At 34.2% G+C, this 72089-nt stretch overlaps 3 protein-coding genes across 3 annotated transcripts in view; 1 reads left to right on the forward strand and 2 right to left on the reverse strand.

The window, feature by feature from the left end:
* Window positions 1–27830: 27830 nt before the first annotated feature.
* Window positions 27831–28592, reverse strand: LOC140173661 (uncharacterized). Its single transcript, XM_072198165.1, has one exon. The coding sequence runs from the start codon at window positions 28590–28592 to the stop codon at window positions 27831–27833; it is 762 nt and encodes a 253-aa protein (XP_072054266.1).
* Window positions 28593–31251: 2659 nt separating this feature from the next.
* Window positions 31252–43575, reverse strand: LOC112698169 (uncharacterized). Its single transcript, XM_025751541.3, has 13 exons — window positions 43330–43575; window positions 43059–43196; window positions 42740–42821; window positions 42419–42495; window positions 42195–42310; window positions 41686–41800; window positions 41482–41598; window positions 40711–40802; window positions 38955–39021; window positions 38782–38863; window positions 38199–38290; window positions 37965–38108; window positions 31252–31492 (listed from the first exon to the last, which is right to left on the reverse strand). Exons 1-13 carry the CDS (start codon window positions 43537–43539, stop codon window positions 31346–31348), a joined length of 1479 nt encoding a protein of 492 aa, XP_025607326.3. The 5' UTR covers window positions 43540–43575; the 3' UTR covers window positions 31252–31345.
* A 20757-nt stretch (window positions 43576–64332) lies between these two features.
* The window catches only part of LOC112696573 (uncharacterized), an 8811-nt gene continuing 1054 nt past the window's right edge, over window positions 64333–72089 (forward strand). The window contains exons 1-18 of the mRNA XM_072198166.1: window positions 64333–64815; window positions 64921–65460; window positions 66707–66778; window positions 66877–67081; window positions 67236–67344; window positions 68201–68293; window positions 68508–68655; window positions 68716–68822; window positions 68938–69019; window positions 69096–69155; window positions 69250–69302; window positions 69425–69591; window positions 69973–70183; window positions 70283–70340; window positions 70502–70558; window positions 70673–70918; window positions 71814–71878; window positions 71970–72026. Of these exons, the coding sequence (XP_072054267.1) occupies window positions 64936–65460; window positions 66707–66778; window positions 66877–67081; window positions 67236–67344; window positions 68201–68293; window positions 68508–68655; window positions 68716–68822; window positions 68938–69019; window positions 69096–69155; window positions 69250–69302; window positions 69425–69591; window positions 69973–70183; window positions 70283–70340; window positions 70502–70558; window positions 70673–70918; window positions 71814–71878; window positions 71970–72026 (2315 nt within the window). The 5' untranslated portion in view covers window positions 64333–64815; window positions 64921–64935. The remainder of the gene's footprint in view (window positions 64816–64920; window positions 65461–66706; window positions 66779–66876; window positions 67082–67235; window positions 67345–68200; window positions 68294–68507; window positions 68656–68715; window positions 68823–68937; window positions 69020–69095; window positions 69156–69249; window positions 69303–69424; window positions 69592–69972; window positions 70184–70282; window positions 70341–70501; window positions 70559–70672; window positions 70919–71813; window positions 71879–71969; window positions 72027–72089) is intronic.

The raw sequence follows: 72089 nt of genomic DNA on the forward strand, positions 1-72089 counted from the left end.
TTCTCGGTAGCTCTGGCGGCAGTGGGCTCCGGCAGCTTGCAGGACCCCGAGGCAGAGGCAGACAGCAACTCTGGTGGCCTTCTCCGACGACGACACCAGCCACCATGGGGACGGCGGTGGTGAGACCCCAACGGCGCCGACGCGGCTCATCCACTCCGTCCCGTCGATCTCCCTTTCTCTCAAGCTTCTCTCTGATCGGACCTTGCCGACGGCGGCCAAAGACGCGATGAACACCGCGATAGCCACGGCAGTAGCAGCGTCGCAGCAACGGATTCCTCTTTCCGGCGATGAGGACGCAGCTGGCTTCGCGACTCCCACTCCCTCTTTGCGCCTCCCTCTACTCGATCTCTCTCCTCCTCGAGTGTGGGTGGCGTCGGCAAGACGCGTTGGTGGTGGTTCCAGGCCGGCATGGACTGCAGAGGTGGCGCGACGCGGTGAGCTGCCCTCTGTCACTCGCGCAGTTCTGGCGGCGATGCGGCGGCAATGGTGGCGCCCAGCGCGCGGCGCGACGAGCTTCCCTCCTCCTCTCCTCATCCGCCACTCAGCCCCTCTCTCTCTGTTCCGTTTCCATTGGAGGGGTTTGTGTGTTTGCTGCTGTTTTGGGGGGAAAGAAAGGGATTTCGGCTGCAGCTGGGTATAGGGGAAAAGGGAACCGGGTCGGGTAACGGGTCGCTGGGTTAGGGTTTCATTTTTTTTAAACCTAGGGTTAGGGCACTTTGGTAATTTCAAATATAGTTGGGAATAATATGGTAATTGAAACCCCAAATTAAATCCAACACTAGAGGTATATAGAAAATACTACTTGCTCATCAATTTCACAAATTATTTTCAATAAAATGCCCAAATCTAAAAATTAGAAATAATATACTTAATTTCTTCATTTTCCAAAATAGCAGTAATAATATTTAAAATATTACTTATCTAATCCAAATCATATAAAATCCTTATTATTTCATAACTATCAACCTTATACTTTAAATATAGAAAATAATCCAATAATTGTAGAATTGGATAATAATCATAACTTATCTCAAATTCAATAAATCAAAACTTGCCTTAATTATCTTTAATAAAATAATTTCTGAAATTAAGGCTATAAATAACTATATGATTTGAGACTTGATCATAAAAAGACTTTTCAAAGATTCTGGGTCTTACACATAAAGATGTGGTGCAATGTACAACAGTAACACTTTCAAAAAAATCTAATAATCAAATACTAAATATAATAATTATATGTAATTGTAGAGTTCTTATATAGAGCTATTGTATTTTGGGTTGGAATAAAATTTTAATGTGTATTTGTTATAATTTGTTGAAAAAAATCAAAGAAATTATTTTATTTCAAATCAAAAGTTTTCTTTTTTGAACGAAATAAAAAAATTTTATTTATGGGGTCATAAATATAATGTAACTTATTTTAGTGAGCCACACGAGCATACAATGCTAACACCCTAACAATTACTCTTATTCAGTAACTACTCTCATTTAATAATATTTTTTATTTGATAATTTAACTGACTAATTAATAAGAAATTAAAAGCACTTTTTATTATTGTTATTATTTTATTTTGGAAAAATTCATATACTAATTTTTATTTGCGAATTTTGAGTTTTAGGTGGAAGAATTTAGACTATGAATAATATATATCGGTCCCATATCATGATTACTTAAAACTTGTACCATCTTCTTCGTGAACCACTCCTATTTCAATAAATCTGTGGTCATTTTATTCTTTTATTATTGTTTTCGAAACCAGGCATCAACGCAGTAAATTTAAGATAGTTTTATCCCATTCATATGCCTTTTTTATGAGCTTAAATTATTAGAAAAAATAATTTTATAATATAGTATCATATTTTCTATAATTTAAAATTTGAGACTTTGATTTTTATTGACTCCAAAAAAAATATTGCAACACAAGACAAATAAAAAAAACATACAAAATTTAGACAAAATAAAAAAAATTACGTGAAAAGATGTATTAAAAATAGAATCAATTATATGATAAAATTAATTATATATGGGTCACATGAAATTTGGAATTAGGGTTTTAAATTACATATATTAATGAATTAGCTCAAATACAAAAAAAAATATTGTATAGAATTTAAATTATGTTTGTATTAATTTTTATATAAAATACCTATATCATTATAATTATTCAGAAGTTGCATATAATTCGAACCTTATGAATTCAATTTACTATGTATTTGCCTAAATCGAATTGAATTATATAGAAATGCAAATTCGATTTATTTAATTTAATTTATTTTTGTATGTGGTATGATTTGATTGAAAGAGCAACCATTTATATTGCTTCGTAGATTCTTCTATAATTTTATCTAGCATCAATAAAATTCCACTATCATTGATTTTAAAAAAAATAAAATCTAAAATGATAGTTAAAAATAAATAAAGAGAATAGATTTAATTCTTCTATAAGTGTTTGTATTTTTTTCTGACTTGCATTTTTATCACAATCCACAAGTTCTATGTTTTATAAATTAACATTAATTCATATATAGTATATAAATAAATTTAATTAGAATAAATAATAATTTATTTATTTTATTTTAGACTTTATAAATGAAAAGACTAATTCACAAATATAATGAATTATATAATATAATTAATTAAGTAATATAAATTATAATAAATTATATTAATTATATTAATATTTAAATATCTAATCAAATCAATTAGTTGATATAATTAAGTCAGTACAATAAATTGTATTGAATGAGTTAAAACAATTAAATCGAGAAACTCTCTCTGAAGCATGTCACGTCAGCTTCATCATTAAGTGCAGACATCCGATTTTTATATCATAGAATAGAAGTTAATTTGGATTTTTATTTAGAGCATTTTTCGATTTTTTAATCTAATCCGTCAAAACTATTCAATTATGAATAGTCACTTCTATCTTATTTTAAATTATTGACTAATTAAAATTACTAAAATTTAATAATAATAATATTTTGTTTTATATTTTTATATTTAGTTCAATTCATCTAAGCTATATAATAATCACTTCAACTTTTATATTTTATAATGTAATACTACATCTAGTAATAATAAAATAACATAGTAAATTGTCATGTTTTAATTTTAAATATAAAATTAATACATAAAAAATCTACTACTTAATATACTGAAACTGGATTTTTTTTCAACTAATAAAAGTGAGGTGTCAATTTCTCATGAATTTATTTTTCTTCCAAAATGAAAGTATTATTCTTTTTTTTTAATTTATTTTATAAAAATATCTTTATTATAATTATATTACAATTATCATTTAATGAATAATATATAATTATACTAATTTAAAAAATATCTTTATTATAATTATATAAAATCAATATTTAATACATTATCAACTAATGAAAGTGAGGTATCAATACATTATTAAACAAATTATCAATCATCAATATTTTTAATTATTCTAATTGTATTAATTGATATAGTTCTAATTCTCATTCTTGTACAATAATTTTATTAGTAGATAATTGGTACACACATTAATGATGACTCATTTAATAATAATAATAATAATAATAATAATAATAATAATAATAATAATAATAATAATAATAGAAAAGGTATATATGGTATATGCATTGTATTTTAAAAAAGTAAACCATATTTTAAAAAGGATTGAAATATTAATAATAAATTGTGATTGATATCAATATTAATAATTAATTTTTATAATTATTTTTATCTACTAAAAATTACATATAGTATTTCTTTGTGGTATAAAAACGTTGTGATTTATAACATTTTTGTGAAATTATATTGCATGAACACAAGATCAATTATTTTACAAATTGAATTTTAATTAATATGTTTTATTTTTTACTCCTATTTTTATTCATTAATTATTTTACTTTTTATATTTACAGTAAATATTGAATGTAAAAAAATAATACTGATTGTTATATATTTTATTTATTTAGAGTCATAATTAAGTTTGATATAATTGTAATAAGTATCTACAATTAATAATAACATGATACTATAATTTTAAGTTGTATAATATAATAAAAAAGAATGTAGCAATTTATATATGCTTTCCTATATAGCAATAATATTATATATATTTATATATATTCTCTTTTAGCTCTTTCATAAAAATATTGACATATAATTAATGTAGATAACATATATATTGAGTAAGTATTTCTATTGAATTAATCATAAAGGTTAATAAAATATAATGGCATAATTTTCATCTAATTGTAACCAGTAGCTCTATTAAAAATATTGGCTAATTATTACCGTGTATAATTAATGTGTGTGTGTATATATAGTCATAGTGAATTTTTACAATTATTTATCATTTAGAGAATTCATAATTCAGACATTGTTCTTTTTCTATTTTTTATTTTTCGTACCTAATGGCTGCTAGCTACGATTCTATCAATAGCATTACCTATGGTAGATTATGTGATGAAAAACTTTGGAAAATAAAGACAAGACTTATAAGGTTATAGAAAGTCTCATCCAAATTTGACAAAAGTAAGACAACTTACATAGAAATGGTTCTAATGGATGTTAAAGTTAGTCGATTATTTTTCATGATTCTTTCGAGTGATGTTAGGTACACTTTATAAATATTTTTTGTTCGTATTTTAAATTTATTTGATAAGTAAACCATTTCAATCAAAGACAGTGCCATTTAAAAGCTTTTATAAGTGCTAATAGTTTTTATATTTAATTTGTTCTACAGTGTGATAAAACTCATTCTTCAATCAAGAATTATTTGACAAAGATGTTTGAGAATGAACTGATTGAGGGGAAGGTCTATGTCTTCTTAAATTTTGTGATTGAGAAATCAAGTGAAATTTATATTCCAACTGCACACGTATGTAGAATAATTTTTAAGGAGTCATATATAATAAATACGGTCGATGATCATAAAATTCCTGACAATCATTTCAATTTTCTTGCTCATGCTAATATATTGAAACAAACAAATGAACAATCCAACTTATTTGGTACGTAGTTAATTTGTATTAATTTACACAAAACTGTTTTTTTATTTATTTTAATTTTTGCAAAGAAATTATATAATAACATCATTTTATCGATAACATAAATTTTAATAGTTATTTATGCAAATGTTTAAAATTGTATTGCGACTTTTTTAAAGGTATATCCTTTTATTAATATATTGTTAGTTTTATCGTTTAATATAAATAAATTGGTAAAATTTCTTTAATTTATAAGTAATTTATTATGTTATTCATTTATTTGTTCTTAATTTGATGCTTTTAATTTTTTTTTTAATTAGATGTTATTAGACTCTTGACTGAAAAAAAAATGAGCTTATATCATGATAAAAATAGGAAGAAGTGACCATTTCATTGTGGTTGATCTTCATTATTTAGAGCATGTGAAATTTTAATATTTTACAATAAGATTTTGTTTTGTTACAATGATCTATACCTATGCAAAATATTTTATCTTTTTTATTATATATTACTACTTATTTCTCTTAATTCTTGTTTTTATTTAGAAATAAGGAAAAATAAGGTGCATACTGGGAGATCAATTTACAATCCAATTATTCAATTATTTATGTGATTACCAAACAATCGAATACATACTTATTCTCCAATTTACAAAATTTAACAAAGGCATTGATAAGCATTTTGGTTTACCTTTTATTTAACATATTTGTTTATGTTATATTTGTAATCATATTATATCTATTTTTATGAATATATCTTTTTAAAAAATACTCTTAGTATTAGCATATGGTATATTAAATAAATATTAGTAATTTTAAATTATGAAAATGTTTAAAATTGTATTGCGGCTTTTTTAAAGGTATATCATTTTATTAATATATCGTTAGTTTTATCGTTTAATATAAAATAAATTGGTAAAAAAAATTAATTTATAAGTAATTTATTATGTTATTTATTTATTTGTTCTTAATTTAGTACTTTTAATTTTTTTTTTTCAATTAGATGTTATTGGACTCTTGACTAAAAAAGAAGTGCTTATATCATGATCAAAAATAGGAAAAAGTGACCATTACATTGTGGCTGATCTTCATAATTTGGGGTATGTGAAATTTTAATATTTCATAATAAGATTTTGTTTTGTAATAATTATCTATACATATGCAAAATATTTTATCTTTCTCATTATATATTATTACTTATTTCACTTAATTCTTGCTTTTATTTAGAAATAAAAAATAAAGGTGCACACTATGAGATTAATTTACAACTCAGTTATTCAATTATTTATGTGATCACCAAACAATCGAATACATACTTATTCTCCAATTTGTAAAATTTAATAAAGGCATTGGTAAGCATATTGGTTTAACTTTTTATTTAACATATTTGTTTATGTTACATTTATAATCGTATTATATCTATTTTTACGAATATATCTTTTTAGAAAATATTCTTAGTATTAGCATATGATGTATTAAATAAATATTAGTAGTTTTAAATTATTTATTATTTATTAGAGAACTTTGTGCATTAGAATTTTTTAATAATTTGTTGTTTATTTTAAGCTGATTTTGATATGTTCTTACTTCACGGTAAAACAACATATAAAAATTTGTTAGTGAAAAGTATAACTAGATTATTTATGGTCACATTAAGTATACATGTAACATGTCTCGTATATTGAAAAAAGTAAATTACTAAAACTAATTAATAACTATTTTTTAGACTTGATATACTTAACACTAGATTAAGAAAAAACGAACAATGCATAACATGTTACATTTTTATTAGTCAAATTATTATAATTCAAATTAATTTTAAAAAAACAACTTAAAATTATAATTTTAATCTTATTACGTGCATAACATGGGTTATTACACTTGTAGATAGATAAAATAGATAGAATAAATAGAATAAATAGATAAATTTACTAATTACTTATTGTATCTTTAATTAAAAAATAAAATATTTTATTACCTCAAATATTTTTATCGCAATAAAGACCTAATTAAAAATATTAAAATGATTGAAGAAGATAATTAAAAAGAAAAAAATGGTATAAAGTCTCCGTTGTAAATTTGATAAACATAAAAACCCTAAACTAGTCAACAAAAAAAATAAAAATAAAAACCCTAAACCTCACTAACAATGAAAAAATTAAATAAAAAATAAAAAATAAAATCCATAAACTCCAACACACACCCTATGCTATGCTATATATATGTGCTCCGCTGCTATGCTACTAGCTCCTCTTTCCCACTCTCTCCCCTCCACAATCTCCACCGTAACCGTTTCTTTTACTCTACCGTAACCGTCATGGTGCCCCACCCCAAAGACGATGAGTATCTGAACGCCGCCATTCCGAAACGTATTAAGATGTTTGAGTCCATCTAGGCCAAGCATATAATAATAAAAACTTAAAAGTATTAAAAAAACAAAAATTTTAATATTTTAGAATTTTTATTATTATAAATTTTTGGTATTTTGTGTACTCTTTATTTTAGAGATTTTTGATATTCTTATACTATTAGTATTCATATTTTTAGTAAAAGTATTATATGTACATCAATAGTTAAATATTAAATTAATCGTTATGCAATTATGTATAAATATTGTTTAACTTATTTTAAAGTCTAAATTATATTTTTAACTTAATTTTTTATTTTAAATACTTATATAAATGATACTATTTCTACTCATTATCACTATTTTTTATAAAGTAAAAAATTTATAAATTTAAGATTGATATAAAATAAAAATATTATATATAAAATATAAAGATGTACATGATTGGAGACTCAATGCAATTTGATGAAATGATAAATAAAAAAGAAAGTGTACTTATGAATATTGTATGTGAAACAGTGATAAAATAAAAAAAACGTCAATAATGTATAAATCAAATTATGAGACACGGAAACAACTAGTAAATCGAAACAATGGGTGTTGATTTATAAAACCATCAAATCGAATCCATTGGTTTCGAATTACCTTGGGCATTTTTCAGTTGGCTAAATCGAATCTATTGAATTTGATTTACTCTTATTTATAAATCGAAACAAATTCATTCGATTTGCTACCATTTTAACCATGCACCTAAATCGAATCCACTTGATTCAATTTTTGTTCAGCAACGTTTTTCACCTAATTCAAATCTACAGGATTCGATTTACTTCGTGTTTCAATAAATTGAATTTAATCAATTCGATTTATATGGAAATGTGCTTTGGAACTTTGACGTTGCATTTTTTGATTTGAGCTATTCAGGTAATATTGGTATGCATTTGGTTTAATGAGGTGAATTGCCCATATTTTTTGTTAGTCTTTTGCCTTTAAAATATTTCTTTTTATTATACAATTAATCCTAACATTTGGTAATTCTGGATGTACTTTTTGGCCATACAATTATGTAATGAGAGTGATGAGAATAATTATTGACATAAATTTTGGGTGTGTTAACACTACAATAAAATTTGATAATTATAGCGGTTGTTTTTGGTATTTATGGAGATTTAAACCTCTTTTATTATCAAGAATGGTAGTTTCAAAAAACAAGTAATCTACCACGCCATTTTAGTTATTATGGCGGTTTTTAAAAAACTGCCACAAATTTTTGAGTTTAAACAACAAATTTTTAATATGTTAAAATAAAGATTCAAATCGCTATTATTTCTAAATAAAATAATATTTTTTTATTGGTTAAAAACAGCGTTTAAGTAACACATTATTTATTAGACTAAATAGTTAGTAACAGGTAGTTAGTTAATTCATGATATATTAAACATTAAGCTTCCCCTTATCACCATTTTTTTCTTCAAATGGTGGAAAAAAATTAATTAAACTCAATACAACTTTTCATGATAAATAGTTTGTAAAATTGTCAATGAAAATTCATCAAGTAGTACTTTATTACAGGCTTTTTCGAAATTGACAAAAAAAAATTGAAGTGGCAGAAGCTTGTTGAAATTCTTTTCTTATGAGTCTTTTTTTAGTTCATATTGTTATGAAAAAAAGTAAAAAATTAGTGACAAATTTTACCTATTTGATTTGTTTTAAAACTTTTGTGATTCGTGAAAAATTAATACATTAGAAGTGGTTATAAGTTTTACCGTGCAAGTATAATAACTATAAAATTTAAAATAAATAAAAATAGTAGTGGATTCTTAAAAATAAAAAATATAATTAATTAAAAATTAAAATAATAGAATGTTAGATTTAAAGGTTGAGTGAAAGATGACATTTTCAAAACCTAAGAAGGAAGGGACTGGGCCTTAAAGACTTGAGGACATATAACTTAGCCTTATTAGGAAAATAGTGTTAGCAGATCGTTACTCAGCCTAATTCTATCTTAACTAAAATACTGAAAGGTAAATACTTTAAGTATGGAGATGTGATGAATGCAAAAATAGGTAACTTATTTTTGGAAAGGATCCTCTCCAGTTTTTTTAACACTTGAAGAAATGCAGTGTGATTTCTCATCGTTAATTTTATAAGTTGAGCCAAAATTAAATATGAGAGAGAGCAATGAAGGGTAAAAGATCACAATTGACACCATCTAATTTTTTTTTTTACTGGAGAGGATCTACTACCTTCTTGGGAATGGCATAGCATCTTAGAGGATCGCACGTTTATTGAAAAAGGCTTCGATTGAAGAGTTCGCTCCAGTAGCTCCATCCGAGTTTTTCAAGATCTTTGGTTGCCTCCACATTCCTTTCGTATCCCTTGTCACAATCCATAGAATCACAGATTCAGGTTTTATGGGTTAAAGATCTGATGAGGCCAGATAAATCGTGGAACCACAACTTGATAGCAAATATTTTTTCTCCTGAAATTAGAAGAAGAATATGCTCAATTCAACCTAGAGATGGAGAAGATTTGATTCAATGGGGCCTCAATAAATCTAAAGTGTATTTCACAGCTTCAAGCTACAACATTGCTTACCTCTTTTTTCACCTCCTTTAGAGCACTGCCCAAATCATATGCAACATAAGCAGGTGTGGCAGCAGTTGTGGAAGATAAAGATCTCGCCTAGAGCACAGATTTTCCTTTGGAAGTGCCACCATGATCTATCCCAGTCCTAGAGCTTATACATAGCAAATTTTCAAACACCAATCTAAGTTGTTCTCTCTATGTCACATGCAATCCGAATCCATCACTCACTGTTTAATTAAATGCCACAAAGCGCAAGAGATTTGGAGAAGTCCACTTTATCAGCATCTTCCTAATCTAATTAGTGACCATTTTTTCAATGGTGGCAGGAATTGACGAAAAAGCTTGAGAGACAGGCTGAAGGGGATCGATTGCTGAACCTTGCAGCAATTATTTGCTGGAATTCATGGAAAGCAAGAAACCTATGAGTTGTTTAGAACAGGAACCAGTTACCAAAGGAGGTTATTTGCACGTCCATAAATCTGTTGCAGTAGCTCTATCACATTTGTTTGAATTTTCTGTCCTAGATTACGCCTTTTACCCCTTCTTTTATTTGAGTTGCTATTTATTATTACTTTACTATTTTGTAATAAGTTAATTAGGAAACTCCCACCTTTTTTAATTTTTTGTCTTTAATTTTGGACAACTGTATTTCTCCAATGAAATAAAAAAGTTTTTATTTTTGAAGAGAAAAAAAAGCAAAAGATGACATTTAAAGGATGAGTAGTATTTTTTTTAAAAAAAATCAAGTGTAGTTTCAAAAAATTAAAATAAATTAAATAAAATGATAAAACCGAGTTCTTGATCGAGATTTTGGGAGAAGAATTGAAAAAGAGAGAGATAATAATTTCTGTATATTGATTCAGAAAAAAAATTGAGTAGAATAAGTTACAGATTGCCTACTATTTATATTACTAACTTATCCCTAATTCCTAATTTAATTTAAAGCAATTAACTAATTAAGATAATGATACCCTGACTCAGCAACACTAATTTCTAACAGAATTTGTTATACAAATTTTGTTATACAATCAATTTCAACTTGCCATTATAACCGAATGCATTTTCATCTCTATCATCCTCCCTCAAGTTGGAAGTACTTGAAACCTGTCCAGAGCTGAAAACATTATCATCTTCATCATCCTCCCTTAAACTTATGGCTACATTTAAAATCTGTTCAGATCCTCCCTCAAGTGGGGTATGCGAATCCAGCATGCCCAACTTGGAAGTGAGCGCTTGAAAAGGACCGGGTGCCAAAGCTTTGGTGAGAAGATCAGCTGTTTGATTAGCTGAGTCAATGGGCAGCAACTTCAATATGCCAGCTTGCGCCTTTTCTCTTACAATGTGACAATCCACTTCAATATGTTTGGTGCGCTCATGAAACACTGGATTGACAGCAATGTACATGGCTGATTGATTATCACAATAGAGATTAATAGGTTACAGATGAGAAAGTTGATAATCATGCAGAAAATACAATAACCATTGACCCTCTTTTGTTGTCTGAGCCATGGCTCGATACTCTGCTTCCGAAGAAGAACGAGCCACAGTCGTTTGCTTCTTACTCTTCCAAGAGATGAGAGAAGATCCCAAGAAAAAATAATAACCTGTACTGATTTTCTAGAATCAGCACAGGTTGCCCAATCCGAATCAACAAAACTAGAGAGGCGAAGAGCATTTTGGCATGAGAAGAACAACCCTTTCGCAGGAGCTTGCTTGATGTAACGAAGTATATCTAGAGCAGCCTTGTAGTGTTCATCAGTAGCACAATCAAGAAATTGGCTAAGCTTTCCCACAGCAAATGCAATATCTGGCCGTGTATTAGTCAAATATAATAACCTTACAAGTAACCTCCGAAAACATGTGAGGTCCTCAAGTTTTGTGCCATTCTCTTTAGAAATTTTACCATTATAAAGCATAGGAACACTGACTGGTTTCGCCTCTAACATCCCATACTCCTCAAGTAAGTCAAGTGTGTACTTACGTTGATATAAGGCAATGCCCCGGGAACTACGTGCCACTTTCATACCAAGAAAAAATTTTAGCTTTCCTAAATCTTTGATGCTAAACTCAGCATCCAATGCTGTCTTGATAGCCTCAATTTCAACCAGATTGTCTCCAGATAAAACTAAATCATCCACATATACAAGAATTACAGCCAAGCTATTATTAGTGTGTTTGGTGAAGAAAGAATGATCATGGCTTGATTTGATGAAGCCATGCTGTTGAAGAAAACCACTGAGACGCAAATTCCACTGCCGGCTAGCCTGTTTGAGACCATACAAAAACTTGTCAAGCCGACAAACTGCACTATTGGGAACAACAAGACCTTGCGGAGGAAGCATGTATACTTCTTCTTGTAACTCACCATGCAAAATGGCGGTATTTACATCCAGCTGGTATAATTCCCATCCTTTGGCTGCTGCCAAAGTGAGTAGAAGTCTCAATGTAGTGAGTTTTACAATCGGACTAAATGTATCAAAGTAATCATAGCCAACTTGTTGACTAAAACCTCGAGCCACAAGTCGAGCTTTATGCCTTTCAACACTTCTATCGGGATTTAATTTAACCTTGAAGACCCACTTGCAACCAATGGCACGCTTTCCCGGAGGCAAAGAAGTAATTGTCTAAGTTTTGTTCTTCTCAAGAGCGAGTAACTCCGTACTAATTGCATTTCTCCAACACTCGTGTACAACAGCTTGTTCATAAGTCTTCGGCTCAATTGTGGTAGTTATAGCAAGGGAAAAAGCTCTATGGATGGGAGAGAGCCGCCCATAATCCACCATTTGAGATAGTCCAAATTTCCGTGAACATGATTGGACATTAGAGCAACCTGTGTCAACCAACATGCAATGATAGTCTTGTAGGTAATTAGGTGACTTTCTAATGCGGGTGGATCTTCTAAGTTGAATATGATGTGATGAACTAGGTTGAGATGCATGAGGATGTGAAATTGGTGTACTATGGGATGCATTTGTGGGCTCATGATGTATATGCTGAGACCTCAAGTCATGCAATTGTGGCGAACAAGATGTGTAGGAATGTAATGGGGATGAAGGATATTGCAAATTCAATGAATTATCAACAAAAGGATCAATGTCATCAAAATGATAAGTAACGTTATGCTTGGGAGCAAAATCAGCTTGACTTTCTTGAGGAATTGTCTGAGTGGATTTATATGGAAAACAATGCTCATAAAATTCTACATTTCTAGACAAATATGTTTCCCTAGTGTGAAGATCAAATAGAACATACCCTTTAGTGCCGGTTTGATAACCAAGAAATACACTTTTTCGTGCCCTTGAGTCAAATTTTTTTCTTCCTTGTGAAATAGTGGATGCATAAGCCAAATAACCAAAAATTTTAATATGATTTATGTCAGCATTTTTGTTAAATAAAACTGCAAAGGGGGTTTGATTTTTCAAAACTGGACTTGGTAATCTATTTATTAAATGTACAGCTTGACCAATAGCATAATTCTAAAAACACTGTGGTAAACCAGATTGAAAAAATAATGCCCTTGCAACATGTAGTATGTGTTGATATTTTCTCTCAACAATACCATTTTGTTGGGGCGTTTCAACACAAGAAGTTTGATGAATGATGCCATGTAAATTGTAAAAAGATGTGATTTTAAACTCAGGACCATTATCCCAGCGAATGGTCTTAACTTGGGTTTGAAACTGAGTTTTAACATAGGTTATAAAATTTTGTATCAAAGTGCTTGCCTCTGACTTTAACTTCATGAAATAAACCCAAACAAATCTTGTTTTATCATCCACAATTGTTAAAAAATATTTAAAACCTTGTAAAGAAACTGATGCTATAGGACCCCAAATATCCATATGCAAAATATCAAAACTATTTTGGCTTCTTGATTCACTAAGAGGAAATGGCAAACGCTTTTGCTTTGCAAAATGACAAGAGTCACAAGGTATATCATATTCAGTTTTATTGCACTGTATAGAAGGATAAATTTATTTTATTATTTCTAATTTGCTTTGTGGTACATGGCCTAGCCTATAATGCCATAAATCATTATTTGAAAAATTTGAAAAACATTGATTTTGTGCAATTGTATCTGTAATTCTAGTATTCAAGCTAAGTGCTATACTTTTGCTGCAATGTTCTAAATTTGCTGTATGCAATGGATGTCCTAAATGCTTCATATCTGCTGTCTCTAATGTTGGAATGCCTAATTGAGATGATGAATGCATCATGTACAGCCCTCTTTTTGCTCTAGCTGTGCCAATCATCTTCAAGGAATTCTGGCTCTGTATCTCATAATATTAGTCAGTAAAAACACATTGACAATGCAAGCTTTTTGTAATTTTGGATATGGAAATTAAATTAAAGTTGAAACTTGGTATATACAGCACATCATTGAGATAAAATGTGTTTGAAAATACCACAGTTTCACTTATTCGTGCTGTTGTTTCTGTCCCGTTTGGTAACTTGACCAGAATTGGCCTAATATGCCTAAAAGTAGTAAAATAATGCATTGACTGTGACACATGATCTGTGGCACCTGTGTCTAGCACCCAAGAGTTTGAAAAAAAAGTTTTTACTGACAAGAAATATGCAATATGGGAGCTCATGCAAAGTGTATAAGTCTCTAAGATTATACCTCTCTTTTCTACATTGGTGTGGCAAGTGTCTCTCATATTTGCTCCTTGACAAGGCTGTGTACATGATGAGCGGATAATTTATACGCTTTTTGGCATTGTTTTTAGGTAGTTTTTAGTAAGTTTGAGCTACTTTTAGGGATGTTTTCATTAGTTTTTATGTTAAAATCACATTTCTAGACTTTACTATGAGTTTGTGTATTTTTCTGTGATTTCAGGTAAATTCTGGCTGAAATTGAGGGACTTGAGCAAAACTCTGAAAAAGGCTGACAAAAGGACTGCTGATGCTGTTAGAATCTGACCTCCCTGCACTCAAAATGGATTTTCTGGAGCTACAGAACTGCAAATGGCGCGCTCTCAACGGAGTTGGAAAGTAGACATCCAGAGCTATCCAGCAATATATAATAGTCCATACTTTATTCGGAAATTGATGACGTAACTTGGCGTTGAACGCCAAGTACATGCTGCTGTCTAGAGTTAAACGCCAGAAAAACGTCATGATCCGGAGTTGAACGCCCAAAACACGTCATAACTTGGAGTTCAACTCCAAGAAAAGCCTCAGCTCGTGGATAGATCAAGCTCAGCCCAAACATACACCAAGTGGGGCCCGGAAGTGGATTTAAGCATCAATTACTTACTCATGTAAACCCTAGGAGCGAGTTTATTATAAATAGAACATTTAACTATTGTATTAGAGGTCTTTTGGACCACGTTTCATCTTTGGTCTCAGTTTTGTTTTATTCTTCATCTTAGGAGACTATTGATCACGTTTTGGAGGGCTGGCCATTCGGCCATGCCTGAACCTTTCACTTATGTATTTTCAACGGTGGAGTTTCTGCACACCATAGATTAAGGGTGTGGAGCTCTGCTGTACCTCAAGTTTCAATACAATTACTATTAGTTTTTACTCAATTCTCTTTTATTCTTATTCCAAGATATATGTTGCACAACACTTTGATGAATATGATGATCCGTGACACTCATCATCATTCTCACCCATGAACGCGCGTGATTGACAACCACTTCCGTTCTACCTTAGGCCGAGCGCATATCTCTTAGATTCCCCAACAGAATCTTCGTGGTATAAGCTAGATGGATGGCGGCATTCATGAGGATCCGGAAAGTCTAACATTGTCTGTGGTATTCCGAGTAGGATTCTGGGAATCCGGAAAGTCTAACCTTGTCTGTGGTATTCCGAGTAGGATTCCGGTATTAAATGACTGTGACGAGCTTCAAACTCCTGAAGGCTGGGCGTTAGTGACAGATGCAAAAGAATCAATGGATTCTATTCCAACCTGATTGAGAACCGACAGATGATTAGCCGTGCTGTGACAGAGCATTTGGACCATTTTCACTGAGAGGATGGGATGTAGCTATCAACCAAGGGTGATGCCTCCAGACGATTAGCCGTGCAGTGACAGCGCATAGGACCATTTTTCCGAGAGGATTAAAAGTAGCCATTGATGATGGTGATGCCCTACAGACAGCTTGCCATGGAAAGGAGTAAGAAGGATTGGATGAAAGCAATGAGAAAGTAGAGATTCAAGAGGAGCACAGCATCTCCATGCACTTATCTGAAACTCCCACTATTGATTTACATGAGTATTTCTATCCCTTTTTATTTCCTATTTTATTATTAATTATTCGAAAATCCATAAATCAATTTAATCTGCCTAACTGAGATTTACAAGGTGACCATAGCTTACTTCATACCAACAATCTCTGTGGGATCAACCCTTACTCGCGTAAGGTTTATTACTTGGACGACCCAGTACACTTGCTGGCTAGTTGAACGGAGTTGTGAATTCAAATAGAGCCAATTATTAAATTTTATACAAGTACAAAGAGCATGGATCACAATTTCGTCCACCAAGTTTTTGGCGCCGTTGCCGAGGATTGTTCGAGTATGGACAACTGACGGTTCATCTTGTTGCTCAGATTAGGTAATTTTCTTTTCAAAAACTTTTTCAAAAATTTTCTTTTCTTTTTCGTTTTTTTTTTCAAAAATATTTTTGAAAAAAATTTTAATAAAAATCCAAAAAAAATTCATAAAATCATAAAAATCAAAAATATTTTGTGTTTCTTGTCTGAGTCTTGAGTCAAATTTTAAGTTTGGTGTCAATTGCATGCTTTAAAAATTTTTCTTGCATTTTTCGAAAATTCCATGCATTCATAGTGTTCTTCATGATCTTCAAGTTGTTCTTGATAAGTCTTCTTGTTTGATTTTGATGTTTTCTTGTTTTGTGTCTTTTCTTGTTTTTCATGTGCATCTTTGCATTCATATTTTCCAAGCATTAAAAATTTCTAAGTTTGGTGTCTTGCATGTTTTCTTTGCATCAAAATATTTTTCAAAACTATGTTCTAGATGTTCATCATGATCTTCAAAGTGTTCTTGGTGTTCATCTTGACATTCATAGCATTTTTGCATGCACTCATTGTTTTGATCTAAAAATTTCATGCATTGAGTATTTTTGTTGTTTTTCTCTCTCATAATTAAAAATTCAAAAATAAAAAAAAATATCTTTTCCTTATTTTCCTCCAAATTTTCGAAATTTTGGGTTGACTTGGTCAAAATTTTTTAAAATTAGTTGTTTCTTACAAGTCAAGTCAAAAATTTCAATTTTAAAATCTTATCTTTTCAAAATCTTTTTCAAAAATCATATCTTTTCCATTTTTTTTCTTATTTTCGAAAAATTTTAAAAATTATTTTTCAAAAATCTTTTTCTTATCTTTTCAACTAATTTTCGAAAATTAGCTAACAATTAATGTGATTGGTTCAAAAATTTGAAGTTTGTTACTTTCTTGTTAAGAAAGGTTCAATCTTTAAGTTCTAGAATCTTATCTTGTAGTTTCTTGTTAGCTAAGTTAAAATTAAAAATTAAATCTTTTTATCTTTTATCTTATCTTTTTCAAAAATTTTATCTTTTTCAAAATTTTGATTTCAAATATCTTATCTAACCTCTTATCTTCTTATCTTTTTAAAATTTGATTTTAATATCTTTTTCAACTAACTATTTGACTTTGGGTTTGTTTTTTATCTTTTTCGAAACGACCTAACTACTTTTCCCTCTCTAATTTTCGAAAATACCTCTCTCTTTTTCAAAAATTCTTTTTTGTTTTAAATTTTAATTTTAATTATATCTTATATTTAATTTTCGAAAATTACTAACCCTTTTTCAAAAATTATTTTCGAAATTTCCCCTCTCTTTCCTTCTTCTATTTAATTAATTAATTACTAACACTTCTCTTCACCTCTCTTCATCTAAAAATCCGAACTTATTATATCCCTTGTGTTTGGATTCTTCTACCCCTTTCTTCTTCTACTAACATAAAGGAATCTCTATACTGTGACATAGAGGATTCCTCTTTCTTTTCTTGTTTTTTTCTCTTTCATATGAGCAGGAATAGGGAAAAAGGCACTCTTGTTGAAATTGATCCAGAACCTGAAAGGACTCTGAAGAGGAAATTAAGAGAAGCTAAATTAAATTATTCTAAAGGTAACCTTTCAAAAATTTTCAAACAAGAGAAGGAGATGGCAGCCGAAAATAATAATAATGCAAGGAGAATGCTTGGTGACTTCACAAAGCCAACGTCCAAGTTTGATGGAAGAAGCATCTCCATTCCTGCCATTGGAGCCAATAACTTTGAGCTGAAACCTCAGCTAGTTGCATTAATGCAACAAAACTGCAAGTTTTATGGACTTCCATCTAAAGATCCTTATCAGTTTTTAACTGAGTTCTTGCAGATCTGTGAGACTGTAAAGACGAATGGAGTTGATCCTGAAGTCTACAGACTCATGCTTTTCCCTTTTGCTGTAAGAGACAGAGCTAGAATATGGTTGGATTCACAACCTAAGGATAGCCTGGACTCCTGGGATAAGCTGGTCACTGCCTTCTTGGATAAATTCTTTCCTCCTCAAAAGCTGAGCAAACTGAGAGTGGATGTTCAAACCTTCAAACAAAAAGATGGTGAATCCCTCTATGAAGCTTGGGAAAGATACAAGCAGCTGACCAAAAGATGTCAATCTGACATGTTTTCAGAATGGACCATATTAGATATATTCTATTATGGTCTCTCTGAATTTTCAAAAATGTCACTGGACCATTCTGCAGGTGGATCTATTCACCTGAAGAAAACGCCTGAAGAGGCTCAAGAACTCATTGACATGGTTGCAAACAACCAATTTATGTACACCTCTGAGAGGAATTCCGTGAATAATGGGATACCTCAGAAGAAAGGAGTTCTTGAAATTGATGCTCTGAATGCCATATTGGCTCAGAACAAAGTGTTGACTCAACAGGTCAACATGATCTCTCAAAATCTGAATGGATGGCAACATGCATCCAACAGTACTAGAGAAGCAGCTTCTGAAGAAGCTTATGATCCTGAGAACCCTGCCATGGCAGAGGTTAATTACATGGGTGAACCTTATAGAAACACCTATAACTCATCATGGATAAATCATCCAAATTTCTCATGGAAGGATCAACAAAAGCCTCAACAAAGCTTTAACAATGGTGGACGCAATAGGCTGAGCAATAGCAAGCCATATCCATCATCTTCTCAGCAACAGACAGAGAATTCTGAACAAAACACCTCTAATTTAGCCAATATAGTCTCTGATCTGTCAAAAGCCACTTTCAGTTTCATGAGTGAAATAAGATCCTCCATTAGAAATCTGGAGGCACAAGTGGGCCAGCTGAGTAAGAAAGTCATTGAAACCCCTCCCAGTATTCTCCCAAGCAATACAGAGGAGAATCCAAAAGGAGAGTGCAAGGCCATTGATGTAGTCAATGTGGCCGAATGCACAAGGGAGGAGGAGGACGAAAATCCTAGTGAGGAAGACCTCCTGGGACGTCTCTCAAGCAAGAAGGAATTTCCTATTAAGGATCCAAAGGAATCTGAGGCTCATATAGAGACCATAGAGATTCCATTAAATCTCCTTCTGCCATTCATGAGCTCTGAAGACTATTCTTCCTCTGAAGAGGATGAAGATGTAACTGGAGAGCAAGTTGCTCAATATTTAGGAGCTATCATGAAGCTGAATGCCAAGTTGTTTGGTAATGAGACTTGGGAAAGTGAACCTCCCTTACTCATTAGTGAACTGGATACCTGGGTTCAGCAAATTCTACCTCAAAAGAAACAAGATCCTGGCAAGTTCTTAATACCTTGTACCATAGGCACCATGATCTTTGAAAAAGCTCTGTGTGATCTGGGGTCAGGGATAAATCTTATGCCACTCTATGTAATGGAGAAGCTGGGGATCATTGAGGTACAACCTGCCTTGTTCTCATTACAATTGGCAGACAAGTCATTGAAACAAGCTTATGGAATAGTAGAGGACGTAATAGTAAAAGTTGAAGGCCTTTACATCCCTGCTGATTTCATAATCTTAGACACTAGGAAGGAAGAGGATGATTGCATCATCCTTGGAAGACCTTTCCTAGCCACAGCAGGAGCTGTGATAGATGTCAACAGAGGTGAATTAGTCCTTCAATTGAATGGGGACTACCTTGTGTTTAAGGCACATGGCCATCCCTCTGTAACAAAAGAGAGTAAGCATGAAGAGCTTCTCTCAGTTCAGAGTCAAGAAGAGCCCACACAGTCAAACTCTAAGTTTGGTGTTGTGAGGCCACAACCAAACTCTAAGTTTGGTGTTAAGACCCCATATCCAAACTCTAAGTTTGGTGTTGGGACTATACAACATTGACCTGATCACCTTGTGGCTCCATGAGAGCCACTGTCAAGCTGTTGACATTAAAGAAGCGCTTGTTGGGAGGCAACCCAATTTTAATTATCTAATTTTTATTTTATTTTATTTTATTGTTATTTTGTGTTTTATTAGGTACATGATCATGTGGAGTCTGATGACAAGTCATCATATACCCATTTTTCAAGCTAATTTCACTTGTTTTGCTAGCATTTATGCACTTTCTTGCATCCTAAGTAAGTGATTTGGAGTGAAAATGCATAACTTCTCTAAATCAAGCAACCACCATGAAATTAATGTTAAATCATGAGGTTTAAGCTAATTTTGATTGAATTTTAATTGATTTATAAGCCTCTTGAATTTAGTGATACTTTGAGTGGTTGTTTGGTTTATTGTAGGTGAAGAAAAGAAAAGAAAATGAAAAGCGTGGCCTAAGAAGCGTAACACAAGAAAAGGAAAGCGTGGCCAAAGAGGAGAGAAGCGTGCCGCAACTAATGGGGGAAGCAACATTGCCCTCCACAAGGGCACACTGCCCTCTAGGAGAGCAACATAGAGAACCAAACAAGAATAGGCAACTCTGCCCTGCCCACTACAAGGGCAGAGCACAAAATGGTGCCTTGGGACCAAGAGAAAGCAAACTCTGCCCTGCCCTTGTGGAGGGCAGAATCGGGCACTTCAAGGAAAGAAATCAAGGAAAAAAGGTCACCCATGCATGCCACAAGGTTCGAACAAAGAACCATGAGGAAGCCAAGCTCTAAGACCCACTACCGTGCCAAGAAGCCAAGAAAAATGTAGCGTGTTTGCCTCTTCCCAGTTTCGAACACGGGCCATGAAGGAAAGGACCCTGCCCTGCCCTTGGCGCGGGCAGGGCAGCAATTGGACTGGCGCACCACACACAAAATTCTGGCGCACCAACTTTGAAATCTGGCGCACCAAACTCTCGTCCTGGCAGCATCTGGCGCGCACTCCTCAACCCTGGCGCATCAAACTCTTCCTGCCCTGCCCTTGGCGCGGGCAGGGCAGCGTCCCACGCACCAACGCGCATCCTGGCGCACCAATTTCCTCCCCTGGCAGCACCAAGCGTGCGCACTCCTCAATCTGGCAGCACCAACTTTCCCGCCCTGCCCTTGGCGCGGGCAGGGCAGCCTCTGGCGCACCAAGGGCGCACCAACTCGTGCCAACACGCATCTTGCTCGCACCAACTCGCACATGGCCGCACCAAATCCACGCACCAAGCTTCATTTTTCTGCCCTGCCCTCCACAAGGGCAGGGCAGCCTCCTGGGAGTGACTTTTTGGGCCAAATTTAAATTAAAAATTCATTTGAATCCATTTCTTCACCAATTCAAAAGCCCATCCAAATCCCATTATCCAGGATTAGAAAGTGTATAAATAGGAGTTAGTTTGATTTAATTAGGACCTTTACTTTGAGCTTTGAATTTCTACTTTTATTTTGGGAGCTTTTGAATTTCATTTTCTTTGAGCTTTCTTGAGAGACTTGTCCGAGAACTAAGAGGATCAAGGGAGACTTGACTGATCTCCTTCCTCATTTCCCTTGGGCAATTCTACTCTTCTTTTTCTGAGTTTTGGGTGTGTGAAATTGGGGAAATTCTGTCCTAATTCCCATTCAAACTCTTTGCACTTTGTTTTCTGCATAATTCAATTCCAATTCTGTTCTTCTATTAATTCTTCTTTAATTTTCTGTCAATTGCTTAGATAATTCAGATCTGGGAAGGAAATTGGGTTTTAGGCTCTGCTACCTAAACCCTTGGGTCCTGAGATCATAATTCACTTTTGGTTCTTCTGTGAACCTCTGCTACATTTTATTTCATTTCTGTTTGAATGCTTATTGCCTCTAATTCAATTTCTGCTTAATCAATTGCTGCAATTTACTTCTTCTTTGTTTAGATCTTGCAATCCCATTCCTCAATTCCCTTTTACTTTCTAGCAATTTATCATTCTTGCCATTTAAGTTACCGCAATTTAAGTTTCTTGCACTTTAAGTTTCAGTCATTTACTTTCTTGCTCTTTAAGATTCTGCAAATTTACAATTCTGTTCTTCAATTTACTGCATTTTTCCCTTCCCCCTTTACATTTACTGTCATTTACTTTCTGTTAAACACAAATCACTCAACCAAAACTTGATTCGCTTGACTAAATCACCCACTAAACTAAAATTGCTCAATCCTTCAATCCCTGTGGGATCGACCTCACTCATGTGAGTTATTATTACTTGATGCGACCCGGTACACTTGCCGGTGAGTTTTGTGTTGGATCGCTTTCCACACATCAGAGTCATGAAAAAATCATAAAAATTAAAAATAGAATCAAAAACAGCAGAAGAAAAAAAATTACACCCTGGAGGACGCACAAGCTGGCGTTCAACGCCAGTAAGATGCATCTGGCTGGCGTTCAACGCCAGAACAGAGCATCATTCTGGCGCTGAACGCCAGAAACAAGCAACATTCTAGCGCTGAACGCCAGGAATGTGCCCAGAGAAGAAAAGCTGGCGCTGAACGCCAGTAACAAGCATGAAACTGGCATTCAACACCAGAAACATGCTTTACATGGGCGTTGAACGCCCAGAATATGCACCACACGGCGTTTAAATGCCAGAATGGTGTGCAAAGGCAATTTACATGCCTATTTGGTGCAGGGATGGAATTCCTTGACACCTCAGGATCTGTGGACCCCACAGGATCACCTCAGGATCTGTGGACCCCACAGGATCCCCACCTACCATATTCCCACCTTACCTCCTAATCCTAGTTTTTGTGATTACTCTTCCCCATGTCACACTTCCCAACACCCTTCACCAATCACCCCCCTCACCACTCACATCCATCCACTCTTCCCCATAAACCCCACCTACCTTCAAAAATTCAAAACCATTTTCCCACCCATTCCCACCCTAAATGGCCGAATACACACTCCCCCCTCTCCCTATAAATACCCTTCCATTTTACTTCATTTTCACACAACACAAACCCATCTTCTCCCATTTAGCCGAACCTACATCTCTCCCTCTCTACCCTATTCTCTTCTTCTTCTTCTTCTCTTCTTTCTTCTCTTGCTCGAGGGCGAGTAATATTTTAAGTTTGGTGTGGTAAAAGCATAAGCTTTTTGTTTTTCCATTACCATCAATGGCACCTAAGGCCGGAGTATCCTCTAGAAAAGGAAAAGGGAAGACAAAAGCTTCCACCTCCGAGTCATGGGAGATGGAAAGATTCATCTCCAAGAGCCATCAAGACCACTTCTATGATGTTGTGGCAAAGAAGAAGGTGATCCCTGAGGTCCCTTTCAAGCTCAAGAGAAATGAGTATCCGGAGATCCGACATGAGATCCGAAGAAGAGGTTGGGAAGTCTTAACCAACCCCATGCAACAAGTCGGAATCTTAATGGTTCAAGAGTTCTATGCCAATGCATGGATCACTAGGAACCATGATCAAAGTATGAACCTGAGTCCAAAGAATTATCTCACAATGGTTCGGGGGAAATACTTAGATTTTAGTCCGGAAAATGTGAGGTTGGCGTTTCACTTGCCCATGATGCAAGGAGATGAACGCCCCTACACTAGAAGGGTCAACTTTATTCAAAGTTTGGACCAAGTCCTTATGGACATATGTGTGGAAGAAGCTCAATGGAAGAGAGACTCCAAAGGCAAGCCAGTCCAACTAAGAAGACTGGACCTCAAGCTTGTGGCTAGAGGATGGTTGGAGTTCATTCAACGCTCCATCATTCCTACAAGCAACCAATCTGAAGTTACTGTGGATCGGGCCATCATGATTCATGGCATCATGATTGGAGAGGAAGTAGAAGTTCATGAGGTCATCTCCAATGAAATCTACAAAATAGCCGACAAGCCCTCACCCATGGCACGGCTAGCTTTTCCTCACCTTATTTGCCATCTATGTTACTCAGTGGGAGTTATCATAGAAGGAGACATCTCCATTGAAGAGGATAAGGCCATCACTAAGAAGAGGATGGAGCAAGCAAGAGAGACCCTTCACGGTTCTCAAGAGGTGCATGAGGAAGCTCATCATCAAGAAATCCCTGAGATGCATCAAGGGATGCACTTTCCTCCCAACAACTATTGGGAACAACTCAACACTTCCTTAGAAGATTTGAGCCACAATGTGGAACAATTAAGGGTGGAACATCATGAGCACTCCATCATTCTCCAAGAAATAAGAGAAGATCAAAGAGCAATGAGGGAGGAGCAACAAAGGCAAGGAAGGGACATAGAAGAGCTTAAGGACATTGTTGGTCCTTCAAGAAGAAGACGCCACTAAAGGTGGATTCATTCCTTGTTCTTTATTTCTTTCTGTTTTCGGTTTTTAATGTTGTGTTTATCTATGTTTTGTGTCTTTACTTCATGATCATTAGTATGTAACCATGTCTTAAAGCTATGAATAAAATCCATTAATCCTTCACCTCTCTTAAAAGAAAAATGTTTTAATTCAAAAGAACAAGAAGTACATGAATTTCGAATTTATCCTTGAATATAGTTTAATTATATTGATGTGGTGACAATACTTTTTGTTTTCTGAATGAATGCTTGAACAGCGCATAATTTTGATCTTGTTGTTTATGAATGTTAAAATTGTTGGCTCTTGAAAGAATGATGAACAAAGAGAAATGTTATTGATGATCTGAAAAATCATGAAATTGATTCTTGAAGCAAGAAAAAGCAGTGAAAAAAATAGAAAGAAAAAGAAAAAGCAAGCAGAAAAAGCCAATAGCCCTTAAAACCAAAAGGCAAGGGTAAAAAGGATCCAAGGCTTTGAGCATCAATGGATAGGAGGGCCCAAGGAAATAAAATCCAGGCCTAAGCGGCTAAATCAAGCTGTCCCTAACCATGTGCTTGTGTCATGAAGGTCCAAGTGAAAAGCTTGAGACTGAGTGGTTAAAGTCGTGATCCAAAGCAAAAGAGTGTGCTTAAGAGCTCTGGACACCTCTAACTGGGGACTTTAGCAAAGCTAAGTCACAATCTGAAAAGGTTCACCCAGTTATGTGTCTGTGGCATTTATGTATCCGGTGGTAATACTGGAAAACAAAGTGCTTAGGGCCACAGCCAAGACTCATAAGTAGCTGTGTTCAAGAATCAACATGCTTAACTAGGAAAGTCAATAACACTATCCAAAATTCTAAGTTTCTAGAGAAGCCAATCATTCTAAACTTCAAAGGAAAAAGTGAGATGCCAAAACTGTTCAGAAGCAAAAAGCTACAAGTCCCGCTCATCTAATTGGAATTAATATTCACTGATATTTTGGAATTTATAGTATATTCTCTTCTTTTTATCCTAATTGATTTTCAGTTGCTTGGGGACAAGCAACAATTTAAGTTTGGTGTTGTGATGAGCGGATAATTTATACGCTTTTTGGCATTGTTTTTAGGTAGTTTTTAGTAAGTTTGAGCTACTTTTAGGGATGTTTTCATTAGTTTTTATGTTAAAATCACATTTCTGGACTTTACTATGAGTTTGTGTGTTTTTCTGTGATTTCAGGTAAATTCTGGCTGAAATTGAGGGACTTGAGCAAAACTCTGAAAAAGGCTGACAAAAGGACTGCTGATGCTGTTAGAATCTGACCTCCCTGCACTCAAAATGGATTTTCTGGAGCTACAAAACTCCAAATGGCGCGCTCTTAATGGCGTTGGAAAGTAGATATCCAGAGCTTTCCAGAAATATATAATAGTCCATACTTTATTTGGAAATTGACGACGTAACTTGGCGTTGAACGCCAAGTACATGCTGCTGTCTGGAGTTAATTAAACGCCAGAAAAACGTCATGATCCGGAGTTGAACGCCCAAAACACGTCATAACTTGGAGTTCAACTCCAAGAAAAGCCTCAACTCGTGGATAGATCAAGATCAGCCCAAACATACACCAAGTGGGCCCCGGAAGTGGATTTAAGCATCAATTACTTACTCATGTAAACCCTAGGAGCGAGTTTATTATAAATAGAACATTTAACTATTGTATTAGAGGTCTTTTGGACCACGTTTCATCTTTGGTCTCAGTTTTATTTTATTCTTCATCTTAGGAGACTATTGATCACGTTTTGGAGGGCTGGCCATTCGGCCATGCCTGAACCTTTCACTTATGTATTTTCAACGGTGGAGTTTCTGCACACCATAGATTAAGGGTGTGGAGCTCTGCTGTACCTCAAGTTTCAATACAATTACTATTACTTTTTACTCAATTCTCTTTTATTCTTATTCTAAGATATACGTTGCACAATACTTTGATGAATGTGATGATCCCTGACACTCATCATCATTCTCACCCATGAACGCGCGTGATTGACAACCACTTCCGTTCTACCTTAGGCCGGGCGCATATCTCTTAGATTCCCCAACAGAATCTTCGTGGTATAAGCTAGATGGATGGCGGCATTTATGAGGATCCGGAAAGTCTAACCTTGTCTGTGGTATTCCGAGTAGGATTCTGGGAATCCGGAAAGTCTAACCTTGTCTGTGGTATTCCGAGTAGGATTCCGGTATTGAATGACTGTGACGAGCTTCAAACTCCTGAAGGCTGGGCGTTAGTGACAGACGCAAAAGAATCAATGGATTCTATTCCAACCTGATTGAGAACCGACAGATGATTAGCCGTGCTGTGACAGAGCATTTGGACCATTTTCACTGAGAGGATGGGATGTAGCTATCAACCAAGGGTGATGCCTCCAGACGATTAGCCGTGCAGTGACAGCGCATAGGACCATTTTCCTGAGAGGATTAAAATTAGCCATTGATGATGGTGATGCCCTACAGACAGCTTGCCATGGAAAGGAGTAAGAAGGATTGGATGAAAGCAATGAGAAAGTAGAGATTCAAGAGGAGCACAGCATCTCCATGCACTTATCTGAAACTCCCACTATTGATTTACATGAGTATTTCTATCCCTTTTTATTTCCTATTTTATTATTAATTATTCGAAAATCCATAAATCAATTTAATCTGCCTAACTGAGATTTACAAGGTGACCATAGCTTGCTTCATACCAACAATCTCTGTGGGATCGACCCTTACTCGCGTAAGGTTTATTACTTGGACGACCCAGTACACTTGCTGGCTAGTTGAACGGAGTTGTGAATTCAAATAGACCCAATTATTAAATTTTATACAAGTACAAAGAGCATGGATCACAATTTCGTCCACCAGTACACTCCTGTTGAAGAAAGGTAAGCAGTGCGTTTCTCAAATTCTGATTAGACAGATTGAACATCACTCTCCTTCTCTTGTTTCTCTGTACAACCACTATTTTCTTCAATTTTAGTAGCTATCTGATTTGTCACAGCTGCATTGTTCACTTCCTGTGATAATTGTTACCTTTGGAGGTGGGGTGGGAACCCATGTTTGTGGTAACAAGTATCCACAAAGTGCCCTACCTTATGACAATATGAACATGTCTTAGATGAGCTCCTTCCACCACCTCTTCCAGTTCTCCCTGCTCGTCCCCCTCGCCCTCTTCCTCTAGGGACATAGTTGTTAAAATTGTGCACTGAATTAGCCACTGTAGCAAAATTTCTAACCTCCTGATTTGGACCATGAAGCTGCCTCTCTTGTTGAGTAAGCAAAGAGAACACCTCATTGATAGTAGGAATAGGTCTCAAGCATTATTTGGGATCTCACAGTCTCATATTGCTCATTCAAGCCTCTCAAGAACCTTACCGCATAATTCTCTCTTCTGTAATTTCTCATTGTTTGAAGACCACAATCACACTCTTCATTACATTCCTTACATTTAGGAACTGGCTGGAAGCCTTCAATTTCTTCCCAAACTGCCTTCATCTTCGTGTAGTATCCTGTGATAGTTAGATATCCCTGTTTCATTGTGTGTAATTCTTCTTCTAACTCAGCAATCTTAAACAAATCTCCATGATAATACTTGTGCTTTAAATCAACCCACAGATCTACAGCAATCTCATTCCAAGCTATACTCTGTGCAATTTCAGTACTCAATGACAAATTAATCCAAGCTACAACATATGTGTTGCATTTATCCCAAGCTATAAAAGTTGGATCATCCTTATTCGGTTTTTGTATAGTTCCATCAATGAATCCTAGTTTGTTCTTTGATTTCAAAGCTAACCTCATAACTCTAGACCAGAAATTATAATTCTGAGTGTTCAAGGTAACAGTAACAATAGAGATTCCCAGATTCTCACCTGGATGTAAGTAATAAACACTTGATGGATCTGATAAGAAATTGGCACTTGATTTTGCGCTTGATAATTGCATATTTGAGAGTTTGCTCAAAACCCGTGCTAAGCTTTGAAGTTCCGCTGGAGAAAACTCTGAATCTGGAGTTTGATTCACCTCAGGGTCTGAACTGGGGTTGTTTGCCATTGTGACTAAACCACAGCTCCAATTGCATCAACGACACTCTTTCTTTAATCTCGATCTTCCACGCTCTCCGCACCATGATAAAACCGAGTTCTTGATCGAGATTTTGGGAGAAGAATTGGAAAAGAGAGAGAGAGATAATAATTTCTATATATTGATTCAGAAAAAAATTGAATAGAATAAGTTACAAATTGCCTACTATTTATATTACTAACTTATCCCTAATTCCTAATTTAATTTAAAGTAATTAACTAATTAAAATAATGATACCCTGACTCAGCAACACTAATTTTTAACAGAATTTGTTATACAAATTTTGTTATACAATCAATTTCAATTTGCCATTATAATCGAATGCATTTTCATCTCCATCATAAAAGAAAAGGTTGTTATATCTATCAGCTAAAAAAATTTGTTATGCGTTAAAAAATGGTGTAATGTTCCAGAGTTGGAATGGGAAGTGAAATGCAAGAAAATACAGTGCTTTTTTGGCAGTGGGGGAGAATGAACTTTTTTCAATTAAAAAATAAATAAATAACCGTTCTCACATCCAATGAGATGCATAAAATAAATTTTTTTTTGTTAATTTAGTTTAGTCTTCGTACACTATGCGAAAATGGCGTTTTCAATATTTGAAGTGTTAACAGAGGGTTACCTTCCAAAGTCACTCCAAACTCTCTATCTTGGTCCCTCTGAACTGCTTCTGAATTGAAATGTTAATAGGTTTTTTATATATATTTGAAAGTTCTCATTTCTCAATCATGATACAAGTGATCTGCAGCATGCCCCTATAATCTCTACCACTATTCAAAACAAAACAAACCAAATGAAATAAAAATAAACAATCAAATCAAAATCCTGCACCAAACCCATTACAATTTGCAATTCATTCATCATAAATTTGATTTCTGATGAGATGATATGACTTAGTCAATGTCCCATACCCAACAATCACCAAAGCCGCCCCTCGAATCTTCAAATACAAGGTTAAGCCTTTTCACACTGTGCGAGGAGCAGAGCTATTTCATCGTTAATCACCACCAAAAGCACCACAACCATGAATTACACCAAAATTTTGCCAATTTCAACATTAATTTAGATATCTTTAAGCTATATTTTATTTTGATTACAAAATAGGAATATACTTTATTTCGTTATTTGTAGTTTTCTTCCCCGAATATATGATTTGTTTTAAATTATAATTGGCGGCCAATGGTGATTTGGCATATACTATTTTAAAATATCATTGATATATATTTTGATTATTTTCTTCTTCATGTCTTTAGTCTCATTTCCGAATAAGCATGTGAAAATTGTGGAATAGTATTAAGGACAATTTACATATTTAAATAAAATTAGAGAAACCTTTATCCAAATACACAAATCAAAAAATTGTTACGTGTTTGTGCAAAATGCATTATTATGTAAACCGTGGGAGTCAATCACGGTTTTGGCTGGCAGGAATAGATTACGTGTTAAAACAAAATGACCATAAACCGTGGTAGGCTACCACGGTTTATGAATGCAAGAAAATCTTCATAAAACCTTGCTGCCAGCAACGGTTTATGAAGGAATGGTAATTGGCATAAATCCTTATAGCCTACAACAGTTTATGAGGAGGGAATATTTATATATATGTGGGTGAGATTCAACCTACAACGTGGGTTGAGTAAATGCAGAAGCTATAATTATTTTAATTATTTTAATATTTTTAGCATTTATTTAGAAAAAATTATGGAAAAACCAATAATAACAAGCAACAACCTAAACGTGGGTTGAGTAAATGCAGAAACTATAATTTTTTGCTTCTAATGAACGAGTTTTTGAGATGCAGAATCAAGTTGGAGTTCAAAAAAAAAAGTTGTCAAACATCAAAAAAAACATCGTTCAAAACACACTTTTATCGTCTTCAACGTGTTTCACAAAAGTTACTCTTATATTGTGAATTCAGACGTAAATTAATCGTCTTATTAATATAATTAAAAATGTATCTATATTATATTTTAAAAATATATGTAAAATCCTCCATGACTCCACCACTCAAACCTGAGCAAATCCTCCCACCCTCTCTCTCTCAAACTCTCTCAACTACGAAGGTTTCAAAAATTTTTATTGTTTTCAAATGATCCATGTTGAGCATCACCGGATTATGTATAAATATACATATAAACGTAAACCGTGGGAGCCTAGGAGATTTTACGTTTAACACAAAATTCTTCATAAACCGTGGTAGCCACCCAAGGTTTATGCCTAACACTTTTCCTTCCTAATTCGTGGTTGGTGTTCACGGTTTACAGCCAAACTTTTTCTTCTATAAAATCTCTCTGTCAGCTACGGTTTATGTACAAATCAAAAATTGTAGTTGGCTCTCACAGTTTACATAATAATACATTTTGCATAAGTACGTAACAACTTTTTAATTTATGTATTTGGGTAAATATTTCTCTGATTTTATTTAAATATGTAAATTGCCTTAGTATTAACGTATTATAATTCTTTCTGGAAGTTTGTAGAATAAAAAGGATAATAGTATGCCCACATCTTGCATTAATACAAAATTTTAGAAAAGATCGTAATAGAAAGATATAAAGACTTTAATAACTTAATGATTACATCACTACATAATTAATTCTGCGATTTAAACTTGTAACATTGAAATCACTGCTAAAATAATTAAAAGAAAAGTCTGGACTATTTTAACAATATCTATGTAATAGTAATATGGGTGATATATAGGTGTAGAAAACCTAGAAAGTTCAGAGTTTCCAATATATTTTGAATTTGTGCAAGATGCCAGCAACAACAGCCCAAAAGGTGATTTCAGCAAAGAAGACATATAAGATAGTACCCACCTTCTCTGAGTGCCAAACATTCACAAATACATGCTTCTTAATCCAGTGCACCTGCTCAATTGATTTATGGGCATAAAATACGGCCAATTAATTAGTTCCTTGAAAGTGATTTCATATAGAATAAATATAGAAAAATGATATTTGTATTATTTTTTATTTATTTTGTGCAAATTTTTTTAATAATATAAAAGATAAATTTGTCAATGAGTTATAATTCAAATGAAATAGTCACTCCATGCTCATTTAAGAGGTCGCAAATTTGAATCTATCTATCTTTGATAAAAGAAAAAAAGACAAATTTTTTTTTAATTTTTTATACATCACTTTTCATAGAAAAATTTAAAAAGTGCATAAGAGAGATATACATAAAAATAATGTATATAAAATATTGATTGGTTTATGAAAATAATTTTTTATTTTTATTTTGTAAAAAAAATTTTCATGTTAGATTTTCATATTTTAGAAAATATGTTTAATTTGTTAAAATAAATTTTATTTTCGAACGGAGAAAATAATGATGAAATATTTGGTTGATTCATTTTTAAATTTATATTTTCATTATCAAAATATCAAAATATATTTATTATAAAACAATAAAATTATGTATATTTAAGTTATAAGTTATTTAATCAACAATTTTTTTTATAAATTGGTTGGATTTCAAAAATATAATAAACAATTAAATTTTATTAAATTTTAAAAAGATAAATTTTGTTACTCGATAAATTTTCGTATTTATATAGTATTCGGTTGCTTGTTCAGTTGGGACCTGGGTGTGTAGAATGATGGATCGAGGCCTAGGTACTGATTATGGAGGGAAAGGCTTCGCCAGCAAGTCGTCGGTTGATCGGCAGGTGGAGCCACCTGTAAGGACACTCCGATACCTCAGTTAATGTTCGTACAATGAGGCGGCTACTTCTAGGGTAACAGTGATGTATCTGGGGAGATGGGTAGGTCCCTCTCCCTTATCCTCATTCATCTAGGTGGGCCTCCCACTTCCTTAGGGACTAACTCCTTTTCCAACTTTGGCTAGCTATTGAGTCTCTTCTAAAGGGAACTTGTGTCACGTGGTGGACGCCTGCCCATACGGAATGGGACGAACGTCCATTTGTTAGGTCGTGTTTGGGTTGTGTTGGGTTAGGCTAAAACAGTGCTGCCAATGCGTCAAAACGTGATATACACGACTGGCGCATTTGTCTACCCGGGTTCCCGGGACAACAGTCTCTACTCAGTGCGGGTCAGCCGTCATGAACATGGACTTCTGAAGGCTTCCTCGCGTGTGAAGGTTTCCCCCAACACCCATTTTGAGAGCGTTGCTCGATCATTGTGCTCAGAGCATTAAATTCCTTTTAAGAGTTATTTGAAAGTGCACAGAAAGGTCTATTCTACCCTTGACTTTTCGCGCTTCTCCTTCTTCAGTTACAATTACCAACCCCTATTCCATTTTATCATTTCTTTTTCTCTTATTTTCTTATAACTGCCACCACCATTTTCATCGTTCCTTTTCCTTCCTACCACGACTGCTACCTTTGGCTTTGCTTGGGGATTTTTGCCCTGCCAAAGTAGGGAACTTGCCATTTTCTGCTTCCAGTGTCTTCCTTCATCACAAATACTGGTAAGTGACTATCTTTCGTGCCTATTTTGTCTCTATTTTTTCATTGTTGCTATATCTCCTTTTACTGGTATAGCTTCTTGCTCTAGTATTTGTTAAGTAGTTCTTAAGGGGTACCATAGGCGTCCCTATCATGTTTTAGGCTATGGTGGTTTTAGGCCAGAACATGGTGGCTTTAGGATAGAATATGGTGGCTTTAGGCTAGAATGGTTTGACTTAGGACCTGCCTCCAACCTTATGACTTAAATTAAGCGGTGCCCCCACCGTAGGTATGGCGATGTGTCCTCTCGTGAACCGTTACGCGTGGTGTACGACCGATGTCACAAGTACCGATTCTAAGGTAATCGCGGAGGAGTGCAAGAGCTCTGTGATTTGGGAGCACTATTTGGAGGTGGTCTCGAGGAGGTGAACTACGAACTCTTGGTCCTAGGTCCACGAGAACAAATTTGCCAACTCAACCTTGATGCTCCTTGCATCCCTGTCTGGAAGTGGGTGTACAAATCTATGTTCACCACTTTGGGTGTCTGGATTCCCTTTTCCCCATTTATTCTAGCTCTCTTGAATAGATGTGATTTTACTCCTTCTCAACTCCACTCGAACAATTGGGCTGTTATCTGGTGTTTTGAGATGGTTTGTGACTATTTAGAACTCCCGGGCACTGTAGAAGTTTTTCTCGTCTTCTTTCTTCTCACAAATCTTTTTCAAGAAGGTAAACACAAGAAAGGATACCTGTCCTTCTGGGCCTGTAGAACCGAAGGATCTTCGGCCTCTTCGAAGATTCCTTCCACGGCTTTAGAAAAACCTTCTTCAAGGTGAGACCGGCTCAAGGTCGTCACCCTTGAAGGAAAAAGGCGCATTTCGACTTACTGGAGCTTTGGTGCTGGCTCCAATTATATGATTAAGGTGACCTATAAGGGTTTAGGTTGGCAGAACTAGCAAATCGTCGACATTTTGCTGGTGATATTCGGCTCTAACCCCTTTAATTTTTATCTCCTAATGAGTGACCGGGAAGCCAGTCGAGATTATGTAGGTAAGTAGGGCATTCTACCTGCTATTATTCTTCTATTTTTCTAATTTATATATTACAACTTTATTGACAACTTCATAACTTGGCTTTCTTTTTCTTTTGTAGTTGGGATGGTTGCTGGGAACACTTTCCTTGGTCGTTTGATGACTCATTTCTTCCCTGATGGGGACTACGATGCCTCTGACTCCCCCGATCTGAAGCCGAAATCCCCAAACCTGATGGGGAACATGCTGAACAACCACCTCTTCAGAACTCCTACATAACTGTTTAGTTTTATCTAGGTACTTATGCAATAGGCGGTCTCGAATTTGGTACGTTCCATTCACTTGGGTTGCTACTACCTGGGATTCGCTATTGATTTCGAGTCTTGCTACTGCGACCTCTTTGCTAGTATTAAGCCTCCCAATTATGGCTTCATATTCTGTTTGGTTATTTGAGACCGAGAACTCAAACTTGATGAACTGCTCGTAAGTTATCTCCTCTAAGTTCTCTAATATTATCCCAGCTCCACCAAATGCTTAGTTGGATGCTCCGTCAACATAGAGCTTCCACCGTGTGTTCGGGGCCTCTGGTGGATCACCGACTATCTCCACCAAGAAGTCGACCATTGCTTTGCCTTTGATAGCGTGACGGGGCTCGTACTGGATGTCATAATGGGATAGCTCCACTGCCCAAGCCGTCATTCTCCCCGCTAGGTCGGGTTTCTACAATATCTGCTTGATCGCTTGGTCTATTCTTACTGTAATCGGTGTCCCTGAAAATATTGCCTTAGCCTCTAGGAAGAAACTAACAAAGCGAAATCCACTTTTTCTAGCCTTAGGTACCTTAGCCCCACCCCCTGGAACACCTTACTTATGAAGTATACGGCTGGTTTTTGTTTGCCTTCCTCTTGCATTAAAGCTGTAGTCAAAGCTTCTTCTGTCACAGCGAGGTACAGGTACAGAGGTTCTCCTTCTCTTAGCTTTTTGAGTACTGGTGGTTCCGACAAAATCCTCTTGAAGTGGTCGAAGGCTTTTCATAAGATGGTCCCCACTCGAAGGACATCCCCTTTATCATCAGGTTAAAGAAAGGCAGCACATTGGCTGTCGATGAGCCGAGGAGACGGGATAGAGCCATCAGCCTCCCCGCTAGCCTTTGTACATCTTTCACACACTTGGGTCTTGCCAAGCAAAGCATGGCTTTGCATTTATCCAGGTTATCCTCTACTCCCCTTTGGGTGATTATGAACCCCAGGAACTTCCCTGATTCCATGGCGAAAGCACATTTAAGGGGATTTAGCCTCATGTTGTGTTTTCGGAGGGAGTTGAAGATGACCTGCAAGTCGGCTATTAGGATGTCCGGCTCTGCCGTCTTGACCAGTATGTCATTGACATAAACTTCTACTGACCTGCCTATGTGGTCCTTAAAGACCTTATTCACCGGGCTTTGATAAGTTGCCCTTGTATTTTTTAGGTCGAGTGACATGACTTTGTAACAATATGTTCCCCATAGCGTTATGAACATCGTTTTCTCCTTATCAGGTCGGTGCATCGGGATCTGATTGTATCCTGAGTATGCATCCATTAAACTCAAGAACTTATATCCCGCCATCGCATCCACCAAGGCATCTATGTTGGGGAGGGAGAATGAGTCCATTGGACAGGCTTTGTTAAGGTCCGAGTAGTCCACACACATTCTCCACTTCCTGTTCACCTTCTTCACAAGAACCACATTTGAAAGCCACGTGGAATAGTCTAATTCCCTAATGAACCCGGCTTCCAACAAGCTATCCGTCTGCTTGGCCACCTTGTTTGCTCTTTCTGAGGACATCTTCCTCTTCCTCTATGTGAAAGACTTTGCCTTCAACTTTATGGCCAATCGGTGGGACATGAATTTCGGGTCTATTCCTGGCATATCGGCTAGGCTCCATGCGAAAAGGTCTCCGTTAGCTCGGATGGCTTTGATCAGAGGTCCTTTCAGCTCGTAGGGTAGGTTACGGTTCACAAATGTGAATTTATCTTCTGTCCTCCCTACCTGGAATTTTTCGAGGTCAACCTGGGGCTCGAACCTCGGGTGCTCATCGATTCTTGCGTCCAGGTCTGCCAAGAACATGCCGACTGCTTCCTTGGACCTCCTTTATAGGGACAAATTGGCATTATCGCAAGCGACGACCATTTTTGGATCCCCTCATATCGTCCCTACCAACCCATCGTCTGCCACAAACTTCATTGTTCGGAATTTCGTGCAAATCACCACTAGTAGGTGTTTGATGGTTCTCCTCCCAAGGATGATGTTGTAAGCCGTGGAATCCTTAAGGACTGCCAACTTGGCCATGGCGGACTTGTTACTTGCCCCGGAATCGATGCAGATCGACAGGGCGATGGAGCCGTCTGGTTTGATGTAGTTATCGCCTAATCCCACGACTCTGTGGCAGTGGTCCTTGAGGTCGTTTTATTTAATCCCAAAGCATTGAACACGTTTTGAAATATGATGTTCGAGTCTACCTCTATTTCAATTAAGATTCGCTTGACTAAACCCGTCTTAATTCTCACCGTAACTACCATTGGTGGGTCCTTTGGGAGGTTGTCACACCACCGATCTCCAAGGCCAAATGATATTTTCGAGAAGCTTTATAGGGGAAGGCCTTTTTCACGGCTATAATGGCAAGTATCTTGGCGTCTTTCTTCGCTTTGGACTTTGACTTTGGTGTGGCGTTCCTGCCGACCACTAGATTCACTACTACAAATGGAGCCATGTATGGATATTTGGGAACGTGTTGCTTTGGTTTGACAGTCTAACCCGGTCCTCTTTAAAATACTCCCTGTCTTTTCTTCTTGATTTTCGGATGAATCGCGAAAATTTATTTACATATATAATGTTATTTTATTATGTTATTTACATAATTAAATCTGAAAGAAAAAAAATAACAAATGAATAACAATAATAGTTAACATTAAAATTATGAAATGATATTATTTTGTAAATGGATGAATAATAATTAACATTGAATACTTTATTTTATAGTATAAGAGGTTATAAGCACAAAAGAGTTTGAAAAAAAAAATCATAACAAAGATAGATGGAACAACCTCTTGTGGTATATGAAAATTGATAGGAGTAGTAAAGCACTATTTTATGCAAGACAATCAGACAAAAATTATTGTTGTTGTAATACAAATTCGAATCCCGTCGTTTTATTAGGAGTGGTTAAATTTAAATCAATTTAAATTGATCAAATTATATTAATTTAGATTTGATTATATTATTTTATATTTGATAAATTGTATAATTGTATCGACTTTTAAATTTATTTATTAAATCGATTCAATATAATCTAAATTACACAATATAATATAATATTATTATTTTATTATTAAATTAATATTTTTAATATAATATATTTAATTTGTTATATATTTTTAATTTATTCATATATTACTATTATTGTTATTATTATTATTTAGTGAGCATTTTGTAAATGCAAAACAAAATTTATTCATCTATTTATTTTACCAACAAAAAATTACTCCTGTAACTTAATAATAAAATTTTAAAATTTTGCTTTATAGAAATTTAATAAACTAATCTAATTTAAACCGCAACCATGCAAATCATATACTTTAATTTGGGTTGAATTGTTTTTCCTTAAAAGTTGATCAAAACCGCACTACTAGTTCAATAGTGTCGTATTTTGTAAAAAATTGTATTTTAATGTTTTATGTTTGTGCGTTATTTTCAAAAAGCATTTTTAATGACAACAGTTTTAATATTACCACCAAACATTATTTTACTTCCTAATTTGATTTAAAATAAAAAAAAATGAAAATCATCAAACCAATGGAGTGATGGACCCTAATATTTTTCCTAAATATATGCGCACATATAAGGGGTGGTGTGGTTCTTACAAGCGAGTTATGTGGGTCCTCGTAATACCAGCCATTTACAAATGCCGCAAATATTCCCTGAGCTGCCATCACAAACACAAGCATTGCATTCATTCCTATCCACTCCAAGAACAAGAATGGAGTACGAATTCCCCAAACGTCGATCTGTTTCATCATCACCAAGTAGTGTTAATTTTAAGGAATAGAATCACAAGTTGAAATAATAAATTAATGAGAACATAATTAATTAGTCACCACTATGTAGAGCCCAGAGAAAACAATTCCAGCAGCACCAGCTGTGAAACAAACATAGCTGAAGCTGTACAGTTGCTTGTTAATTGGAATAGCTGCATTTCGTTATAATTTAGATGGAGATTAAAATCCTTTCTTAGTTGAGTTTAATTCGGTTTAATTTCGCACAATTATATAATATCAATCAATATTTACCAACACCAGACATTAGTCACGTATAAAAATATGAAATAATCATAGAATAAAAAAAATTTAATTATTCATTAGTTCTTATAATTTTATTAAATTTTTAATTATGTTTTTATATATTTTTTAATTAAGTTTCTATACCATATCAAACTTTATAACTGAATTGTTATCGCGATAAAAATATTAAAATTAACAGAATATTTTATTAAATTATAAAAAATATTCAGTCAAGTGAATATTTTGTTAATTCTAAATTTTTGTCACGACAAGAACTTAATTATAAAATCTAATATGATATAAAAATTCAATAAAAAAAATAAGAACCTAATTTAAAAATTTAGCGAAACAAAACCTATTTCCTTTATATATGGTGCATATTGCACAAGCTGTTTATTACCATTAGTGAAGTGAAGGATGATAGCTATAATGAGTAAAACAAAGCCCATTGAGACCCATTGCTTAAGCCTCTCCCGATGACCCTGTAATATTTTTTCACAATAGTATATAGAGGCCTTTGTTCAATTAATTGAATTTACATATATAGCAGAATTTAAGGTAGAATTTTGTAACCTTGAAGTTGATCAAGACGTGTCCATAATGGATACCAATGGTGCCAGACATGACAGCAGATATGGAACTAATTCAATCAAATATTAAAAATGTTATTAAAATAGAAAAAAAGCTTTATATAGAGTGAACTAGCAATCCGAATCTTATCAATTTCTCAGAATGATAACGCGACTTCTCATAATAAAAATAATTTGTTTCGATTTCTATTTTTTACTTTCATAATACAATGTGATTTTTGTGGGTGTTTCTCCGTCAACTTTAAACAGAAAATGCTGACGTGTTAGGTTCAAAAATGAACAGGACCTAACTGTCTCTAAATTCAAATTGGTTAAGGGTTTATTTATTCCTATTATTTACACAATATCTTTTTTAAAAAAATTTTATTCATTATATTAATATTCTCTTTTCAGTAAATTATTAAATATATAGTATAATAAGTATAAACTAATTAATAAATTATTTAAATTTAAAAATATTATTTATTATGAATAATTTTGAAATATAATTTTTAAATATATAGAAATAATAAATATTAAATTTTTTAATATATTAATAATAATAACTCTATGACATATTATTAGTATTTTGATCTAAATAATTTTCACAATAAAATAAAAATTAATAAATATATTATTTGATATATAGTATAAATTTTTTGAGTAATAACAAATTTAATTTTTTTTATCTCTTTAAACTAATTATGTCTATATCATGGAGACTATTTATAAAGTCAACAAACTCAAAATATTAACAATATTATTAATCTATTAGTAATACAATTCTCATAAGGTACATATCGATGAAGATTTATCAATATAAGAATAATGTGGATTAATTAAAATTTTATGTATATTAAAATTCAATTAAATTTACATATATTTTACTCAAAATATTATTAATAGATTAATAATATCATTGATGTTTTGAGTTTGTTGAATTTATAAATGGTCTCCATAATATACATATATATATATATATATGTATATATATTATGTTTATTTTATTTCATTTAGTATTAGTAACATACTCATAGTGTATTTTAGTGGAAAGATATCAAATAGAATTATTAATTTAATTTAAAAAGAGAAAAAATTAAATTTGTTATTACTCAAAATTTTTTTACTATATATCAAATAATATGTTTATTAGTTTTTACTTTATTGTGAAACTTATCTAGATCATAATACTAATATTATATTATAGAATTATTATTATTAATATATTAATCGTATTTTAATATTTATTATTTACATATTTAAAAATTATATTTGAGAATTATTTATTTAGTTTCATAATAAATGATATTTTTAAATTTTAAATAATTTATTAATTAATTTGTATTTATTATACCATATATTCAATAAAATATTAAAAAAATATTAATATAATAATAAAAATTAATTTAAAAAAGATATTGTTTAAAGGATAAAGACAAATAAATTCCTAACCAATTTGAATTTAGAGAAAATTAGACTTCTGTCTATTTCTAAACTTAATACGTCAACATTTTCTATTAAGAGTTGATGGAAAAACACCCACAAAGACTATGTTGTGTCACAAAAATAAAAGATAGAGAATCGAAGTGGATCATTTTTATTATAAAAGATTATATTATCATTTTAAGAAATAGACAAGAATCGAGTTGATAGTTCACTCAATTATATAGATGAATAAAAAAGTAGAATATATCATAAAACCACTTATGAAAAAAATTTAAACTCTTAGTAGAAATATATAACACAATATAAAAATAAACCTCAATAAACCCTCGGGCTCAAATGGAGCGTGACACCAACTTGGAGCATCTTCGCGAAATGGACCTGTGTCTGGAGAACTCAGTGTGCATGGCTGTTATATATTCAAATTGTGTGCAATTCCAAATTTAATCACCGATCATAATTTTTCTTTTAATCTTTGCTTTCTATTAACTTTACCACCAATCGTTTGGTTCTTAATGTTGGATTGCTAAAATAACTATTTTAGATATACACCAAAATACATTATAACTAATTTTAGTGATTAATTTTAATACATAAATAATATTTTTGTTGATCAAAATATTTAAATTAAATTTTACATTCTAAATAATAACAGAAGAAAATAACATAACTAACTAAATATTTAAAGAAGATAAAAATTACTTAAAGTCGCACAAATTTTATCAAGATTACACGTGTATTTAGAGTGAGTCAAACATTATTTAATGATAATAATATTATATGTCTAATAAATATTATTATTTTTAGCTAATATTTAGTGAATAATTTGTATTGTATCTATATTAACAAATATTTTTCACGTAAAAAGTATATAATTTACATTTATATTAACTAAAATTTACACATATAAATTAATATAATTTGTATTTATATTTTTTAAAATTTGTATATATAAATTAATAAATTTTTTTATTTAAAATAATTTAATATTTATGATTATCAATGGTCGATTAAAAATACTAAAATTTCCTGCCTTCAAGAGTTTTTCTTATTTAATTATATATTGAAAAAAGTAGTAGAGTAGTGACCTTCAAGCGTCTCCAAACAGGTTGAGAGTAGAGATGGTTGACCCCCCAAACATGTCTATCAATATAGCCAACAGCGTTACATGCAGGACCTAGGTGTCCTCTCATTCCACATATCACCTAGTAATTAACAAATTAAGCTAATTAAATTGGAGAAAATATATAATAATTAAGTTAGAGATCGAGGTCATGTATGCAAATATGTACTTTATATTTCTTGAGTGGTTTGTCATCATCAATATGATCCACGAAACTCCAATCTGAAACGTAGAGTGTGTAGGTTGTAATCATGTATATAAGGAATGCCACCAAGCCACCAAACCTGCCATTATTATACCAATGAAATTAATCAACATCTTTGAAGATAAATAACGTAAAAGTAATAATATTTAGATGAATCCTTTACGAATTTTAGATCAAGCATTTTTTTCAATTAATTTTTATTATTTTAAAGTCTTTGAAAATTATTCTTGTAACACAGATTTAGTCACTTTGTCACTTTCAATTAAAATGTTAATATGTATGTATTTTTGTTATGATAAGATAAACTAGCTCATTATAAAACAACAAAAAAACTAATTGATAATAATAATTCTCAAAAACTTTTAGAATAATAGAAATGTCCAACAGAAAATTTTGTAAGGACCAATTTAGATACTTAAACTAATAACTATAATTCAATATATATGTGTTGTAGATGGTCTTTAATTTGTCACCATTGCCATTTGTAGGCAGTAAAAATGGATAGATGTCCAAGAGTGAAGGTAGTGGGTCTAAGCTTCGTGGTGAAGGTTTCTATTAAAGCTACAATACAGTATACAAGAGCTATTCTCTGCAAAAACACACACACTGTGTTAGATTTTTCTTTTAATTTTATTTAATTTCTTCACTTTTTCAATTATGAAACATGGATTTCTGTTAATTTAATTGGTCATAATACCTGGAGAATGCCACACCATCTGATAAATTTCATGTTTACTCCATATACAAGGTCGTCGGGCGCATGAGAGTATCCACCTATGTCATAAAACAAATTCATAACTGTACCAAAATTTATTTATATTTGTGTATATATTATATCCTAAATATTTATAAACATAAAAATATGTATCGTAAAAAGAAGTAAACATTTCTGAATATTTATATATATTTATTTATTTCCACTATATATATAAATTATGTTTATATTATTAACTAGAATAGACGTTAAAACGAAAGTTTTTAGAGATTATTGAGGAGTTCTTATATATGTACGATTTACCTTGCAAAAGTATGCCCCAGAAAAGAAGCTTCAACGTCCTAAGGAGTATCTTCTTTACTGCATACCTTATCTTGGGGATTCTCTGCATTATCATAATCAAAGTCTTATGTGAATAAATTAATATTTTAAATGTTATATTTTTACTTTAAATATTTTAATTTTATTCTTCACGTTTAAGATAGTTAAAAACAAAAAATAGGACGAATAAAATATGAGAAAAAAATAGTCCAAACATTAAGAAGAAGATAAAACTTCAAAATAGATTAGAAAACTTTATAAGACGGGAAAAGACAAGAGAGTGATGAATTAGTAAAATTACTTTGAGTGCAAGGGCAATGGCAACACCAACAATGAAAAGAAAAAAAGGCATAACGAAATCCGCCAAAGTACATCCATCCCATGGAGAGTGATCAATCCGAGGATAAGCTCCACCAGCATCGTCTACCAGTATCATCAACTATATACATATTATTGTCAAATTAATTAACTATAAAAAAAATAATTAATACAGCAAGTTAATTATTAATTACTTCAAATTAAACCACCCGTCACACACTTAGCTTGTTGACTATATATTAATTAGTACTAACCACTATGGTGAGACCCCTAAATGCATCAAGTGTTGCAACCCGCTTTGTTTTCTGCTTAACACCAATGACTTCCATTATTATTCTCTCTTTGCCATGCTCAGTTGTAGAATCATTAATATCGTTCTTAACTACCTCTTCCTGCTTCTTATCCATTGTTGAATTTCCGAGTCCTTCTTCCATTCTCTTTGGTGCTGCTTCTTCATCCATCATATCGATCCACAAGAGTAAGTGATGATGTATGTGCTCTTGTGATCAACTTCTTTGGTGCAAAATATATAATAGAGATTAGGTGGAACTAATAATGAATTCATTTATTAAAGGAGAGAGTTAAATGTATTATTATTATTATTATTATTATTATTATTATTATTAAAGTTATAAGGGTAATAAGGCCGGCTCAGTAGTCTCTAGCTAGGCCTTGTGCTATATAGTATAAATAAGTCAAATTGTGGTAGCAACATTACATACAGAAGAGACAGACGAATGGCTTTGTAGAGAAAGACAGAAACCAGGCCCATATTCTAATCATGTGTTGGAACTTGGAAGTGTTAAGATACGAAAGCAAGTCATCCTCCTGCCTTTACTTTGTTTTTTCTTGTTGCTCCCTTATTTTATATGTAAACTATACATGATGACTTGTTTTCTCTCTCTGTAACAAGGACGTGACAACTACGACAAAGTATTTAGATAAAGGCGTTTGAAACATTTTTCTTTAAAAATATTTTTAAATAATTAAAATTTAATACATATAATTAATTATTAAGATTAGATCAAATAAATTAATTTGACTAAAAAATTATTAATAAATTATATCTTAAATCGATTTAAATTAATATTTTTTTTATAAAAAATAACTATAATATCTCTATTATAAAAAATGACAAAATTACTCTTTTATATATATATTTTGAGAATCTTAAATTTTAATTCTTTTTTTATATATATATATATATTTAAAATCCTAAAATCTAATTCTTTTCTTTTTTCTATACCGTTTTAGGATTAAAATTTAAGATTTTTAAAACTAATATATATATATATAATAGAAATACTTTAGTCATTTTTTATAATAAAGTTTGTAATCATTTTTTATAAAAAAAAAATATATTCAAAATTTTGTTTACCAATTTTTTGACCAAATCAATTTGTTTGATATAATTTTGACAAAAAACAATATAATTTAATCGATTATATATAGTAAAACTTTTACAGAGATATTATTATAGAAAGTTTTTTTCTTATAATTTTTCTTTTGGTTTTGAGTTTTTGCACTATAAAAAAGTAACACTCACTCCTCATTAAGAGGTGTTATGCAATAATCAGTATAAAAGAATTTCTCTTTGTAGAAGGTAAAGTTTTAGAAACCGAATAAATTATTATTGAACTGATAACATTATAAATTTAAAAGTTTAAAAGTTCAATTAAGATTCAATTGAAGTTAAAATTAATATAATAAAATAATATATTTATGTATAATATATAATTTGTTTGAAAAGTGAGTTTTTAATTTTATTTGTTTAAATCGATTAATCGTTAAAAAACCACATCAGTTTGACCAATTAATTGGTTTTTTAATTAGTCTTTTCGATTTTTTGATTGATTCATTGTCAACTAATTTTTTATCTAAACTGAATTAATTTGTTGATCAATTTTTTATTTACTCAATTGAACCGATTAATTTGATCCGATTTTTAAATCATAAAAAATTCTAAAAATAGAACAATTTTACAGACCCTCAGTATAAAACAAAGCAATTTCTTATTTTCTTAATTTTGGTCAAATAGAGCAATTTTTCTCTCAAGAGTTAATTTCTTTTTATTTGGTCAACACTCCCTCCTGACTCAATAGTGGTAGGCCTTCCTTTGAGTGCAACAAAGCAGACTAGGCCTGTTAGAAAATGAACAATAGCTAATATAGATCGGCTTAGAGTTGATAGTGTTTATTTGCCAAGTTAGAGTACTGCATTATTTATATATAGAAAAGTTTTACATCTATGTAAATAATTCATCCAAACTATCCAAGTAATTTGTCTCACATGCGCCTCCCCCATTTCTTGATTCGTTTGTCACACACGCACTACATATAACGTAAACCATCTTTTCTGCTGCTACGTGATAAACCTTTTGCTGCAACGTAAACTTTCTTCTTCTTCTTCAACGTAATAAGCTTCGTCGTTTTCTTCTGTTCTCCTCTATTCTGCTCGAGTTCTTTCTTATTGATCTGCATTGTCTTCAACATAATAAGCTTCGTCGTTCTTCTTCATCTTCGTTTTCTTCTTCGATCTTCACTTCTGAATCAAAACAATGAATGATTCGAGTTCAAATAAGTTGAATGGGAACGATTTGGATTATTGTTCTGAAATGAATCATGCTGATGAAGTTTGGATTATTCAATTTTCAATTGAATTGAATTGAATGCAATTGTTAATCTTATTTGAATTGAATTCGATGGACATATGTGTTTTTGAATCTGAATTGAATTGAACTGAATTCAATGGACGAAGGTGTCTTTGTATTCAAATTTGATTTTGTTTCACCTTATTGACATTTTCGGTTCACTATGCAGACCAACTGTGTTGTAGATGAAAAATTTTTCCCAAAGGTGGGGATGATTTTCAAGACACTAGAAGAAGCTGAAAAGTTCTACAAACATTATTCCAAACTTGTCGGCTTTTCTACCAAAATAAGGAATACGACTCAGGACCGAGACAAGATTAAGAATCAACTAATCGTATGCAGCAGAGAAGGGAGGTGGAAATTCAAGATATCTCTAACTCTGAAGACAAATCCCTCAGCTGGGTTAAATTGTCCAGCCAGGATTTAAGTATACATAATGAAGGACGTCGGTCTTTGGATAATTTCCAGAGTTGTTCTGAATCGCTCACATTCTTGCTGTCCAGACCAGGCAGAGATGCTCAAACAGCACAGGGAACTTAGCATGTTCTTGTGTCGCACTATTGAAACCAACGAGAAAGCCGGAATCAGACCAAGCGAAACTTACCAATCATTTATGGCAGTAGCTGGCAGCCACCGTGAACTAAGTTTTATAGAAAAAGACGTCAGGAATTACATCATAAGGGAAGTACAGATATTTTTGAACAAGACGATGCTAAAAAATTTGGGAAGCACCTACTAAGAATGAAAGAGAAGAACTAAAATTTCTTCTTTGAGCTCAATCTTGAAGGCGATCATTGCATTAAATATGCATTCTGGGTCGACGCAAGAAGCAGGGCCGCATGTGAGTATTTCAAAGACGTGGTTTCATTCGACACCACCTACAACACAAACAAGTATTCCGTTCAGTCACAAAATAGTTTTATGTTCAGTGAATGTACAAATTTCAATTCTTTATGGTCTGGGTTCGTCTATTTATGCAGGTACAATCTGGTTTTAGGTTCTTTTGTTGGCGTGAATCACCACGGTCAATCAACACTTCTCGGATGCTCGCTGATGAAAAATGAGGACATCCAATCATTTAGATTACTATTCGACTGTTGGCTCCGTTGCATGGGAGGGAAGGCACCAAAAGGCATGCTTACCGACCAATCCACATTGATTCGAAGGGCAATTGAGCTATGCATGCCAACAACAATTCACCGGTGGTGCATCTAGCACATCATGAAGAAGATCCCACACAAATTAAATGGCTACAAGTGACACGACGAAATCGAATAAGAGATGAGCCATGTTATTTGGAACTCGTACACAAAAGATGCATTTGATAGAAACTGGAACGATTTCCTCACAAAGTACGGCCTCGGAGGCAATAAGTGGCTCTCAGGTAACCGAGGTTTCAATTCAAATTATTTTCATGCCCATACCTCTTTTTTTTTCTTTTTCAAAAGATGAACTGGTTTCGGTTCAGCACACCGTATTGGTTTGGTTTATTCTACAGAGCTCTACGAGGATCGGCATATATTTTCTTAGTTTGCTCAATTTTGATTTCTTGAGTCTTTTGTTTATGAATTCGGTCTTTTATGATTTATATATGCTTGATTGAGTTTCTATTGTTGATATTGTGAATAGTTTGGTTATAGTTTTTATTTTCCTTTGCAATTTGCCATGTTTTGTTATTTTGCCCACCAAGTGTTTGTGAAAAAGCCACTTGAAAATTTTGAGTAGATTTTCATACCTTGGCTTGGAAAATGAGTTCCTAGGATACTAGAGTCATAATGTCAAACATTTAGTGGTAATTCTTGGGTTGTTAGTTCGCTCTTGTTTCCATCAACACTAGCCTTTTACTAAGTTAATTAGTAAGTTAGCTAGGACTTATGGATTAAGGCCAATTATGCTTGCTTAACTTACTCCTCGATGTTATGGGTTGATGAAGTGAGATTAACTCATCATAATTGTCATAGTTGTGGTTATGAAGATGATAGGATCCCTTAATTCTCATTCCCAAGTCAAGGCTCTTTTATGCATTTATCACATTTTCACTAGTTTTTATCTTAATTTCCTTTAAATTGCATTAATTTCTTTTTTCATCTTTTACTAGTTCGTTTATTCCTTATTTCTTTTAATTTTCTGTTCAATGATTTAAAACCCCCTGTATTTCACAACCAAGAGTGTGTACACCAAATTTGCATAGTCCAAGGGAAGACGACCCGGGATTTAAAACTTCCGGTTTATATTTGTTTTGGATTGTGATAAATCCTATATTTTAAACTTTGATGTGAGGATTGATTGCCGGTTCGGACTATACTTGCAACAGAATTGTTTTGTCCAAAATTCTAAACCAGCATAATCCTCATTATCAATATGTCATCCCTTTTCCATCACTACCAGAATTGATAGAGTTGTTTATAGTTATAGAGTAGAACTACTATCCTCAGCTAGGATTCATCTTGTTTCTCATGTCTTTTTGCTAAAAAAAATTTGTACAGGTAATCTGAACCCGACTATCCCTACACCATTGCTGATAGATGAGCACAGTTGTAGACTGCAACTAGAACTAATACTTAGAACCATGTATTTAAGAACAATGAGAAGTAAAAGAAGAAAGTGTTAGTGAAATAGCAAAACTCAGTAAAGAAAACGGCCGCTAGAAAATCATACGAGGAGATAAGAGTGCAGTACCTAATCTTTGACTTTTCGAGGACAAGATCATTTTCAATAGAAGAGGTAAAGACACAATATGAATAAAGAGAAAGAGACAAAGAATAAGGGGTACTCTATTATACATATTAAAGTTGTATAGAGAAAGAGAGTATAAATTCTTTTTATAGTTATTTTTGATTATTTTATTGCTATTCAAAATATGGATCCTAGCTTTCTCAATCTCTCTTTCATCTTGATCTGGCCGTTACAAATCCAATGCCTTAAGTCGGCATTATACACCATAACTCGGTAATTTGCGTCGTAACTCGGCGGTTACACGTTATAATCAGACTCAACAGACTACATCCTAGAATAAAACTGTCTGACCAGGTATTTATTACTTATTAAACCTAATAACTGCTCATCAATTCAGATAATCAACAAGAACGTAACTGACCTATCTTACTTCACCTATAAAGGTATGATGTTTTATCCTTAATGGATACACTGAATTCTCAGTAATAACTTAAGCATCGGAGTGCCTTTTGCAGGTACACTCCCCCTTTGCTCATACTTTCCGTGAGATGACATCCCTTTGGACGAGAAGCTCGGACCATCCCAGCTTATAACTCGGCGCTGAAGGCCAAAGCTCGGCGTTAAAGGCTGAAACTCGGCGTCAACTCCTGTAGCCCAGGTTACGTCCAGGTTTTTCACACAAGGACAGGCAAGTACTCTTTTTCCTACTCACAAGATTTTTCTCACAAGGGTTTTGCTTGGAGAGATTTTAACGAGGCTTGCCTACCTGCACCTTTGTAATTAAAGGTCCATCCATACATCTAAAATCTAATACTTTCTACTTTACTATATCTTCCATTGAGCATTTTAATCTCTTTTCGAATTAAAGATATTGATGAATCCATATTTGACGATATATTTTGGATTGATTTGAGTAGATTTCATCATATAAACCCACATTTATTCATCTAAATAGCATGCTTTTGAGATTTCTTCCTCAATTGTTCTTGAAAGTGAAAACATGCTCTTTTTTGCTTAATTTAGTCAATTTTTATTCACTTTAATCCCATTTGGTGCCTTGATATATTTGTTAAGTGATTTCAGGTTTTCAAGGCAAGTTTGGGTTGAAGAAGTGAAGAAAGAGCATCCAAAAGGGGAGAAATCTTGAAGGAAACGGAGTTTGGAAGCTGCTGCGAAGGTGCGTATGCACAGTGATGCGTGTGTACGTACAACGGTGACTTCGTGGAAGGATGCGTACACACCAAGTGTCGTGCGTACGCACAGTGGAAATTTTGCGCAGCTGTGCGTACGCATTGTAGGTCGTGCAAACGCACGACTGCATGCACATGAGGTCATTAATGCAAATCGCTGGGGCGAATTTTGGGCCTCTAAAATCCAGTTCAACTCATTTTCTGAAGCTATTTGTGGCCAAAGTGAAGAGGAATGAAGGGGAGGCAATTAGGGTTAGATTTTATGATGTTTTCTCTTAGTTTCTAGAGAGAGAAGCTCCCCCCTCTCTCTAGAATTATGGTTTCTCAGTTTAATTTCTTGCAATTTCTACTTTTAATTCTTGTCTTCATTTACTTTTCCTTGTCATTTATTGTTATTGCATCTTTGTTCTTCCCTTTTATTTGTTATTTCATTTTTTTTGTTCTTTTATGTTTATGACACTTTGCTATTTTAATTTTCAATTAATGCAATTTATGTTTTATGTTCATTTAATGTTTTCTTTAATTGTTATTGTCATTTTCTTGCTTTTGGTAGTTAGATTCTATTTTTAATGTAATTTAATATTATTTTATTTTCATGCACACCAAGTATTTGAAAAAATACTTGGCCTAGTTTCTACTTAGTTTTTCTTCACTCTTGGCTTGAAATTGATGACTTTGGTGACCCTTGAGTCATTGATATCCATTCTTGTTTGATATATTAGAGTAGTTAGTTGATTTGGTTTTCCTTGACTCTAACTGACCCAATAGTGTTGACTTAGGACTTAGGGATTGAAATCAACTATGCCTATTTGACTTATCTTCGATGCAAGATTGACTAAGTAGGATTAACTCTTCATAATCATCATGTATTTGTGGTCAATGTCTAGGATAGGTAACATTAGCTCTCAATTACTTGCCAAGAGATTTCTTGCATTTAAAGTTTCCTTTCCTTGCATTTAATTGCTTTGACTTTTATTGCTTTGATGTTTAATTTCTTGCATGTTTAGTTTTTCACACTCTTGGTTGAGAAATTGGGTGTTTGGGTGAAATTGAGTTATGGATGTCCATTCCGCATTATGTGAGGATTGTTAATTGGTTTGGTTTCCCTTGACTCTAAGTGACCCACTAGTGTTGATTTAGGACTTAGGGATTGGAATTAATTATGCCCTTTTGACTAATTCTCAAGTAGGATTGACTAATTGGGATTAATTCCACACAATTGCCATGTTTGTGGTCCATAACTAGGATAGGAATCCTAAATTCCCCAATTCTCACCAAGGGCTCCTTTTAGTATTTAAATTCCATTTTCATTGCTTTTACTTGCTGGTACACGAAATTGTGATCATCAACAATGGCTCCAAAGGCTTGGTGCTCTCAAACGTGAATCACACTTTGTCACAACTCTGCACAACTAACCAGCAAGTGCACTGGGTCATCCAAGTAATACCTTACGTGAGTAAGGGTCGATCCCACAGAGATTGTTGGTATGAAGCAATCTATGGTCATCTTGTAGATCTCAGTCAGGCTGATTCAAATATGATTGGATTAGATATTCAAAAGATAAATAAAATAAACAGGAAATAAAGATAAAGTTACTCATGTAATCCAATGGTGGGAATTTCAGATAGGTGCATGGAGATGCTGTGTTCCTTCCAAATCTCTACTTTCTTATTACATTCATCCAATCCTTCTTACTCCTTTCCATGGCAAGCTGTATGTAGGGCATCACTATTGTCAATGGCTACATCCCATCCTCTCAGTGAAAAAGGTCCAAATGCTCTGTCACAGCACGGCTAATCATCTGTCGGTTCTCAATCAGGTTGGAGTAGAATCCAGTGATTCTTTTGCGTCTGTCACTAATGCCCAGCCTTCAGGAGTTTGAAGCTCATCACAGTCATTCAATCCCGGAATCCTACTCGAATACCACAGACAATGTTAGACTTTCCGGATTCCCATGAATGCCTCCATCAATTCTATCTTATACCACGAAGATTCTGATTAAGGAATCCAAGAGATATGCGCCCGGTCTAAGGTAGAACGGAAGTGGTTGTCAATCACGCGCGTTCATAGGTGAGAATGATGATGAGTGTCATGGATCATCACATTCATCAAGCTGAAGTGCAACGAATATCTTAGAACAGGAATAAATCGATTTGGATAGAAAATAATAGTAATTGCATTGAAACTTGAGGTACAGCAGAGCTCCACACCCTTAATCTATGGTGTGTAGAAACTCCACCATTGAAAATACATAAGTGAAAGGTCCTGGCATGGCCAAATGGCCAGCCCCCATGATCTGAGAACTAAACGTCCCAAGATTCTTTAATACAATAGTAAACTACCCTATTTATACTAGACTAGCTACTAGGGTTTACAGAATAAGTAATTGATGTATAAATCCACTTCTAGGACCCACTTGGTGTATGTTTGGGATGAGCTTGATCTATCCACGAGCTGAGGCTTCTTTTGGAGTTGAACGCCAAGTTGTAACGTGTTTTGGGCGTTCAACTTTGGTTTGTGACGTGTTTCTGGCGTTTGACTCCAGACAGCAACATGGAACTGGCGTTGAGCGCCAGTTTATGTCGTCTAATCACGAATAAAGTATGAACTATTATATATTGCTGGAAAGCTCTGGATGTCTACTTTCCAACGCCATTAAGAGCGCGCCATTTGGAGTTCTATAGCTCCAGAAAATTCATTTCGAGTGCAGGGAGGTTAGATTCCAATAGCATCAGCAGTCCTTTGTCAGCCTCCGATCAGAGTTTTGCTCAGGTCCCTCAATTTCAGCTAGAAAATACCTAAAATCACAGAAAAATACACAAACTCATAGTAAAGTCCAGAAATGTGAATTTAGCATAAAAACTAATGAAAACATCCCTAAAAGTAGCTTGAACCTATTAAAAACTACCTAAAAACAATGCCAAAAAGCGTATAAATTATCCGCTCATCACAACACCAAACTTAAATTGTTGCTTGTCCCCAAGCAACTGAAAATCAATTAGGATAAAAAGAAGAGAATATACTATAAATTTCAAAATATCAATGAATATTAATTCTAATTAGATGAGCGAGACTTGTAGCTTTTTGCTTTTGAACAGTTTTGGCATCTCACTTTTTCCGTTGAAGTTTAGAATGATTGGCTTCATTACCATTTACATTTCTTGCTCTCTTGCTTTCCCAATTCCCCATGCTCTCTCATAGCCAATAAATGTACATTTCATTGAAACTCCTAGGGAAGACGACCCGAGAGTCTAAATACTCTCGGTTTATATTTGCTTTGAATTGTGATATCCTTTGAATTTAACATTTGATTATGAGAGTTCATTGTTGGTTTGGACTATGCTACCAACGAATTGATTGTTGATTCCAAACTATACAAGAATTCTCGCCATCAGATATCATTTTGCTGACCTTTATTTAGAGTCGAGCTCACTAGACTTCACCGATCAAATTTTGAATTGCCGATCTTTATCCAGAATCAAACAAACTGGATAAACAGATAGCCGATCTATAACCAAACAAATTAGATAAACCAATTGCTGATCTTTATCCAGAATCAAATAAACTGGATAAACAAATAGCTGATCTATAACCATACAAATCGGATAAATCGATTGCCGATCTTTATCCAGAATAAAAAAAACTGGATAACAAATTACCAATCTATCAATCAAATCGGTCTTCACCGATCAACTAACAAATTACCTATCTATCAATCAAATCGGTCTTCACCGATTAAATAACAAATTATGATCTATCAATTAAATATGTCTGCACTGACCATATAACAAATCATTGAACTTTATCAGATATTCCTATCTCTTCAATTATATCTTTATTAGATATACATATTAGACACCTAATGACTATGGTCATACCAGACATACAGTCAAACATACTACCATCAGACACCTAATGCAAAAGCCTCAATCAAACAAATAGATAGTAAACACATTTTTAAATATTGCATCTAAACCATCACATTGTGTTTAGATACAAAAAATAACAAGTTTCAAACAGCCACAACAAGGGCTAAGAATCTGTCGAGTGAACAAAGTAAAAGAGTTCAAAACAAATGTACAAGTTCTACCAGATAACTAAAAATCTACACAACATTTTCATCTTCTTCTTCAGCATCACCATCATCCTCCACCATAGCTCCATCTTGGATGATCTTCCCTGGATCCATCTGAGAAAAATCAGCCTTAAGAGCAAAAAACTTGGCTTGCTGAGAAGCTCGCTCAAACCCTTCCACAAACGAATCCAGGATCTCTGCTTCATTTTGTTTCTCCTTCTCTTTCAGCTTTGTTGTAACCTCAATTACTTGAGCACTCATGATGGAAAGGTCGGTGATGAGCGGATAATTTATACGCTTTTTGGCATTGTTTTTAGTATGTTTTTAGTATGATCTAGTTAGTTTTTAGTATATTTTTATTAGTTTTTAGTTAAAATTCACTTTTCTGGACTTTACTATGAGTTTTTGTGTTTTTCTGTGATTTCAGGTATTTTCTGGCTGAAATTGAGGGACCTGAGCAAAAATCTGATTCAGAGACTAAAAAGGACTGCAGATGCTGTTGGATTCTGACCTCCCTGCACTTGAAGTGGATTTTCTGGAGCTACAGAAGCCCAATTGGTGCGCTCTCAACGGCGTTGGAAAGTAGACATCCTGGGCTTTCCAGCAATATATGATAGTCCATACTTTGCCCAAGATTTGATGGCCCAAACCGGCGTTCAAAGTCACCCTCAGAATTCCCAGCGTTAAACGCCGGAACTGGCACAAGAATGAGAGTTAAACGCCCAAACTGGCAGAAAAGCTGGCGTTTAACTCCAAGAAGAGTCTCTACATGAAAATGCTTCAATGCTCAGCCCAAGCACACACCAAGTGGGCCCGGAAGTGGATTTTTATGTCATTTACTCATCTCTGTAAACCCTAGGCTACTAGTTCTCTATATATAGGACCTTTTACTATTGTATTTTTATCTTGGTTCTTCTGGTTCCCTCTCTGGGGCCGAAGCCAATGATCACACTATCACTTATGTATTTTCAACGGTGGAGTTTCTACACACCATAGATTAAGGTGTGGAGCTCTGCTGTACCTCGAGTATTAATGCAATTACTATTGTTCTTCTATTCGATTCCGCTTGTTCTTGTTCTAAGATATCACTTGTTCTTCAACTTGATGAATGTGATGATCCGTGACACTCATCATCATTCTCACCTATGAACATGTGACTGACAACCACCTCCGTTCTACCTTCGATTGGGTGAATATCTCTTGGATTCCTGATACACGATGCATGGTTGATCGCCTGACAACCGAGTGCTCGCCTGACAACCGAGCCAGCCATTCCGTGAGATCAGAGTCTTCGTGGTATAGGCTAGAACTGATGGCGGCATTCAAGAGAATCCGGAAGGTCTAACCTTGTCTGTGGTATTCTGAGTAGGATTCAATGACTGAATGACTGTGACGTGCTTCAAACTCCTGAGGGCGGGGCGTTAGTGACAGACGCAAAAGAATCACTGGATTCTATTCCGGCCTGATCGAGAACTGACAGATGGATAGTCGTGCCGTGACAGGGTGCGTTGAACATTTCCACTGAGAGGATGGGAGGTAGCCACTGACAACGGTGAAACCCTTGCTTAAGCTTGCCATGGAAAGGAGTAGGAAGGATTGGATGAAGACAGTAGGAAAGCAGAGAGACGGAAGGGACAAGCATCTTCATACGCTTATCTGAAATTCCTACCAATGAATTACATAAGTATCTCTATCTTTATCTTTATGTTTTATTCGTATATCATCATTCATATCCATTTGAGTCTGCCTGACTAAGATTTACAAGGTGACCATAGCTTGCTTCATACCAACAATCTCTGTGGGATCGACCCTTACTCGCGTAAGGTTTATTACTTGGACGACCCAGTACACTTGCTGGTTAGTTGTGCGAAGTTGTGTTTATGCCATGGTATTGAACACCAAGTTTTTGGATTCATCACCGGGGATTATTTGTGTTGTGAAAAGTATTGATCACAATTTCGCGCTATCAGTCGGCTTCTTTTTTCTTCAGATGTTCGAATTCTTTCGCATAATTTTTCTTCATCCCCTTCAATTTCTTCTCAACTTCTGATAACTTAGTCTCCAATTTGGCTACCCTTACATTTTTTAATCCAATTCCTCTTTCAATTTCAGATCTTGCTTTACCTCGGCAATTCCCCGATGTTTCTTCTCTTGGCTATGTCCCAAGCTCGCCAATCGAAGACCAATCACTTTAAAAACCCACAAAAATACCATAAGAAATATATTTATACACATCTCAGTATGCAAATCAAAATGAACAATAGAATACGATACCTGTATATTCTGATCAATGGCGACGTCACCAACCTAGTCCGCTAAGGACACATCCGCCGATGTTTGACGAACCTCGTCAGCAACAATCATGTACGAAAAATTCTTCCACCATAGTGATGAGCCATCACTATGATCGACAATGTCATGCAATTTCTTTTGGTTTTGAAAAAACCCTGAATTTCTTCCATTGGTACCTCATCTCTAACATCCTCGGATCCCTCCAACAAATCAACCAGATCTTGTTTTCTCTTTTTTATAATCACCTTTCTCCTTCTCGGCTTCGGATGGTCCACCTCCAACACCAACAATCTTCTCTGCTTTTGAGGAAGACCCCTCCTTGTCCAAATTCTTACTTTTTACCTGAGCTCTAAGAGTAGCAGCTGACACCCCAGGATACTTTCCTCCTTCAAAAAAATAAAACAAAAACAAGTCAGTTGAAATGTTAGTCGAAACACAATTATCTCAATACTCCGAATCCTCACCTAGATATTCTATAACAGCCTACCTATTATCCTCCCACTAGAGCAAGTCAAACACCGAAATTAATTCCTTCCGATCAACAGCTTCAACTAAATACTCAATGATGCACTCATTCTTTGCATTAATGGTTTCTGGTCCCAGAATACTCTGAGGCTCTAAACACCACCAAAGCGGAATTTTTCCCCCTAAGTGCTCGTCTATATAAAATGGGTAATCCCCCTCAAAGTTCCTAACCTTTACATACATCTCCTTAAAGTTCTTAAAGGTCGATTTGTACAGTTTGAAAACAGCAAACCTTGGTGAGCTATTCATGTTCACCCAACTCCCTTTCCAAACACTTTTGGCTTGAAACAGTGAGAAGAACAATTCCACTGTAGGTCTCTCCTCCAAAAAATTCATCAGAATTTCAAAACTGTGAAGAAATGTCCAGCCATTGGGATGGAGCTAGGATGGTCCACAATTTAGTTGCTTTAACACCTTACACTGAAAGTCAGTAAATGGAAGCTTTACCCTCAACTCTTCCAATACACTACTATACATATAAAAATACTCAAAGTCCTCCCCCTGTGAAACACCCTGTCATTGGAAGAACAGGGAAGCAGCTCCAACCGAACCTCAAAACCAACCCTCACAATCCTACTCCTGTCTATTTCCTTTACAGCATCTTCATCCAGAAACAGAGATGCACGATTCCTCACATCATCGTTCACCCAATCATAATACCAATCAATCTTCTCCTTCGTCTCTTTCTCAAACCCCATTAGCAAATAACAGATGAAGAAGCAGAAGAACATAAAGTAGAAAATTATAAAGAGAGACCAAAGAAATTGAAACAAAACACCAGAGCATACCTCTTTTAGGTTTTCATTTTGGCTGCATCACTCTTTATCAGAAGCATTTTGCTCAAAATGCTTCTGATAAAGAGTGATGCAGCCAAAATGAAAACCTTCAGGATTCCAAAGTGTTTCAATTAAGACACTTAAACCATATTTTCAATTCCACTGCCATCAATCCCATCAGTTACATCAAAGCAAGTGGGGGGACATTGGGAACACGCACGTTCTTTAATGTGCACTTAATTATTTCTCTCTCCTAATCATACCACTCTTTAGCATAAATAACCGTTTAATAAAGCAAGTTGAACTAGGGACTTCAAGGCCATATTAGTCACCGAGTTATGAACTCGCTCAGAGGCCGACTTTTGATTCATTACAAGCTCAACCTGCTTCATTAAACATATTCCCAGGCTAAGCTTGGGGGCTATGATACGGCCGTTACAAATTCAATGCCTTAACTCTGCATTATATACCATAACTCAGCAATTTGCATCATAACTCGGCAGTTACATGTTATAATCAGACTCAACAGACTACATTTTGAAATAAAATTATCTGACCAGGTATTTATTACTTATTAAACTTAATAATTGCTCATCAATTCAGATAATCAGCAAGAACGTAACTGACTTATCTTACTTCACCTATAAACGTATGATGTTTTATCTTCAATGGACACACTGAATTCTTAGTACTAACTTAAGCATCAGAGTGCCTTTTGCAGGTACACTCCTACTTTGCTTATACTCTCCGTGACGTAACATCCCTCTGGATGAGAAGTTCAGACCATTCCAGCTTATAGCTCAACGCTGAAGGCCAAAGCTCGGCATTTAAGGCTAAAGCTCGGTGTCAACTCCTGCAGCCGAGGTTACGTCCAGGTTGTTCACACAAGAACACATCCCATAAAAGGAAAATATATAAACTTATATTTTTATCATATAATTCACCAAAAGAATAAAACTATTTGAGAACTATAAAATGTGAGTCTACCTTTTTCTTAAACATTCTCTTTTTGTTTATTCTCTCTATTCTTCTCTCTTCTTCTTCTTCTTTTTTTGGTCAGATGGATTAGAAAGCCCCTAATCCCAAGCATTACTCATGTAATACATACCTACAAAACATACTCACACACACTACATGAGTTCATTTAAGGATTCATTTTTTCTCTCATAAGACTTGAACCCGGGTATAATTTCTCGTGAGGCAATAGATACCGCCACTAGCTCCAAGTCTCGGCTGCTTCTCTCTCTTCTTCTTAAATTTCAGGTTTTTTTCTTAATTGTACATGTGATCTACTTTATCTTTCTCATCAACTCTCCCTGCTCATCTTCTCACCTTACTTGTTTTCATTGATTTCTATTTGTTCTTTATTTTTTCACATTATATAAATAGTTACTATTTTAAATAATTTTATATTTGTTATTATTATTATTTGCAATAAGTATAAGAAGTGTTGTGAAATAAATAAATAAATAAATAAAGAAGAGGTAATAAATATAAAATATAATTATATCTCTAATAGTAATATTCACCACAATTATTATCACAATATAATAGACATGATTAGTATATTTACTAATATTATAGTAAGGTATATAAAGAGAGAGAATAAAGATTAATAATATGAAAGAGAGAGAGAATAGTATTTAGTTGTTGTTGTTGTGTGTAATATTGACGGAGGCTTAGCCTCCTTTTATAGGCATAATAAAGGAAAATTTTCAACCTTCATTAATGTAAGTTCTTTCTTGGTAATATGAAAACTGAGTCACACAGCCATGATATTAATGGGCATCCATATCTATTGTGCTTATCACAATACTCCCCTTTAGATGACCATTTAGGATTATTGCCTCGTTTAAACCTTAATAAAGAAAAACCCAGTGGGAAAAAACTTTAGTGAAGGAAAAAGAGTACAATATCCTTTAGTGATGGGACTGTCTCATTAAAAACCTTGTCAAGGAAAAACCCAATGAAAAAAAAACCTTACCAAGGAAAAAAGAGTACAGTCTCCCCCTCTTGTTGACATCATTTAATGTCTCGAAATCGGTGCATCCCAATCTCATGTACTAATCTTTCAAAAAAGGATTTTGGGAGTGACTTTGTAAATAAATCTGCCAGATTGTCACTTAAGCGGATCTGTTGGACATCAATTGTCCCTTGATTTTGAAGGTCATGAGTGAAGAAGAATTTGGGAGAAATATTCTTTGTTCTATAACCTTTAATGTATCCACCTTTAAGTTGAGCAATGCATGCTGTATTATCTTCAAACAGGACAGTTGGAGCTATCTTATGATCAATCAGTCCACATGATGACAGAATATATTGAATCAGACTCCTCAGCCAAAAACACTCGCGACTAGCTTCATGAATCACCAGTATTTCAACATGATTAGAGGAGGTTGCTGCTATCGTCTGTTTCGTGTATCTCCATGATATAGCTGTACCACCATATGTAAATAGGTATCCTATTTGAGATCTCCTTTTATGTGGATCAGACAAGTATCCGGCATCTGTATAGCCAACTAGTTGTGACTTGGATCTGTAGGGATAAAATAATCCTATATCAACCGTTCCATGAAGATATCGAAAGATTTGCTTGATTCCACTCTAATGTCTTCTGGTTGGAGAGGAACTATACCTTGCTAGTAAATTCACTGCGAATGATATGTCAGGTCGCTTGTTATTAGCAAGATACATTAGTGCTCCAATGGCACTAAGATATGGTACTTCAGGACCAAGAATATCTTCATTTTCTTCTTTAGGACGGAATTGATCCTTTTTCACATCCAAAAGATCTTACGATCATTGAGGTACTTAATGGATGTGACATATCCATATAAAATCTTTTCAAGATCTTTTCTGTGTATGTTGTTTGATGAATAAAGATTCCATTTTTTGTATGCTCGATCTGCAGGCCGAGAAAAAATTTAGTCTTTCCAAGATCTTTCATCTCAAACTCTTCTTTCAGAGTTTTTATAATTGTTGGAATCTCTTCAGGAGTCCCAATGATATTTAAATTATCAACGTACACAACAATTATAATGAACCCATATGCATATTTCTTTATGAAAACACATGGGCATATATCATCATTCTTGAATCCGTTTTTGGCCAGATACTCAGTAAGACGATTATACCACATTCGTCCAGATTGCTTTAGACCATATAAAGATCTTTGTAATTTGACTGAGTATAACCCTTGTGAATATTCATTGAATGGTTTAGATATCTTTAGTCTTTCAGGGACTTTCATATAGATATTCCGATCTAATGAGCCGTATAAATAGGCTGTTACCACATCTATTAAATGCATATGTAGTTTATGATATGCAGATAAACTGACCAAATAACGGAATGTTATCGCATCCACTACAGGGGAATACGTTTCTTCATAATCTATACCAGGCCTTTGTGAAAAATCTTGTGCCACAAGTCGGGCTTTGTAGCGCACAACTTCATTTTTCTCATTTTGTTTTCTCACAAATACCCATCGGTATCCAACAGGTTTTACATCTTCTGGTGTACGGACTACAGGTCCAAAGACTTCACGTTTTGCAAGTGAGTCTAACTCAGCCTTCATGGCTTCTTTCCATTTTGGCCAATAATTCCTTTGTCGACATTCTTCGACTGATCTTGGCTCAAGATCCTTACTTTCATGCATGATATTTATGCCACATTATATGCAAATATTTCATTGACAATGGTCTTATTTCGGTCTCATTTCTCTCCTGTAAAGACATAATTTATCGAGATCTCGTCATTTTCATAATTTTCAGGTACTTTGAACGTCTTCTGGCGTTATATCAGAATTTTGGACAACTGCATGTGTCTCTACTATGTCTTTTTCAACAGGAATATTATTTACCTCTTTTCTCTTTCGAGGATTTTTGTCTTTGGAACCGACGGGTCTGCCACGCTTCCGACGTGTATTTGCTTCAGTGGTAATTTGTCCAACTGGGACGTCAATTCGAATTGGGGCATTTTCTGTTGGTATATAAGATTTGGTTATCCTCTTTGTATCAAAAAATGCATCAGGCAATTCATTTGCTATTCTTTACAAATGTATAATCTTTTGAACTTCTAGTTCACATTGCCCTGATCGAGGATCTAAATGCATCAACGATGATGCATTCCAATTAAGTTTCTTTTCAGGAAGCTTATTCTCTCCCCCTAATGTTGAAAATTTTGATTCATCAAAATGACAATCTGCAAACTGGGCTTCAAATACATCTCCAGTTTGTATCTCAAGATACCTCACTATAGAGGGAGAATCATATCCAACATATATCCCCAATTTTCTTTGGGGTCCCATTTTGGTGCGATTAGGTGGGGCAATGGGAACATATATCGCACACCCAAATATTCTTAAATGGGAAACATTTGGCTGCTGGCCAAAAACTAGTTGTATAGGAGAGAACTAATGGTAACTCGTTGGCCTCAAACGAATAAGTGCTACGGCATGTAAAATAGCATGCCCCCAAACCGAGGTTGGGAGATTTGTTCTCATAAGTAAGGGTCTAGCAATTAGTTGGAGGCGTTTAATAAGCGATTCTGCTAACCCATTTTGTGTGTGAACATAAGCTACTGGATGTTCAACACTTATTCCATTAGCCATACAATAAGCATCAAAAGCTTGGGAAAGTAAATTCACCAGCATTATCAAGACGAATTGCTTTGATTGGATTTTTTGGAAATTGTGCTTTTAATCGAATAATTTGAGTCAGTAATCTCGCAAACGCCAGGTTGCGAGAAGATAATAAGCACACATGTGACCATCTCGAAGATGCGTCTATTAGGACCATAAAATATCTAAAGGATCCACATGGTGGATGAATGGGTCCACATATATCACCTTGAATCCTTTCTAAGAATTCAGGGGACTCAAACCCAATCTTTATTGGTGATGGCCTTAAAATTAACTTTCCTTGAGAACATGCAGCATAACAAAATTCACTAGATTTAAGAATCTTCTGGTTCTTTAGTGAATGTCCATGAGAGTTTTCAATAATTCTTCTCATCATGGTTGTTCCCGGGTGACCCAATCTATCATGCCAAGTTATGAATTCATTTGGGCTAGTAAACTTCTGGTTTACAATGGTGTGCGATTCAATTGCACTAATCTTGGTGTAATATAACCCAGATGAAAGTGAGGGTAATTTTTCTAATATAACTTTCTTATTTGAATCATGAGTTGTGATACATAAATACTCATGATTTTCCTCATTCATTGTCTCAACATGATATCCATTTCGGCGAATATCTTTGAAACTCAACAAGTTCCTCAAGGACTTGGTAGATAATAGTGCATTATTTATTATAAATTTTGTTCCTCCAGGAAACAAAATTATAGCTCTTCCAGAGCCTTCAATCACATTGCCTGAGCCAATAATAGTATTAACATATTCTTCTTTTGGCACAAGATGGGTAAAATATATATCACTTTTGAGAATAGTGTGCGAACTTGCACTATTCGCAAGGCATACATCTTCATTACATATCCTTGCCATTCTCTTCAAAGACAAATAATAATAAAATGAGTAGTATGCACAGCTAAATTGAATACTTGATCAGAATTATTTTTCTAAGAAACATTGTACATAAAAATAATGTCATATGCTAAAATTTTATTTTTGAAGCATGATACATTTAATGATTTCAAAATTCATAAACATTGACATTTCATTATTTATATACATCATATTTGAAACTCAAATACATAGAAGATAAAACTTAACAATAAGTTCTTTACATTATTTATTTTCATGAATACTTAACAATCTCACATATTAAACTATTCCATCATTGATCAAATGACCAATATTCCCTTCAGGATCCTCAAAGAAATCAGATACATCATAATGAGTGGTGAAATTTTCAGTATCATTTGAAACAAAATTTGACTCTTTTTCCTTGTCGTCCTTTTTCAAAGATGCCTGGTAAAGATCGATTAGGTGCCTTGGGGTACGATAGGTACATGACCAATGACCCTTTCCACCACAACGGAAACACTTATCCTCTGTTGATTTATTCTGCCCATATTTCTTTCTTTATCCCACTTCTGGTGAGATCCTCACTTTTGAATATAATTCCTTTTCCTTCCATAATTTTTCTTATTATTAAAAGCTTGTCATTTACATATTCTGGGGTAATTTGCCGCATTTACTTCAGGAAATGGGGCGGCGCCAGCTGGGCGCGCTTCATGATTTTTCAATAGCAACTCATTGTTGCGTTCAGCAACAAGAAGGCAAGAAATTAACTCAGAATATTTTTTAAACCCTTTTTCTCGATACTGCTGCTGCAGGAGCACATTCGAGGCATGGAAAGTTGAGAAAGTTTTCTCTAACATATCATGATCAGTTATCTTTTTCCCACATAATTTTATTCGTGAGGTGATTCGAAACATTGCAGAATTATATTCATTTATAGATTTAAAATCTTGTAGATGCAAGTGCGTCCATTCATATCGAGCTTGAGGAAGTATCACCATTTTTTGATGATTGTACCTTTTTTCAAGGTCTTTCCAAAGATCTGCAGGATCTTTTAATGTCAGATATTCATTTTTCAATCCCTCGTCAAGATGACGACGAAGAAAAATCATGGCTTTGGCTTTATCCTTCTGGGATGCATTATTTTCAGCCTTAATGGTATCTCCAAGATCTATTGAATCAAGATGGATTTCAGCATTTAATATCTATGATAAATAATTGTTTCCAGAAATATCAAGAGCATTGAATTCAAGATAAGAGAGCTTCGACATAATGAAAATTTGTTACCTGAGTCTTTCAAAAAATTTGATCAGAGTCTCGTGCTGATAACGTGTTGTAAAATAAATAAATAAATAAAGAAGATGTAATAAATATAAAATATAATTATATCTCTAATAGTAATATTCATCACAATTATTATCACAATATAATAGATATGATTAATATATTTACTAATATTATAGTAAGGTATACAAAGAGAGAAAATAAAGATTAATAATATGAAAGAGAGAGAGAATATTATTTAGTTGTTGTGTGTAATATTGACGGATGCTTAACCTCTTTTTATAAGCATAATGAAAAAAAATTTTCAACCTTCATTAATGTAAGTTCTTTTTTGGTAATATAAAAAGTGAGTCACCCAACCATGATATTAATGGGCATCTATATCTATTGTGTTTATCACAACAAGAAGTAAATTAATCATACGATTTGTCTGTTAATTGAATATTTACTAAAGTTAAGAGAAAAAATAGTCTAGATAGAGATACCAAAGAGACAAAGATGGTCTTGTCTTGTCCCCACAAAATTAAAGTGGTGTGAAATAAGATAAATTTCCGATGTTAAAACCCCCCCTTTCCCCCAATTCTCAATCATCTTCTGTTCGATGTGTACCAGGGTGTCCCATGTACCAGTGATAACCGTTCTTATTCCTCAGAGTTGCCGACTTAGCTATTGACTTGGAGTGTTGGAAACTGAACAGAGACAGAACTCTGCTCCAAAAACCCTACACTGATTCTCACTCTCAATTATCCTCAATTTTCCGTCACTTCCAATGCGCTGTGTCTGCTATTCGTATATTTCACTCTCCTTTCTCATTCATTTCCCTTTCTCCGCCTACAACTTCACAATTCTTTTTGATATTTCTTGTTTTGCCTTTCAATTTTGTTTTCATTGCAGTTACTGAACTAACCGATGGATCAGTCTCCGCTCGTTCCAGCTGAGGTGCCGGATTTCATTGGCGGCGGTGGCGGCGGCAGCAGCAACACGAGGAACGTTTCCATGGTGAACGGTTACATTGTTTATACCAGAGCTAATATGGGACACCGGAATTTATGTAACGAAATTTCCAATACCAATGAATCTAAGAAATTCAGGATTCGCGAAGACGTAGAACCGAATGCCAAGCTTCCAATGAAAGAAAATAACGGAACAAAAATTTTGGCGGGAAAGAAGAACAAGTGTTCCGAACCGAAATGCGAGCTCAGCGTTTCGATGGTTAGGCCATTTAAGCGGTTTACACGACGGTCGGCGGCACTGGAAGGGAAAGTCGTTTCGAATGATGTTGGTGGAGAGGTGAGCGGGATATCGAGGAACAAGTTGGAAATGAAGATGTCGAAGAAGATTGTGGTCAACAAGACGCCCATGACGGTGAAGGAGCTCTTCCACACTGGTCTTCTTGATGGGGTCTCGGTGGTTTACATGGGCGGTATTAAGAAGGTTCGTTATGTTTGTGATTTTGTGAAATATGACTCAGGTTTTTCTTCTATTCCTTTTTTGGACTATCTAGTTAGAAACTTTACTTAAGAAGATTTTATGAGAAGAAGGACTAAAAAAAGCGTTTTCATATTTAGGTACAAATATAATATAGTCGATAGTTTACTTGTCCTTTTAGGTAATAATGGATTTCAAATTTTACTTTGTGTAGTTTGTGGCCAACAACAAATTTTAAACAGAGTTCAGGTGCACGATAAATTAGTGATTGATCTTATTATATTAGAGGACTCTATGAGAAATAAAAAATATAGATGTTTTCGATTATTTTTCACGAGTTTTTTATATAATCTTTTAATTAAATTTATCTGTTTAGAATTTTAATTTAGTTAGTTTTAAATAATATTTCAATATACTATTGAATTTTTATGTAAAACATTTTAACAGTAGGAAATTAAATTCATTTTTAAGTTGATAAATACATGTTTTAACCTTTCAAATGTTAAATATAGTTGTAAGTGGTAATAATATCCAAATTAGCTTTATGCCATAGCCAATAGTAGATTGTGCAGCATATAAGTGGCCACGCCACATCTTATTTTTAATGAATGAATAAAATTAAAATAAGAATTGAATTGAATTGTACTTCATTCCTTATAGACTTCTAGTTTACTGCTAGTCAAATTTTAGCGATTGATTTAGCTACTAGGCAATAGCAGAAGCGGTATGGGCCACTATTAGATTGTGCTCTTGTCTAATACGGAATAACATTTGAGTTGTTAGCATAAATAAGAGAAAAAAGGAGATAATAACGACTAATATAACCAAGGTTATTAGATTCAATACTACCTGGCAAACCTAATTTTTTGTCCCTTTAAGATTATTCATAGTTATATTAGGTGTTATTATATTCATTCATTTTTCTCATTAACCGTTAGATATAAGATCCATTGACCTCATGTATAACAGATAAAACAAAGATTTCTCATTTCTCTTCTTAATTATCCCATATAGCTAGTTCTTGGCGGTTAATTTATGCCTTTTCACATCCAAAACGATAGTTTATTTTAGTACATGGATTTCACTCTCAAATTGATAATGTGACTCTTAATACAAATAACATTTATAATAAAATTTCATCAGATTAAAATGATATTATCAATTTTGGAGTAATATTATTCTCTCCCTAATGTATGTAGTGGTCTAGTGGTAGTGGCCACGCATTTTTAGTACTGGTACGTTCTTATTACAGGCTTCAGGATTACGGGGTGTTATAAGAGATCTGGGAATATTGTGCTCATGCTCTCTGTGCAATGAACGCAGGGTGAGTCGTTATTCTGTCTGCGCGTAAATAATTGTTCCGTTGTTCTGATACTGTGCCGTCATTTATTTTTTCCTTGTTACTTTCTTCTGCCTATGTAGATTATTCCGCCTTCCAAATTCGAGGTCCATGCTTGTGGACAATACAGGAGAGCAGCAGAGTATATCTGCCTTGAAAATGGGAAGAGCTTGCTTGATCTATCGAGAACGTGCAGGGGAGTTCCTCTGTATGATTTGGAGGCGACAGTTCAAAACTTTCTTCGTTCTCCGCATGAAGAAAAACATTTTACTTGTAAAAGATGCAAAGGTGAGCTTTGCTTCTGCTACTCAGATTCGTTCTATTTTGGTATCTGTGGGTTTAGAAAAATAGGAAATTAAGTATGGAGTTTTTCTTTACTTTTAGTATTTCACCTTTTTTATTGCCTTGTAACTTTAGCATTAGCGTTATGATCTGTCCATAGGGTGTTTCCCTTTCTCATGTGCGGCAAGAGTGGGGCCCATATGCTGTTATTGTGTTGAATCGAGGAAATCCGAAGACAGTTCTGATAAGGCAGTTAGCAAGAGAGTCAGGTATTCATTCATTCCACATAACTTATTGGTTATGGTCATGTTTGACGGCCTGCGTCTTTTTGAACTTAAGGATAAAAACTGACTTTTGAATCTAATTTCTCAGTTGGCCTAATTTCAGCAGGCTAATACAGAAAAGTGAAACATTTTGTTTTGGGGGGTTTGGGAGGGGGTTAAATTGGTTTGTTGTTGGGAATTCTATTTGACGGCCTTTTGTCTGCTGCCATTCAGCTCTGTTGGTTTTAAATCATTCTAGCCAGCAGTTAGTCCATATATGTTCCCGGGAACCTAGTATTTAAATTTTAGGATATATTATAATAACTTCCCCCAAGGTTACAATGTGTCTGGATTATGCTGATCTTCCCAAAACCTCCCTTTATCAGATGTTATTGCTGTATGTATAGTCTTACATTTTACCAGATACATGATAGTGAATGTAGTAATCAGGTGCAGCCGTTTATGTATGTTTTTGCAAATAGAAGGGAATCAGGTTGAAGTTTACCAAATCTTGGAGAAAATGAGTGTAAAATTGCCATAAATTTTATCATGCTGTTGTCTGCCAGTTGCAAATAATAGTTGCAATTTGTGAGCCTCCATTAATTACTTTTGTGTGAGAGGACTGTCCAAATGGAAATTTGTAGACAACTGTAATAACTTAATTTTTGCCATTTATTTTCTGAAAGCTAGGGCTGGTAATATATTCATATTAAGTGACATATTGTCACTGTTGAAAATGTAAGTCAAAGTTTAGTTCAAAATGTAAGCTCATAAGCTTATGGAAACTGAGTGACTTTGTTTTGAAACCTCATTTCCGTCCTCTTTAATTTTGGTTTTCTTTTATCATGGTATAATATTTCAGGTCCCCCAGACCAATGTCTGTCTCCAATCCATCCAATGCTCCTGAGCTGTCTATTGCTTCAGAAAATAAAAGAAAAAGGAAAAAAAGAACAAAGTTGGTACTTTTATCTATTTTCTGTCCTATTTATTGTAAATTTTTGGTTTTTTTCGATTTTGCATTAACCAATGTTCTGTGGTTGTGGTTCCAAACTTAATGCATATAATGAACTGCTATTTTTTCCAAAATAATCATCACATATTCTGCTTTCTTTCCAGATTATTTATTTTATTAAAATTTTTTAATTCATGCTTTCAACTGTGTTATTAAGGTCATCAAAATGGGCTAACAAGTCAAAGTCTTCCAAGAGTGCTTCTATTCCTATTCTACCAAAGACGACGACTTCATGGAAGATGAGAAAGAAGGGAGTGTTCGCCATTATTTATTTATTGTTATTGACATTTTTAAAGTTTCTAAGATAATATGTTTGGAGCTGCATTTTTCAGAACCAAATCATTTCCACTTTATTCTAACGAATTTATATTATTACTAGGAAGCTGTCAGGAAACTCAGAGATTCTGGAAGTTACTTCAAATGCTAAGTGTTTATCCCCACAAAATAAGAGCCAATGGAAAATAACTAAGAAGTTAGTCCTCACTCACCTTTATATGTCCTATCCAGCTGTAGAGTTGTTTTTTTGTCATTCTTTATTCTTTAGTGATGATAATCATCATTTCTCTACACAATTTATTCTTTTCAAGGGATCAGCGGTTGCATAAGTTAGTTTTTGAAGAGAATGGATTACCTGATGGAACTGAAGTTGCTTATTATGCCCGTGGGAAGGTTGTTTGTATGTGTAATTCTAGTAGAAGCTACTGTTTGTTGATTATTCTGTTAACATGTACATTGTGGATGACAGAGATTGCTTGAAGGCTTTAAAATGGGCTCTGGAATTGTTTGCAGATGCTGCGACTCTGAGGTTTTGCTCCTTTCACATGGTTGTATAATTATAGATATTCCTCTAGGTTCTCTAAGTTGTAAACATAATGCTTTCAATTCCACATGTGTTGCAGGTCAGCCCTTCACAGTTTGAGGCCCATGCAGGTTGCGCTTCTCGCAAGAAACCGTGAGTCATTGTTTCCTTTTTGTTTACTGGTTGTGTTGTGGGCAGGATGTAAAGCAGCTTTTTGGAATGCTTTTTAACTGTGCATATGTATTTATTAAGGATATTGTAATGTTTTTGAGCAGTTATGCTTACATTTATACATCAAATGGTGTATCTCTCCATGAGTTAGCAATATCTCTCTCCAAAGATCGAAAATATTCGGCAACAGATAACGATGATCTATGCATTGTTTGTTGGGATGGTGGAAATTTGTTGCTTTGTGATGGATGCCCAAGAGCATTTCATAAAGGTCAGATATACAATATTAAAAATTTGAGGGACAAATATCTGTTGGCAAATATCTGCTTTGTAACTCTGTGAATTGTGAAATGTGGAATCATCTTTATTCATCATTGTTTATCCTCTCTTTCCTCAGCTTTTATAGAATGTAGTTTACTCCTTGGGCCTTGCTTTGAGTCATTATTGTACGTGGACTTCTTTAATGTGATGTATCTTTGCAAAATTATTTTAATTTTCAATTTCACATATATGGCTCTTTGCTTTTGGTGCCTGAAATTTTGTTTCAAGATATACTGGATCACAAGGAATATTTTCTCTTTGATAAATTACAAAATAGTCATGTTGACTCTTCTAACTGGTCTTTCATGTACTTATGTTTTGAATTGTACAGAATGTGCATCTCTATCAAGTATTCCACGCGGTGACTGGTATTGTGAATTTTGCCAAAACATGTTTCAGAGAGAGAAGTTTGTGGCGTACAATTCCAATGCTGTTGCAGCTGGAAGGGTTGAAGGAGTTGATCCTATCCAAGCAATAACAAACAGATGCATACGCATAGTCAAAGATGTTGAAGCTGACCTTGGTGCATGTGCTTTATGCAGGTGTCATAAATACTGGAAACCATTTCATTTATTTGATTTCATTTATCTGTGACTTGCACTTAGTTATATAATACCGAAGAGAATTTTTTGTTCATGCAGAGGTGTTGACTTCAGCAGATCCGGCTTTGGCCCACGCACCATTATACTATGTGACCAGGTGTTGATTCTAGTTCTGTTTTGATTTTGGTTTTACTTGGCACTGCTAACATCCAAGTCTAGTTTTCTTTTCTCGTAGAAGTGTTTAATGATTCGTGATTAGTTCTTGATCTAAGTAATCAAAAGTTAGTTTTTATTTGCTATCCCTATTGTTTGCTGCAGTGTGAAAAGGAATATCATGTTGGCTGTTTGAGGGAACATAAGATAGCATATTTGAAGGTATGCAATTTGTTGATCTGTTTTTATACGTGAACATTCATTTGGATGCCTTGGATTCCTCTGATGCCACTTCTCTGGTGTATTGGACCTAATATCTCTGGAACCCAACGACAGGAATTGCCAGTGGGGAAGTGGCTTTGTTGTAATGATTGTACAAGAATACATTCTACTTTGGAGAACCTTCTGGTCATGGGTGCTGAGAGACTCCCTGAATCTCTACTGGGAATTATAAAGAAAAAGCAAGAGGAGAAAGGACTGGAACCCCTCAATGATATTGACGTAAGATGGAAGCTTCTTAATGGGAAAATTGCTTCTCGTGAAACCAGGCCATTGCTTTTGGAGGCTGTTTCAATCTTCCACGTAAGTGCTGGCCATCTTCTGAATTTGTTTATAACCTTTTGTGCTTCTCCCTTGAGTGGATGGAGGTTATTATCCTTTCTGATTCCCCAACAAATCATAGAGCTAATTTGCTTCTTAACCCTTGGAAAACTATATTTCTGTCCTTTGTTTTTAGTTATACACTTTCTGAGTTAATTCTTGTATGTTTATTTGGCTGTATCTTGTGATTTAACGATAACTGGAAAAATTATGAGATCGTGCTTTTGTTGGCATGATTTGATGCTTGCTCTCATGTTGCCAAATTTTCCGGTGGATTTCCCTTTGACAAGATTTAGTAGTTTATTAACTAGTTGCCAGTTGGATATTAATATAGGATCAGGATCTCATCATACGGGAATTATCAGGACATTGTCATGTTCGCATTCCCATAGTCTCATTATTTTAAAAATATAACGACAGTTTAATTTTGAACATCTGCACTCATTTATTAAACACTATTAAATCAATCTTTTGCCTCCCCTTATTTATCCTTGAAAAATACTGAACCTTGGAGGTGAGTATATGTTAGGGACTTGGGTATTATGCGGTGCCAAACTCCTACATCGGGTAGTATGGGATGCTTGATGTTGTATACAAGGAGAGTGGTTCTTCTCCTTTATTAGCTAGCTATTAAGGTATGGTTTTCCACTTTCCATTAACATATGTCATTGCTCAACTTGCATACAGGGTGTTCCCTAGTGTGCTGCATTTACAAATGCTTTGCATGGGGCATTAATTGTTTAATGTGTTACAACGTGATCTCTCTAGTACTAAGATATCACCTTGGACTACCACATTTGAGTGTTCAATGAGATCATTTGATGCATTTATTGGACTTATGATATGCAGAGTCTGAGATATCTCATGCACATTTCAGGAATGTTTCAGTCCCATAGTTGATGCAATTAGTGGACGGGACTTTATTTCAGCCATGGTTTATGGGTATGAATACTCCTTTACAACAATGTTTTCAACTCGTTTTTGGTACAGTTTCTATTTTTCCTTCATCCCAAATAATGCATCCTTCTTATAGAAGGAATATTCGGGGGCAGGAGTTTGGAGGAATGTATTGTGCAGTATTAATGGTCAAGTAAGGTTTTATTTTCTCTTCTTCATTGTGGTTGCTATTGGTATTTCATTTTTAAATTACTGT

Source organism: Arachis hypogaea, chromosome 6 (assembly GCF_003086295.3).
Source record: "Arachis hypogaea cultivar Tifrunner chromosome 6, arahy.Tifrunner.gnm2.J5K5, whole genome shotgun sequence".
Lineage (NCBI taxonomy): Eukaryota > Viridiplantae > Streptophyta > Magnoliopsida > Fabales > Fabaceae > Arachis > Arachis hypogaea.

Coding starts and splice junctions, on each gene's coding strand:
- LOC140173661 (XM_072198165.1), bottom strand. CDS start 28,592: ATGGCAAACAACCCCAGTTCAGACCCTGAGGTGAATCAAACTCCAGAT.
- LOC112698169 (XM_025751541.3), bottom strand. CDS start 43,539: ATGATGGATGAAGAAGCAGCACCAAAGAGAATGGAAGAAGGACTCGGA. Junction 41,801..42,194: donor ACTGCCTACAAATGGCAATG/GTGACAAATTAA, acceptor TAATAATGGCAG/GTTTGGTGGCTTGGTGGCAT. Junction 40,803..41,481: donor CTGTTTGGAGACGCTTGAAG/GTCACTACTCTA, acceptor AATATATAACAG/CCATGCACACTGAGTTCTCC.